The 72,089-nt window shown below is 36.1% G+C and overlaps 3 protein-coding genes across 3 annotated transcripts; 1 reads left to right on the top strand and 2 right to left on the bottom strand.

Moving 5' to 3' along the window:
* Positions 1–26,629: 26,629 nt before the first annotated feature.
* On the bottom strand, positions 26,630–27,211 carry LOC140152000 (uncharacterized). Its single transcript, XM_072174302.1, has one exon. The coding sequence runs from the start codon at positions 27,209–27,211 to the stop codon at positions 26,630–26,632; it is 582 nt and encodes a 193-aa protein (XP_072030403.1).
* Positions 27,212–46,935: 19,724 nt separating this feature from the next.
* LOC140151999 (lactase/phlorizin hydrolase-like) lies at positions 46,936–67,443 on the top strand. The gene is given in 9 exon segments (XM_072174301.1): positions 46,936–47,164; positions 47,167–47,221; positions 47,539–48,267; positions 48,637–48,950; positions 50,744–50,934; positions 60,938–61,167; positions 63,617–64,345; positions 64,624–64,937; positions 67,166–67,443. Coding segments are annotated over 9 exon segments (3,069 nt in total).
* A 2,269-nt stretch (positions 67,444–69,712) lies between these two features.
* On the bottom strand, positions 69,713–71,466 carry LOC140151807 (histamine H3 receptor-like). Its single transcript, XM_072174140.1, has one exon. The coding sequence runs from the start codon at positions 71,088–71,090 to the stop codon at positions 69,903–69,905; it is 1,188 nt and encodes a 395-aa protein (XP_072030241.1). The 5' UTR covers positions 71,091–71,466; the 3' UTR covers positions 69,713–69,902.
* Positions 71,467–72,089: the final 623 nt, after the last annotated feature.

Here is a 72,089-nt window from a genome sequence, read left to right as displayed (position 1 = left end):
AAAGCTTTCCTCGTACAATTTTTCTCGACGAATTATGCCGTACCCACCGACTGACTAACACTACTGGAGGATCATATCCAGGGCTTAGAACAAGAACTATATTGTAGTTATGTCCACTTTAAGTATTACGATTCGGGCCCTCATTTTGACATGAACTTAGACCTCTCCGTAGTCCACTTCCTCGTTGTTCAATGTACATACTCTGGTTATTACATTTAAGCATAAAACTCTAATTTGTATTAAATTGTGCACAATGTTTGATTTTCACATCTTGATCTTTTCAGTCACCGTACTCCCTTTGTTTGTTTCTTAGCTTCCCAAGACTTTTTTATTCGGGCTTTCGCGATCAATAAACTGGTAGATTCTAAAATCAGAATTGTTTAGTATTGAAGTGAGCACAATTATGCCATTAAGATATGCTGCATTTAATAATGTAAGCCTACGTATACGTGACTGTTACTGTCACTAATTATAATAATTTTTTTATAATCAGTATAATTTCGAGTTAAACTGAATGCATTCATCATGATTAATAACATACAGTAAGCCAAAGAATTAAGGTACAAGTTGTGTTCACCCCTGTATATCCTAAACAAAGACAAATATGTCATAATTGGGACCAGCAGCCAATAGCTGCATCTTTTAGCTCGAATTTAAGACCTTATTTGTTGCAATTGTTCAAGAAATAAACACGCGACGATCCAAAAACTCAAGGAAGGTGCCAATTTAAAAGTTGTAGTTTGCTCCATTGCATGCCCTATTGATTTGTACACAACGCGTTCGCAACGAACAAGAGAACTAGCGCCGTGTTTCCATTGATTAGCATGTTAAAACTAGCGTCGTGCTTTCTTTCTTTGATTAAAACACGAAAGTGCAACTTTTGATTTCGTTTTTTCATTAGGTTTTGGATCACCATTTCTTTAATTCTCAACCAATTTCAACAAATAAGGTCTTAAATCAGAGCTAAAGAGTACAGGTATTGGCTGCTTATTTTAATCTTACATATCTGTCTTAATTTAGGATATACAGGGGTGAACACAACTGGAACCTTAATTTTTTGACTTACTGTATTTTTATACACTGTCCCATGTATTGCAGAGGTATTGCAGATGCATGTCTTGTGTTTTAACAACCATCAATAATAATTTGAGAACAATAATTGCCTTTGCTGTGATTCCTATTTAATTGTCAGAAAGAATCAAGGTTTGAACACAAAACTTAATTTTGGACATAGCCGGTTCGCCATTTATAATGTAACTCATATTGTCGTAGGTTTTGTGTAGAGGGCGATATTGTCGACTGCTTCGCAGTGCATTGCCGTTTTTATCCAGAATGGTTGGGGTCCATGTGATGCTTCACGGGATATATAGGGATGGCTTATATTAACGTGCGTATTCAAACGATCCATATACTATGAGACATATGACGACAAACATACCTATACTTACCATGCTTACTGACCATTGTGATAGACAATCATTATATATAGAAGACTGGACAGTATTGTAATTAATGCTCGTAACTTAAACCCTTAAAAGGACATGGACAAAAAAATTGGACCTCATCCGGCCTGACGACTATAATAAGACAATAGGCCATTACATGGGTTGAGAATAAAATCGGTGGAGATATAAAATAAACCCACCCTTTGTGATCAACCTATTGCATATGGGGAGAATTCCGAATTTAATTTTTGTCTCATAACATGTATAAATTAATTACGGAAAACTCGCTGATATTACGGAATAGAACATATTAAATACTTTGCAAGAGTGCAAAACGTCAATCGGTTTATCTTTAAATCTACTTCAGCTTAATCAAAGACTTACAGGCTATTTTAGAGTTTTACCCACCTATATTTACCTTATCGTTTGAAAATGTGTTGTTGTATAAAGATCATAAATGTCTGTAATTTGTTTCCAGTGGCGTAGCGTGAATTATCCTATGGGAGGGGGCGATATTGGCCATGATGGGAGTCACCAGGTCTGGGTGTACAAAACCGTTTTTCAGCAATTTTCGTTTGGGATTTTCTAAATTTTCAAATTGATTGACGTTACGCCACTGTATATAATTGTGTAAAATTGAATCTAGTACTGGAACTAGTTACACAACTTTTTCCGTTTTGTCTGATACCCTCAGGCTTCATCAAGTGACGTTACACTGATCACGTGAGAAGCTGTGAGAACACGGCTAGGGCAAAGAGTAATATTTGCGCAAAAGGTGCATCAAGATCGCGCTTCAATCTATAATGAATGGGACCGGTCCGCCATGATTATTCCTATTTTGATTTATAATTATTATCAGGGTATATCCATTAGAATACCATATGTGCGTCACCAGCCTTGCCCTAGCTTTCTTTTGTATATGTCCTAAAACATTTCAATGGTTTATATTTTCAACACATTTACACACAAAAATATTATCTCATTTACATTTACCAAAAAAATATTTATTGTCTAATGGACGAGTCGTACAAAGTGTTGAATGTAATGTGAAAGTTTTCACGCTCGAATAAAACTCCGGACTATTGTTTGGAGTGGTCTCTTACAAATGACTGCAAATAAGACAACAAGAAGGACATAATTTACGGAAGTGTCGCCCAAATGTTTTGTAATTCTGGACATAAAAGGGTTGATTAGATCTTAATTACGTAAGCTGCAGCACACATTCAACGGAATTAAAATTACAAAACCAAACTAAAACTAAGCGAAAACTATAACACTGGACTCAAACTATGACTCAACTATCGTTAAAAGTTTGATAGTATCAGACATAACATGGTAACTTTAAAAAATCAAGTAACTTCCGGTATTAGATTTAAATAAAGAAATCGTACAATGTATGTGTATAATTGTTAAGAATAAGTGATCATGTATAAATTATCTGTAAATAATTGTGAATTATGATAAATATTTTACGGAATAATGTACTATTTATTGTCAAAGGTACCTGTATAGAAAGTATGTACCGTACCGCAATTTATTTCATGATATGTTCAGTTTCGAAATTACCATATTATGTGGTCTTATACTTATACTTGTTACCAGTGTTTCATTTAAATTTGAAACATTCTTATAATTGTTTTGTTTTCTATATTGTCTGTATGATTTGCCAACTAGATTGAAAACTAGCCTGCTAGATTGAGCATCCGGTATGATGAGGCCTTGTATACTAACAGAAGTATATGGCTTTCCAGCAAATCATACTACGGCAGATGTCGTCTATAAAGCCGTAAATGTTTATTGTTATAAATTTCGAACAATTTGCTGCCATAGGAAAAGAAGGAAACTATAATGTTGTTCCGTGTGGAAAACAAAATCATATAGTGTGTCTCTAAATGATTAGTATCGGTAAAGATATCCTTGTATCGGCACATCATTGAAATATATTGTCTTATTATTTGCGATGCAACCTTGATTTGGTTAACAGACACATGGTTAACAGACTCATACCTACTGTTTTCTTAGCATATAATTGAAGACCTAATTAAAAAGATTAGTTCGCGTATGACGTCCTGTCAAGTAGACCAAAAATGCTGTACTGCGCAGGTCAGCAATCAATCACGTTGCGCCTTTGTTCTGACGTCAGACGCAAACTAGTCTTTTTAATTCGGTCTTTAATTACAGTTTCAATCGATCCGTTGAAAGATTAGTTTACTTGGCTTAGTTGAATTTATACTTATTAAAGATATTACGAATTAACACTAAAACAAAATATTTTCCACCAAAAGCGACATTTGCTGAATTATTCAACGTAAAGGGAAAGTATGACAGCCGTAACAATGGCAACATGTTTTAAATATATTATGTGGTTTGAAAAAAATTAACCTAGTTTTGGTTTTATCTATTAAATAATTATGATGCACACTGTTGCAACATGTTTTAAATTGGTCTGCAAAAATAGACTTTTCAGCTGGCTATAATCTAACCCAGTTTTGGTATTAACTATTAAAGATGATGTACGCCGAGCTAGAGTAATAATGTAGGCAAATCCAATTGACGTAACTGTGCCAATAAGAATTTTTAATATAAAGAGCTCTGTTGCAAAATCCCTTACATCCACCTCTGGCTGAAATTGAGTTATTGACATGACATTATGGTGTGGGTAACAATATACATTTTGGTGGTTGATTGACCTTCATACCACCTTCCCATCCGGAGATATCGTACATTTCCTGTTTGGGAAATCCGTAAATCTGAACTTTAAATGAATATAACATTTTAGGAAAATAGATTTTTGATGTATAAACAAATGCCTTGAATGTTTTATAGCTATTAAAACCAAAAGGAACTGTTTTGTGGTCAATATATTCGAAAAAATAATTGTAATTAATAAAAGTTGTAGCTTCGGAAATTCTCAAAATTGGCATTTTGCCGGGTTTAATTAAAAATTCATAATTGAAAAATTGAAAGGAGATATTTCAATTTTTCTTTTTGATTTTGAAAGCATTAGTCAAGTGACATAAAGTAGTGCAAACAAATGGGCTCAAATTTGATTGCAAATGTAGTTTCTAGAAACGGAGTAAATTTTGTTGCAAAAACCCTTACATCCACAAAAGGCGCGATATAAAAGAAATAACAAAATTAATAAGACTTGAGAATTGTACCAACCCCTTTCTTATGGTCAATTAAAAGAAGCTATTTTTTTTCCAAAAAGTAAAAAAGTGGATGTAAGGGCTTTTGCAACTGATTTAAAATATAATTTTATCATAATAAATGTTTGTATAGTTTTCAGGCTGTATCACAATGTTTGGTTCCCATTCTTTTTTGGTGTTTATTGACAAGCGGTTTGTCAATAAACACCAAAAAAGAAGCCTGCTTCTTTAATATGTAACATTGGATCCACTTGAAATGCCCATGATTTATAATTGTATGACCTTTCATAACATTTGTCTATAAATAGGTAGCTCCAGTGTTGCATTTTGTTGTGGTAGTCTTGTCCATAACAACTGGTATCGATAAGGATGAGCGATCGTTTTATGACAAATGACATAGACCGTACTATCGACCGCCAAAATATAAATTCTTCTCATTGGTTAAAAATAACAATTGCTTGTCACTTGAAATGATGGAACCAGAGGCATCAAAATAATACAACATTAGGACTATTGTTGCGTATATGCCAGTTTATAGTCAAATGTCAATTTTGACGCCGCAAAACGCAATACTTTAATTATAGACTAATATTTGCGAACGTTTTGCCGTTGCCACAGACACAACGGCTAATTTTCCGTCAGCGATTTCTTCGACGGCTAAGATTTCTGTAGCTTATGCTTCTGTCACACTACACCGAATAGGTCTTCCGCACAAGAAACGGATGGTATTTTAGTAAATCCGTTGTTGTTCGTCAATGAGCGTTTTATGTTCTTTTTATGTCATGCTATCATCCGTCAAATGCGTTTCGTGTTAGGTGATGTTCGTTAAGTACGTCGGCAAGTTTTGTGCATGCACAAAACTTGAAACGGAGTGTACCGAATACACATGTTCGGTATTTATCCGATGTGTGTTCGTATGGTGCTGCATATTGCCGGAGTTTGTTCGCTCTCCTTTCGTTCATGTTCGTTCTTTGTTCGTTGCACTCGGCCCGTGTTCGTTGCAAATACGTTCCTGTGAGGCCTTCACCACCGGATAGCATATTTTTGCATTCGGTGATGTACGTTGACCCAGACCGTGTTAGTGTCACACTACACCGGATAGGTCTTCCGTATAAGAAACGGATGGTATTTTAGCAAATCCGTTAGTGTTCGTCAATGTTCGTTTTATGTTCTTCATATGTCCTGCTATTATCCGCCAAATGCGTTTCGTGTTAGGTGATGTTTGTTTAGTCCGTCGACAATACGTTTCAAGTTTTGTGCATGCACAAAACTTGAAACGGAGTGTACCGAATACACATGTTCGGAAGCTGTCCGATGTGTGTTCGTACTGTTCTGTATACCCTGGGTTTGTTCGTTATTCTTTCGTTTATATACCGCAGGTGTTTGCAAGGTTTCGCAGGCGCTTGTGCCGGATGTAGGCCTATGGCGAACATGTGCATGGGGGGGGGGGGGACTTTCTGAAGGGTGTGTGACGCAATATCATATTTCCCCCAGTGACTGGCAAGTAGAAAAAAGGGGGAAAGGAGAGGAAAAAAGAAAAGAAAGTGAGAAAAATTGAAGAGAGAAGAGAAGAGAAAAAGTTAAATTGCACGTAATTTAGTGGTAGGCCTATGCATGTAAGTAGTATTGAGGGAGGGGCACTTTCTGAAGGGTAGAGGACGCAATATCAAATTCCTACCAGTTTTAGTGATTGACAAGAAAGAAAAAAGACGAGAAAACATGGAAAAGGTCAATTGTACGTTATTGAGTAGGCCCAGGATAGTATATAGTAAGCCTAAGTATAGGCCTGTGATTATTATAGGCAGTGCTTAAATGTGGTTCCTTGGCCCCAAAGCCTGTGCAAATTACTGCCGGCCCGTCGATATGTAGGGCCCGTGACATTTTGTCACCAAAGTCAGTATTTAAGACGGACTTAGGTCTATTACTGACTTTAACATATCAATCCATGCATGCTTTACCTGAAATTATGAGTCTGAAGTCTTATATCTAAGTGTCAGTGGATCAGTGTAACATTTTAAATTTTGCAAATTCAGTTCGGGCCTTCTTTGGTTTTTGTTTAAGGCAATAATAGTGTAAAAATGATGCACCAAAACCAATTTTCCAAATTTTCCATTTTTTAAACTAAATTTTTACACAATAGGCCTAGGCCTATAATAATGTAAATAGGCCCTACAGTCCCCATGCAAATGGCTTCAATTGGACCTTCATTTTGAAAAATAAACAAGTCTTCCTTTTTGCCTCTGCTATGGACATCCACGTGTTATTTTTAAAACAATTGTTTATATTATACAATAATGGTGAAAACTTTTCAATAGCTTCAATTAGGCTTTCGTTTCACCAATTTGCGGCTGTTTCAAACTAATATAGTACCCAATAATAGTGCTAAAATTGATCCAAAAAATGACAAGTGGCTTCAATTGGGCCTTCATTGTCCAAAGGTTTCTCATCTCTATTGCCCCCCGGACGCTGGTTGCCCTGTATATAAGATTTGTAGCCCTTTTGTACTTATTAGCCAATATTTGACCATTTTCGTCAAAGTTTTCCCCCTTAAAAGTTGTCTTTCCCCACTTTGTTCACCCTCTGAAAAAGTGCTTGCTACGTCACTGCCTCTAAGGGGTCAAAAACCCTCTCAAACACCCTCTCCTCCCCACTTTTCTGATAGGGTGGACGTCCCTGTTGGTGCCACATGCCACGGATTCGCCGTTTATTTGTCGGACGTTGAACGATTGAATATAAAACGCCTGCAGGATTATTAGCGGCCACAACGCATAGAGAGACGAACGGGAATCGGACCCCCAAATCCGCACAAAACTACCACAAAAACGTCCACCATATTTTGCCTTTTAGTCTTTAAGGCTGATTATAGTGTGGCGTTTTTGCGGGCGTTTTCACGAGGAAATGTAAAAATACCGCACTATATATATCTCAGCCTTTAAAAGTTCCTAAATAGTTCATGGTCTGGCGCAGGGGCGGATTTAGGGGGGGGGGCGCAGCCGGCGCGCGCCCCCTCTATTTTTTGACTAGCAAAAGGCGCCGGCCTAACTTAAAAATACAAAATATGAAAGAAATTTTAAAAAATGAACAAATTCGGCCATGAACAGCAAACAATGGGCCAAAACCGTTGAGTTTTCGAGGGGGTAACCCCCTTAACACCATTTTTCGTCATCGACCAAAAGGCGCCCCCTCTATCAAAAATTCCTGGATCCGCCCCTGTGGCGTGCGTTTTTACGTTACTACAAGCTGTTCGAACTTTTTCCATTTGAACTTTCCACTGCGACAAAATGTCAAGAAGAAGGGCAAAGTCTCGAGCAAAGATAAAGGCCACCGTCTTGGGCCGTTATTCCATGGCGACAGACGCAGCTGTTATTTTACGCCAGCATCTACCGCTACAGAAAAACAATGCTAATCACTTGAGTGGAAAATCAATGCTGTAACCCGAAAGTCGCTGACGTGAATTGAAAACGCGGAGTCAGACGCAAGCAAAATCACAGCGATGCTATAAACCGACAGTAGCCGAGGAGAATCGCATCTTTTGTGGCAATATAATACGTCGGACTATTATACACTGGTGTCAGATTTATGTTATTAAATAAACCCATCCAGTCTTAATCTTCAATATTTTGACAGGTAAACAAATTAGTAAACTGACATTCCGTGATCATGGTGATACTTAAAGACCGCGGACTTGCATATTGAAAGCGCTGTCTGCATTAAGATTAAGATTATCTTTAAGGCAAAATGTCATTCTTCATGTTCATAGTTGTAATATAAATGGTGATTATGGACTGAAGGTCAGAACAATACAGTTAAAATTGATTTTATACAACATATTCATTCAATGTCAAGAAATTAATTACATTAAAAAAGGAGATACGCAATAATGTGCATTTGACAGAGACCAAGTTGCCAAACAAACATAGTAGTTGTAAGCTTAGACTTGCTACACGTCCTCGGGCTTTTACTAATGATAGTACTAAAATGAACATGTTTGTATTCTTAATCATCATGGCCTATAAAGACCATGTATGCAGAAAACATACAAAGTTTGTACTTGGCATAGTTTGCTAAAAGCCAAGAGTAGTGAGAATACCCTATTTGCAGTCATATACACACTATGTGTGGGTGTATTGGATTGAGGCTGGTGATAGGCATACTGAATCTGCACATTTGCTACCTGCAGTGCATATTGCCTTTGGTTATACAGTAAGCCAAATAATTAAGGTACCAGTTATGTTCACCCCTTGTCTTTCCTAAGCAAAGACAGATATGTCATAATTGGAACCAGTAGGCAAAAGCTGCATCTTTTAGTTCGAATTTAAGACGTCATTTGTTGAAATTGTTCAAGAAATAAACACACGACGATCCAAAAACTCAAGGAAGATGTCAATTTAAAAGTTACAGTTTGCTCCATTGAGTGCCTTATTGATTTGCACACAAAGCGTTTTGAGAACAAGAGAACTATCGCCATGCTTCCATTGATTAGCACGTTAAAACTAGCGCCGTGCTATCATTGATTAGAAGACAAAAGTGCAACTTTTGATTTTGTTTCTTCATTAGGTTTTAGATCACAGTTCCTTTAATTCTCAAACAATTTCAACAAATAAGGTCTTACATCAGAGCTAAAGAGTACAGGTTTTGGCTGCTTGTTTTAATCTTACATATTTGTCTTTATTTAGGATATGGGTGAACACAACAGGTAACTTAATTTTTGGGGTTATTAGTATCCGTCACTTGTGCAAACACGTGGTCTAGCAAAGTTTGACATGGTTTATAGAAAAGCAAAAACAACATCGAATACATTAAAGCAATAGAGCCCATTATAATATACCTCGTGTAACTAAACGAAATAAGGCTATTGTCAGCTTTGAAATGCAACTTTGCCATTAAAAAGTATCGTCAGCCTGCTAATTGTCTAAGTAATTTTTTGTAATTTTGAGAACAGAGAACAAAATGTGGTTCAAGCATGCATCAGTTACGTAATCACCCTAATTATTTCAGATTATTCCCTTTCATTTGTATCATTATCATTTGTTCTTGTGCAAAGATTTGTGAATAAATGTTTAAATGCATGTTTGAACCATATTTTGTACTCAAAATTACAAAAAATGACTTAGGCAAAAAGCGTTGCAGGATGACAGTATATTGTACATTTTCAAATGTGTACTTCCGTGGTTGTAAGTAGGGGACTAATCAAGTTTGCAATCTAATAAGAGCCCATTGAATTGCTGCTTTAACTCGGTAATTAAGCTGTCAAATAATCTGATTAATCAACCACTCGCTATTCATTTCTTGTTAAGTAGAAACTAAGTGGCCTATTTTTCTGATTGATTGACAATGAACGAAAGTACCAAGAATTCCTTTTCAAATTTATTCATATCTTGATTATTGATACTATGAATATGATTTGAAGTGTCATTTAAAAGCTTGTTTCCTGTGTTTTCTTCTATACCAAAATGGCAGGTGTACAAATGTGACTTGTTGCCTGTTTATGTGATCTGGCCATCGATAATATTTCTTTTAAGGAGAGTTGGAAGGGTACATGATTTAGCGGTGATGCACTAAAACATTTTAATTAATTTCTAAAAACATGACACTCGAGAGGTTTGGGTTCTAAAGGTGTAATTGGGGACTTTTTTCTCGGGAAGAGAAAACTCCCAAATATGTCGTTTTGGTATATTTTCTTATTAAAATTAAGATTCATGAGACCCATATGGATATATTAATATATACGGTCACCAAAATGACCCAGGCCCAAGTCACCTGCTACAGAGTTCACTTAATACCAAACACGCAAACACACTCTTTATTATATCAAGCATTTAATTATTATTTATTAATTAGTGCCGTATGGCTGTTAATCAAGTCACATAAGATTACTTATATAAGCCTGGAGATCTTGATTACTGATTTTCTGATGAGATTCCGTTGATGGTCTCTGTTCTCGATCCATGATTGGCAATGTCCAAGATCCTGTCTATCCAAGGGAAACCTCTGGTCTACCACAGTCTTTGTCCAAGTCATGCAAACAATATTTTCCTATCCTAGCTGCTATGCTAGTGGTCTTCTATGTTGACAGTAATCTCCTCTATTGGAGATCACTCAAGCAAGCTATCTGCTCTACTTGACATTCAGATAACACACTATGTTAGTCCAGCTAAATACCACAGTTCGTTGATGGGGATAGTTCAGTTTGTCACTTCTTTGAGTCGACAAGACAATCAAGCACTATTGGCTTTCACTACCGCCTTTGGCGTATTTTCTTCTCACCAACACACAAGAACCGCGAACCGAAGTTTGAAGACTTTACACAATTATGGTAACTTTTGTACTACTACTATCTAACATAAGTTTCACAGAGTTTCCTGTTATAACTCTAATCTGCTTTACCATTCTAAAATACTCATTACTAAAGCATACTACATCATTTCTAAATATAGCTCATTACCTCACAACAAGCCAATCAGAACCATATACATTATGTAGATCTTCTTAGATCATGTCGTACACATAGTAGTAAATATTTACTAACACAACATTGTTGTTTTCTTGGCTAAGTAATATGCGACCACTTCAAGTGATATCACGTGAGGTTGAAAGTTGCATGAGCATATCCATTTTTGCATATAGCTATAATTATTGGTTTGCTTGACTTACTTTTTAATAAGATCAGCGTATTAATATAAAGTACACTGCAGATGTTTTAGGTGGCTCTAGCCATCCCACTCACCTAACTGGCTGGATTCAGTAATTGTAGTATTATCTATTTATTTCAAGTACGATTCATAATGGTAATTACTTTGTCTCTTAACCAAATTCAAATAATGCTTTATTACCTGCCGGTGCTTAAATTTTCAATTATTTCTAAGCCCAGATGCATTAATGTTTTCCCTTAAAAGAGCTTAATGTCTTTCATATTTACCAAAATGCATTGCACAGCAATCATACAATTAATATTAATAGTTATTTTCATTCAAGCGATTCGAACAAAATCCCATCAAGAGAAATGATGGTTACACACCGTCACGCTCATGAACATGGTGAAGTGCGTTAGAAATCAGAACAAAACAATCGATCTTAGACATAAGATGATGCCTTATTCCCTTAGCTAAAAGTATAAATTGATTTATCCCTTAAAAATATGAATCTACATTAACGTTCTTCACTTAGTTTTGTTTTTAGTTTTTGATATTTGATATTTCTTTTTAATTTCATACATGTCATAAGGCTATCCAGAATCTAATTCGTTAACATTCGAGATGAACTTAGTTTCAGTTTCTATAAAGGTAAGCACAACCCAAATCAAAACAAATAGGGAAAAATATTCTTGATCATGCCTTAATCAGTGCCTCTAAATAAATGATGACTAATTGTATTGTCATGTTAATAACGTATGATACGAATGCATAAAACGAATAGCAATTACCCCAGGAAGATATCGGCACTCAAATGACAACAATATCCACATTTTCATATTTTGCTTGTACATTTTTTTCTGTTAACTTTTCCTTTTCATCCCATTTGTTCATAAAACGAAAACAAAATCTGTTGATTTGAAATCAGTCGCTCTAAAATAAATTTAAAAACGAAATGTCGACATTTATATATAAATCTGTTTTCTCTGAGCTTCAACTTGATCATTTTAAATAGAAATGTTCAATTATTTTTATATCAGTACTTGTGTGTTTATTGTCAAAATACAAATTGGTTGATATTTGCAACGGTGCTATTATGTAGCACAAAATACAAAAGGTATACTAGTATTCTTAATTATTATTATTATTATCATTGCATAAATGATGCTAGTCAGTGGTCATTACTGCATTTGTGAAGTGATCGTCTGAAATGAGGGCAAAGTCGTGAAAAGTTATTTTTTAGATTTCTTCATCACTATAGTTATTACTTAGCTATTAAAGGCGCATTCAGTAAGTTAGAATGCTCAGTCTATAGGTAACAAGACTACCACTGCTTATGACTATATCCTTGACAATTCAGTGATTTGCTTATCCGGACGATTGTAAAAATCTAAATATGTTGATACATTTGTCATTGTCATAGATGTGCTAACATAGCCTGCTAGTGGTTCAGCCGAAAGCCTTGTATTTATAAGACAAAATAAGACATTTAAATGAATCTGTAATTTATATACTGACCGTATATAAATCAGCTACATGTATTTGAATGGGGCTTCAACTTCGTCAGTACTGCTGTTTTCTTCGTTTTTTGCCAAAGTTTTCATTTCAAAAATACAAAGTGACAATTTAAATGACTTATCCTTCACTTTTAAGAAATTTATAAACAAATGTATTTTTTACACTTGCGCTGGCATCACTGAATGGGTCTTTAATTTGATATAAAGATTATCAACATGTGACACATTGAAGAAATCAGGTTATAGCTGAATAGATTGGGTAGTTGCATGACCAATATGGAACACAAAGAATTGAATGGCAAATCAGCTCATAACTCAACTTCCCCGACATTGTCCTCATTTTGCTTGATCCAATCAGATTTATTTGATAATTAAATTGTGCTGTATATTAGCAAAAATAATACACAATGTGTCTTGTCTTCTTAATTTGACATTTTGTTAATATTTTAGTATTTAAGTATCTATCAATTATATAATTACGATAACAGTGGTTACTAACCATTATTTGCTTACCTTTGTATAATAAGAAAAACACGGGAATTCTTTGCTACGGAAGAAAAATATTTTTCACATCAATACTGATACGTAGAATTCAAAAAATACAATTTAATTGAAATGCAATTGTTAAACTACTTCATAAACATCTAACCAAACTAGAAAAACCAAACCATGGAAATAGAATCTTATGTAAGACAGCGCAATTTTATTTAGACACAAGTAATTCAGCATGATGTTTAAGTGACTCTTATTTACTTGAAAAGGCATAACGTTTGCAGAATCAAATTGACCAAACAAAAATCGATTATAACAAAAAATCTTGATCAGCAATATCTGCCGTTGTTCTCATTTGTATGATCGGATTTTGATAATTTGATGTCGATATAATACAAACACATATGTGATGCGATCAAGCAAAATCAGAATATTTTCAGTTTCTTATAAGATAGTAAAAAGCATTTATAAAGCTGCATTTTGCATAAAACCCCATTGAAATTGAACAACCAGTTCAAAATATATGGGCAATTAATGAGAAAACAAAAGGAAATATTTTCTTTGTTTGGCAATTATCTTAAAATCGATATTTCCGAGTTCCGATTGATTTTTCTTGATCGCATCACAGATTTGAATAGAGGTTTAAGTAAAAATACAATTCCACCTGACGACTATTGAAGAATGACTCTTCGTTTGTCGCACACACATTTCAACAAGTCGTCAGATGTGAATGGTCAGTGTCATTGTCACCTCACAATATGTCAACACCATTTAATTAATTTGTAATTTTTACGTTTCCCAATTGATTCAACACTTCATCATGTTGAAAATAGATGACGATGTGGGTAAGTATGGTAAGTATCTTTTTTTTTTTACATTGAAAATTGAAGCGATTCGTCCATTTTAAATCGTTTCATAAAAATGCTCATGTTTAAACAATCAATAAATCAACCAATCCAATTCATAATTTTTCACCAAGTTCGCCATCGCACTGTTTTCCATTCAATTCAATTCAATTCAATTCAATTCCATTCAATTCAATTCAATTCAATTCAATTCAATTCCATTCAATTCCATTCAATTCAATTCAATTCAATTCCATTCCATTCCATTCAATTCAATTCAATTCAATTCAATTCAATTCAATTCAATTCATTCCATTCCATTCAATTCAATTCCATTCCATTCAATTCCATTCCATTCCATTCAATTCAATTCAATTCCATTCCATTCAATTCCATTCCATTCCATTCCATTCCATTCAATTCAATTCAATTCAATTCAATTCAATTCAATTCAATTCAATTCAATTCAATTCAATTGTTATGTTACATCCTATGGCTAACATCCAATGCTAAATTTCACTTCCAAGAATTTTAGACTAGCAGAACGTTGACATAATGTTAATTTCAGAATGTGACCTTGCAACACAAATTATCGGATAAAATAATAAAAATAGATGATAAATATTCTTGGATAAATATTGTTATTTGTCAGCTAACATAAGTATATAAAACACAATTTACTCAAATGTAATGATATTTTTATTTTTATTTTCAAACATGAACTGCTTTTCATTTTCTATGGGATTTTACACACAGCATCATTCCGCAACGTTCCTTGCATCATTCCGCAACGTATGACCTAGTGTCGGAATATTGTGCATAAAGAGACGATGCCCAAGATTTTTTTTTAAATGGATACTGATAAGTGTTAGTTTACATTATTACCAACATTATTTTAGTGAAAATAAATACTGCTCCCGTCCGCATCATAATTAACGACATAATTAAAAATTAAAAGGAACAGCGTATTTTGCAATAATATTCTATGACAATGCATACCACTTGACAGGAAACCTCAAAAGTAGAAACAAATATATTATATATATATACTATTCACAATATAAATAACTTGTCGAGATGAACATTATTCTAGGGTTTCTGCATTAATGCAACCACTGAATTATTCCGAAGTTCCAATAAAACAATGATTATCATAATCACAAAAACCTATTTGGACTTCAGTTAATAAAAAACAATTCAATAGAAAGGGGTAAGTCCCTCTCAAGTAGTACAGTCCACCTTCGCAGCCACCATTCTTGGAATGGATTAAAATTGAAATGGATAACCGGAAGAAGGGAACGAAAGAGATCAAGAAAGAATATAGGACATCCATAACACGATCAATCTCTCAGCTTAATACTCAGAAGAGGCGTTAAGTGACTGCAGAAGTAGCAATTAGCATATCATAAGATTGTTTGATTCATATGAGAGAATTTATTGCCAGGGAATCTATCTCTGACTTTCATGATCTCTATGAGAGGTAGGCATAATAGGGAATCAATCTCGAATCAAGAATGAATGAAAGAAAGAAAGAAAGAAAGAAAGAAAGAAAGAAAGAAAGAAAGAAAGAAAGAAAGAAAGAAAGAAAGAAAGAAAGAAAGAAAGAAAGAAAGAAAGAAAGAAAGAAAGAAAGAAAGAAAGAAAGAAAGAAAGAAAGAAAGAAAGAAAGAAAGAAAGAAAGAAAGAAAGAAAGAAAGAAAGGAAGGAAGGAAGGAAGGGAAGGAAGGAAGGAAGAAAGAAGAAAGAAAGAAAGAAAGAAAGAAAGAAAGAAAGAAAGAAAGAAAGAAAGAAAGAAAGAAAGAAAGAAAGAAAGAAAGAAAGAAAGAAAGAAAGAAAGAAAGAAAAAGAAAGAAAGAAAGAAAGAAAGAAAGAAAGAAAGAAAGAAAGAAAGAAAGAAAGAAAGAAAGAAAGAAAGAAAGAAAGAAAGAAAGAAAGAAAGAAAGAAAGAAAGAAAGAAAGAAAGAAAGAAAAAGAAATGAAAAAGAGGGCAATTATGAACCAACATCTGAATGCGCGTTTGATTTGATTTGTTCGGGTTTGACAACCCTTGATAACTCAAGAAAGCCTCTCGACTCTCTTATGAAGCCTCTTTTCGTTGACGTCCATTTGAGCATGCGAGATAAATGCACAGGTATGACTCTCTGTGTATGGGACGTACGGCTGAACATGCCCTCAGTAAGACGGAATACTTTCATAATTCATTTACCAAATTTTTTTTTCCAAGTCAATATACCAGCAAATCTCCACACCGAAAATTGAACCTATGGAACCTCATGCACAAAAGGCCTCATTTACCAGATATTCGTTGAATAAAGAATGCCATACACTCTTATAGGAAACAAAGTGCAATTTCGAACCTTTTCGTTCAATTGGGATCACCCTCTGTGAAACGATTGTTCTTCATAATTATGTTCAAAACAAATATGAGTTTGAAAGACCCTTTAAGGGGGTACTACACCCCTGCCCAATTTTGTGCCTATTTTTGCATTTTTCTCAAAAAATAGAGCGCATTGGTGACAAGTAAGATATGTATATTATAGGGGCAAGGACTACAACTACTGCACTGGAAATTTTATTTCAGCACAGACATCAGTTGTGGAGTTACAGTTAAAAATGAGGGAAAAACAATATTTGATCAATAAATCAATAACTACTTGCCTTGAGTTGCTGAATTTTCAGTGCAGTAGTCATTGCCCCTATAATATACATATCTTACTTGTCACCTATGCCCTATAATATTTGAGAAAAATGCAAAAATAGGCACGAAATTGGCCAGGGGTGTAGTACCCCCTTAAAGAACTTTTAGTGGTTCTTTGAAGAACTTTTAAAGGTCCCCCTAAAGGGCAGCCGAAGAAGTATTAGCTAGGGATTTTATCTCGATTATTGACATTCTCGTGAGTGGGAGAATGTGGAGACGTGTAAATATAACATTCCTTGGTTGAGGCCGGGTAAGTAAAGGTGACATTCTTCGGTCCATGTTTGCTTTGGGTTTTTACTTCCTCTAGTACAAGCGTCACGCTGTCAACAAACATGCACATTTAATCGAAAGATAGATTAGAAGAATAAAAATGGAGATTGAAAAAGGATAAAATAACATTCGGTAATAGTACTTTCTTTGTTTGTAGATCCTTATCACTACCTTAATGTCAAAAGTTATTTTCTCTGTGTAAAAAAAAGTATAACAGAGAGGAAACATTCAAAGGAAAGAATGGAAGTTATAGATAGATAGTTAGATAGATACAGGGTAAGTCAAAAAAAAGTGTAATAGAGTAAAGAATCGATATTTATGTAAGAACCAATGCGCTTTCCCATTATTGAAAGTTTTTATAAATGACACACTCAACACTCACATTCTGAAAAAAAATGAAGTGAATCGCAACTACCGTTTAATTTTTATAAGTCCTTTTGCTGCGCTACCCAATTTCATTATTTGTCCACGAGATGTATTTTGAATAAGAGCACATAATGCATCGGCTCTGAAACTGACGTTTACTTAAATAAGGTTGATTTTTGCGTTAATTTAATTTCTTTTCTTTTTTTCTGTTCAAACAAACTTTCAAACATTACTTTAAATCCTTTATACCTCACTCGACTCCAGCTCCATTTTTTTATCCCAATATGTCCAACTTACTGGATATTTTGTAATTCACTCCACTTCAATTTCATTTCGACATTTGAAAAACCCGCCTACAAATTTGTATGTTTTTGATAGAGAATAAACATCTTTAAAATAAAGGTAAAATGAAAATAACAACAAATAATGTTTCTTCTCCTTAAACAAGACCAAGTGCAATAACACCTTGGGTGCTCCATTTTATTCAATGCCAATCAATAAGGTTAAGAAAATGACAGTGGTCCAAATTTACCTTTAAATTTTCAAATTTTAGATGTCTCTTGGACAAACATTAAAATTGGGTATCGCTATAAAATGTGTCATAAAAACAAAACGGTAAATGCTAATTCCTTTATTTTTTCACACAAGGTCACTAATAGATATATCATTTATAAAATGTTTCAAAACCTAAAAGGTTAAACTCGGCTCTTAAATAAAATTGGATTCTCTATTGCACTTTTTTTACTCACCCTGTAGATGGTGAGAATGAATGCATGCTATACAATCTTACAATAAATTAAGTGCAACGTGTGACCTTTTTGACCCATAGGGGTCAGCATCTGTGAAATAATTGAATATATGAATACAAAAGCCACCCAAGTCCATACTTTGGCCAAATTGAGTTAAGCATGGGAAAGTGTTGCTATACATAGGCCTGTCATATGTATGAAAGAACAACTAAAATTCATCCTCTGTGTCTATTGAGCATGTGAAAAATAGCATGTATGAAAGAATCAACCCAAGTCCATGATTTGAGTCTTGTAACCCATTGATTTAAATTCAGTATGTATAAAAGTCCACTTGTAACATCTTCATTGCTGGAGAGTGACTTTTGAAGAAAATAATGGCTTTAATCAAGGAAAGTGTGTGGTTTATATTACATGGCAGAGTGCTTATCAACATTATACATAACTGTGTGCTTTATTTTGTATTATCTTACTAGTGGTAATCTCATTCCAACATTATTGTCTTTGTATATGATTCAAAAAACCACCCAAGTCCAGAATTTAAAATGAACCCCACGAAGTCCCTGAAATGCTAATCGTCATACCTAATACAGTTTAACACACCCATTTGCACTTACAACTTACCATATTGACCAAGTTAATCTAACAGAAGGAATTAAAATGATACACATGTTTTTTTCTCAAAATCACTTCCCATGGACTTGGGTGGGTTTTGGATTCATGTATTCAATTGTTCGTCATATGTTCAAGAACCCCAAAAGGTTTCTTATAGAACAAAATGTTTTAACAACAATTTCATGACCTTTAAATAACCTGACATTTAATGCTATTAAAACGTTTTCACCAAAAGTTTTAAAAACATTTTCTGCTTGCTGGATAAGACCCCTTGGAGAACCTGTAATGGTGATCCCGTTGACATACTTATACATGATGCGTGTGCCTGATAGACAAGCGTCTAAGGGTGATGATCTATATAATAATAAAAAGTGTCGTATGGGCATGAAATTTGGTGGTTACAGTCACCATTTAGAGCCTTTTTTGGAAGGTCATTTCGAGGTCACCAGGGGTTATCTAAGGTCAAATTAGTAAAAACTGTCATATGCCATGGTAATCGCGACAACCGAGAACCGTCATATACGGGTGACCGCCTAGTTAATGATGAATAGGAGAATATCACATACCGTTAGTATAGACGAAGTGCAGAGGAGGCTCGTTATTGTCATTGTGATTTTCTATTCCAAAATCAGAGTAACTACATGAACCAGTGGTAAATGTTTTGTTTTTGTTCTTACATGCATTTAATCTTTGGTAAAAAGCAATGTAAAATTGAGTGAAAAGTAAGTTATGCTCCAGATTTCATAAACACAATAATAATAATAACAGAAAATGATTATGTTTTACTAGGTTAAATCCGAACTCAACGATCTGATGATGAAAGTTTTTGTTACATTGTAGATTAAATAGGGCTCAAGCTTTAGTAGTGTCTTGACAATGTGACTCGTCAATAGTCAAATAACGAGCGTATAACCAGCGCAGGGTGGAACAGTATAGGTGCAGCTGCAGTTCTAATATCATAAGAAACATACCAGAGCAACATAATACACCACAAAGAAGGTTCCATATTGATGATGTTTGGTAATAAGTTAAGTATTATCATGAATGGCATAATTGATGTTTCATTTGAAAAGATATGAAGCGAAAAATGTAATATGTTGATTTAACGTAACCCATATTTTACAATATGATGCAGTTAACACTTTCAATATCTACAGTAATACAATGTCAAGGAAGAAATCTTTTATTAATGAAATGAGGAAAATCAGATTTTAAAAAAAAATATTGAAATGAGGAAAATCAGATATGAAATCTAGAATCGATTGAACACGAGGGAAATCAGACAATTATTACAAGCTCAACTTATGCTACAGAAACACTGTCGAATTGTCGAGTAAACCCAGTTTATTTTATAAAGGTAACAATTAAAGAAAAATGCATAAATTTGCAGTAATTTTTGTATAACTATTGTAATATAATAATGTATACCGTAGGAGAGTTAAAAACACTATATAAAAGAATATATTTGTACAATTAATTTATTCTATATCTAGGAGAGATGAGCACTGTTCTAGTTGTTCTGCTCTAATACAACCAGTAAACTTTGAAACTGATACCATCTACACCGTGTAGAGTGAACTCAAGGAAGCAATGATTAATCACAGTGGAGTGTTTTGAATTAAGTTTTATAAAACTAGACAAATAAAGACGGTAAGTCCCATTCAAGTACAGTCCATCCACCCTCGCGGAAATCATGTCAGGAAATGAAAGGATTTAAAGTTGAATGAACTACAGTAACCAGAAGAGAATCTCAGTCAGAAGAAGGAAACGAAAGAGATCAAGAAAGAATATACACGAAAAAAACGGTTTTAAGTAGAACCTAAAATGGTTAAGCTGGCCTGTATGTGGAACATTAAATGGATCAGAATATGGTTCTGGAAAAGCTAGAAAGAACAATTTAAGACTTGAAAAAAGGGTTCTGGAAAGGCCATTTGGGGTTCTTTCAATTTTCAAGAACCTTTTCTCTTGAGGATTCTACATACAGTAGAGTCAAGAACCCTGTTTCTATGAGTGTAGTACAGCCATAAAACAATAATAAAACCTTCAGATTGTTAATTTTACAGGAGAGACAGAGAGTGACTGTGGAAGTAGTATAACTTGTATAAAATTAGATTGTTTGGTTCCTATGAGAAAGATAATAGCCAAGGAATATATCTCGATTATCAGTGTACTTCGGTTATATCTATAAATGCGCACGTGACCCATGGGCACGACATACCAAGACCAACAAGCGTGACTAATCCTCATGCATACAGAAACAGAACTCTGTAGATAAATATAAGTTTAGTTTTTAAGTATTAATTGAACTGCAAAATTATTACACATTTTGCAATTCCGAATTTATAATATGTTACCAAAAACAAGATTTTGAAAGTATTTGACGACGCGTACGGAAAAAAACGGAACGTTTACAATATAACCACAAAGTTGAACAAAATAGACAATTTTGCTGCACAGCAGTCTCATGTTGTTCCGCCTTTGCGTTCAAATGTATAGACGAATCCAACGAGCCAAGCCATGGTCAGGATTTGGTCGGCCATTACTGGGTCCCCGTAGCACCAAACTGGTGTTGTGACTGCCCAATTGGATGGATTAAAGCCGCTTAAAATTCGATGTTAGATTCTTTTGTGTTGTAAACTGTGGTCATTCTTTGTCTACGTGTAACACGGGTGGTAGAATGCAGTTCAAAATACCCTCCAAGGCCGCATCATTTCACATTTTAGGTGAGATGGAGCCGACGGGGACCAAGCTATGGCTGCCATTAAGGTGTAGGAATGCGTGAAATTGGATTCGTCTATAGAAAGACCACTCGCTATGTAGAAGGTCACTTCGAGACTTACTGTCTATAAGCTGTTATGGCAGCGCGGACGTGGTCACGTGCGCATTTATAAAAGCGCATTTATATAAACTCCTCAACAAAAGTTTGGAAAGTTTTTTCAAGCATCTGTATCTCCAATTATTTGTGACATTTATTCATATCGTGTTGCATATCACTGGATAGCTACAATACTCCCCTTTACAATGACACCCCATTTGAAACAATAACATTTTCACGGCTGAATATACGCCTTGTGAATGTAGTGGGGTCTCAAAAAGAATTTGCCAAACTATCCAGTGATATGCAACACGATATGAATATGTCACAAATAATTGGAGATACAGATGCTTGAAAAAACTTTCCAAACTTTTGTTGAGGAGTTTATATATAACCGAAGTACACTGATTATTGGAGTTCTCGTATGTCGGAGAATGTGGAGACGTCAGGCGTGTAAATATAACATTCTGAAGTGCACGACCGGGCCTCCAAATCAGGTGACGATCTTCTGTCCATGAGTGCCTGTGGATTTCTTGTTCCTTGAGAACAAGCGTGTCGATAAATATAAACTTTGTTCGATGGATGGATTGAATCATACAAATGGAGACGTTTGAAGGATAAGATAACATCCAGTATTTATGCTTTTTATATTGAGAGATCTTTAAAACTAAGTATTTGACTTAATGCTAAACGTTGCTTTCTGTGTGTAAATAGGTATTTAGCTAAGGTAAAAGTTATTTGATGGATACACGAAGTTTGAATAATAAATAAATAAATAAATAAACAACTGAATACAAAAAACTAATTAATTAATTAGTTCATTAGTTCATTAATAAAAGAAATTAAATTTGAATTATAGAATTTTTGGTGCTAAATGTCAATCGCACTGCAGCTACTATAACCTTAACCTCAGTTTACGGTGCGGACTGAATGGAACATAATGTTGGAATGTGTTGGATGTTGGAATAAAAAGACAAGGAAAGGATCTTTCTTGTTTGATAATGCCACTTTTGACTTTTAACTGCTATTTTTGGTAATGCTCCCAAATGAATCAATACAATATTGGTGTCTGAGATATGTTGGTCGCGATGAAAACAATTTGTAACATAATTGACTACTTCTAAAGTGTATGGTTGAAAGGTTGTTGTGGCCCGATTTTTATTATACAATAACATTTTAAAAACATTTTCATGACCTTTATAAAAACCGACTTTTGTTTTGAACAAACGCTTAAGAACATTTTTGTGTTTGCTGGGGGTTAATTAATATGTATCTGACCGATAAACGTGAAGCTCGCATTACGTTTTATGAATAGAATACAATGATGGATGAAGAGTTATGGGTGGCCGTGAGGGCCAAAAGGGTCTCAAAACCACACAAGGGTCTCAAAAGTACAATAAGGTCTCAAAAACACACAAAGGTCTCAGAAATAAACACACAGCAAGGTCTCAAAAGTATAATAAGGTCTCAAAAATACAGAGAGCTCTCAGAAACAAACACACAGTAATGTCTCAATAGCACAATACGGTCTCAAAAACAGAGAAAGGTCTCAGGAACAAACACACAACAATGTCTCAATAGTATAATAAGGTCTCAAAAACAGAGAAAGGTCTCAAATACAGAAAGGTCTCAAAACAGAAAGGACTCAAAAACAGAAAGGTCTCAAAAACAGAGAAAGGTCTCAAAAACAGAGAAAGGTCTCAAATACAGAGCTGATGTGTGCAGTACTGCATGCGGTACTGCACATGTAACGGTCGGTTGTAATACCTGGTTTGAGACCTTGACGTATTTTTGAGACCATAACATGTTTTTGAGACCAGAACGTGTTTTGAGACCATAACGTGTTTTTGAGACCATAACGTGTTTTTGAGACCATAACGTGTTTTGAGACCATAACGTGTTTTTGAGACCATAACGTGTTTTTGAGACCATAACGTGTTTTTGAGACCATAACGTGTTTTTGAGACCTTTTTCTGTTTTGAGACCTTTCTCTGTTTTTGAGACCTTTCTCTGTGTTTGAGACCTTTCTCTGTTTTTGAGACCTTTCTCTGTTTTTAAGACTTTCTCTGTTTTTGAGACCTTTCTCTGTTTTGAGACCTTTCTCTGTATTTGAGACCTTTCTCTGTTTTTGAGACCTTTCTCTGTTTTTGAGACCTTTCTCTATTTTTGAGACATTTCTCAGTTTTTAAAACCTTCCCTGTATTTGAGACCTTATTATACTATTGAGACATTGTTGTGTGTTTGTTTCTGAGACCTTTCTCTGTTTTTGAGACCTTATTGTGCTATTGAGACATTACTGTGTGTTTGTGTCTGAGAGCTTTCTGTGTTTTTGAGACCTTATTATACTTTTGAGACCTTGTTGTGTGTTTATTTCTGAGACCTTTGTGTGTTTTTGAGACCTTATTGTACTTTTGAGACCCTTGTGTGGTTTTGAGACCCTTTTGGCCCTCACGGCCGCCCATAAAGACTTCGCACTAATAAACTTCCCGCGTATTTCATGTTCTTCCCTTCATTTCACTTACCATCCGTTATTAAATGTTTCCTTTTTAAACTCTTTTAATGACAATGCATACGTACCACATGACAGGAGACTTTAAAACTAAAAATAGAATACCGTATGCTATTCACATTATTAATTTATTCTATCTCTTATCGAGAGTTCTGCGTTTTCTACTTTAATACAACCATTAAATTATTCCGAAATTTTATTAAAACAATGATTAACATAATCATAATTACGTGTTTGGACTTGAGTTAAGAGAAAATAAATAAAGAAGTAAGTCCCTCTTAAGTAGTACAGTCAACCTTCGCAGGAGTCATGCTTGGTTTGGATTAAAAGTGGAACGGACTACCAGAAGATAGGAGCGAAAGAGATCAAGAAAGGATATTGGACATCTATAACACATCTTTGCGTAATACTCAGGAGAGGCTTTGAGTGGCTGTAAAGGTAGTTACTAGTATATCATAAGATTGTTTGATTCCTATGAGAGAAGTAATGGCCAGGGAATCTATCTCTGGGAGAAGTAATAGCCATGGATTCTATCTCGATTATTGGAATTCTTGTGAGTGGGAAAATGTGGAGACGTGTAAATATAACATCCTCGAGTTTGCTTTCGGATTTTTTCCTCTGGTGAAAGCGTCACGCTGTCAACAAGCATGCAAATTTATTCGATAGATGGATTAGAAAAATCAAAATGGAGATGGAAAAAGGATAAAATAACATCCGGTAATTGCACTTTCTTTGTTTGTAGATCCTTATCACTAACTCTATGTCAAAAGTTATTTTCTCTGTGTAAAAAAGTATAACAGATGGGGAATTCAAAGGAAAGAATAAAAGATAGATAGATAGAAAGAATGAAAGCATGCTATACACTCTTACAAGGAAGTACAACTTTGACCCAAAGCACCCTCTGTGAAACAATTGTTCTTCATATAATCAAGAACCCCGACGTTTTAAGAACGTTTTTATGACATTTATCTAACCTGACATTTAATGCTATTAAAACGTTTTTACCAAAACTGAAATCCAAAAAGTAGTTTAAAACATCTTAAAACATTTTATGCTTGCTTGGAAAGATCCATTGGAGAACCCGTAGTAGTTCTTTGAAAACCTTCTAAAAGATTCCCCCTGGAGGACAGCCGAAGAACTCTGTTAGAACCATTTTCTCTAAGAGTATACAAGGAGCAGTAAACCACATTCCTAGTAATTCTGATAATATTGTCCGTTACCTTGAATTGGCATAGCGCAATGAGGAAATGTTTAAGGGCATAATCATACATGATATATGAACTTAAGTGTGTGGGGTGAGGGGGTGTGTTCTTAATAGACAGGTGTCCATAATATAAAAAAAAAAGAGCAATGAAAATGGGAACAGTAAACAGTCTATAATACCGAATTTATTAATTTGTTTTAAACAATTCATTGATGCTAGCACTGGTAGTATCCATTACTGCCAGTAGACAGGAAGTATGGAAGTCTTCCTGTGCTTTTGAATGGGATAGCAGTAACCTTGGCCAATTTTTAGAGTAAGTTTAATTCCGTAGGTAAATAATTTTTAAATTAAGTTGTTCATAACATATATATTAAAAAGGCCCCTGCTGTATAATAAATTAGCTAGGTAAGTTTTGGTAACCTAGATGAAAATTATCAAAAAAGTGCCTATTCATTTGTGTGTGCACTATCCATCACCTGTCACTTGGTAGTCTTGTAACATGTCTAATGGTGCCACTCGATGAATTGTTTAATTCGAATTAATCAATTCGATATTATAGACTGGTAAATGATGAATAGGAGAACATTACAGTTAGTTTAGATGAAGTGCAGTGAAGGCTCATTATTCTCATTGTAATTTTCTTTTCGAAAATTAGACTAACTACATGAACTAGTGGTAAATTTTTTTTTTATTTTTTTTAGACAAATCCAGAGAATAAAACTCACGTTTCTTAGCTTTAGATAGCAGGGTATGCCATCTTGATCACAGGTGCTTTCCAGGCTCACTGCATCTCCCGCAGGGAACTGGTAGTCTCGTTCCTACGATGTGATGTATGCTTAATCAGTGAGTCATATACGTGGTCAAGAAAATACATTCTAATGTCTCTGTTCATGGTTTTGTCGCCCCCTCTGCGAATCCATATTGCTTCGCGGATCTTTCTGGTGTGTTGATTTGAGTCCTTGTCTATGATTTTCGCCCCCCCAGTTGATAACATGGTTTTCTTGAGAAATGTGGTCAGTAATGGCGGACTTGTTTTGTTCTGTCAATGATTCTTTTCTTTTTGCTCTGGTGTAATTTCTGTTGCTTGTTATCTTTTCGGCGTCCTTTTGATGTTCTTTAAGTCTTGTTGCAAATGCTCTACCTGTTTCACCCACATACATTTTGTCACATCCTTTGCAATCAACTCTGTATACTACTTCACAAGTCTCGTTTGGATCCCGCTTATCTTTTGGATGCACTAGCAGGCTCTTTAACGTGTTGTGGGGTTTCATGGCAGTAGCGATCAGGTGTTTCCAGAAAATGCGTTGAAGCTTTTCTGAAAGTCCTTCAATGTATGGAATGACGACCATTAGATGGATCGTTGTCTGATTTTTGGGTTTTTGCGTCTTTCTTAGCTTTGTTTTTCATTTGTTGTTTGACCTTTTCAATTGTCCATTCTGGGTAGCCGCAGTTTGCAAGGGCTATTCTTATTCTTTCCTCCTCTTCCTTTTTGTCTTCGTCTTCAGTCACTATGTTGTGCATTCTGTCTAAGAGTGTTCGTATTACGCCAAGTTTTTGGTGTAGAGTATGTTGTGAGGTAAAGTTCAAGTATTGGTCTGTGTGGGTCTTTTTACGGTAGACCAATAACTTGACCGTTCCATCTTGTTTTCGTACGATCCGGGTGTCAAGAAATGGTATCTTTACATCGTCCTCCTCTTCATGGGTGAATTTTATGTTTCCGGTGGGGTCTATGGAATTGAGGTGTTCGGTTAGCTGCTCGGTTGTGCCCTTTTGGATGATTTCAAGGACATCGTCGACATAACGCCGCCACAATTTTGGTTTGCAATCTAGTGGTGCGCTGGCAATGGCCTGTTCTTCCAACCACTCCATATAAATGTTGGCGATAATGGCACTTACTGGGCTACCCATAGCTGTCCCGAAGCGTTGGCGATATACATTGTATGTTGCCACGGAAAGAGAAGTATGTAGTTGTCACAGTAAACTCAAGTAATTCCATGACGTCTTCCACACTGAGATTTGTGCGTGTCGGAAGAGAAATATCTTGCTCTAGTTTCGTCTTGATGACTTCCAACGCTTTTTCTACCGGAGTGTTAGTAAAAGAGATACAACATCATGTGAGTTGAACATGTCTCCTTCATCTATGTAAACGCCTGGCTTTTGAAGTTTGATAACTTACACTGCCGATACAATCTACAATTGTTCTTATTGGGTCACCCTGTTTGTGTATTTTTGTAGTGCAGTATAAACGAGGGGTGTTCTCGGCTGTGGGATAAAGTAACCGGTACTGTCCTTCCTCAATCTTCTTTTCAGATTTTAGCCTTTGTAAAATGCTGACAAGCTTCCTTTTGTAACTTGGGTGAGGTCTTTTTTGAGCTTTTCGTAAGTTCTTTCATCGCTCAACATGGTTTCCACTTTGTTCTCGTACGTGTCTTTTGATTGCACAACAGTACATTTGCCTTTATCGGCCCCCTTAATGAGTAGATCTTTTGACTTCTGAAGCTCTTTGAGGTCAATTCTTTCATCTTTGGAAATGTTTGAAGTGGGTATTTTGGTTGACTTAGTGTGCCTGCAACTTCCATACGTAGGTTTTGTGCTTCATCGGCAGGTAGTTTTGCACAGGCTGTCTCACATGCCACGATGAATTCATCATTGGGAATCCTATCGGCAGACACAGCAAAAAGCCTGGAAAGCACCTGTGATCAAGATGGCATACCCTGCTATCGAAAACTAAGAAACGTGAGTTTTATTCTCTGGATTTGTCTATCAAAAATAAAATAATTATTACGAACAATCCTACAGATGAAACTTTTCAGGGCTAGTGGTAAATGTTTTGTTTTTTTCTTACATGCATTTAATCTTTGGTGAAAAACAATGTAAAATTGAGTGAAAAGTAAGTTGTGCTCCATATTTCATAAACACAATAATAAACACAAAACGGTGCTAGGTTCAATCCGAACTCATTAATCTGACGATGATGATGATAATGAAAGTATTTGTTACATTGTAGATGAGGGCTCAAGTATTAGGTGTGTCTTGATAATGTGACTCGTCAATATCAAATAGACGTATATAACCAGCGCATGGAGGAACCGTATAGGTGCAGCTGCAGTTCTAATATCATAAATATAAGAAATATAGCAGGATATGAGAGCAACATAATATACCTTGTATCTTTATGGTATCAGAAAAGAAGGTGTCATATTGATGATGTTTGTTTTTAAGTTTAGTATTATCTTGTGTGACAAAAAAGTAATACGTTGATTTAACTTAACCCATATTTTATAATAAAATACAGCTAACCCTTTCAATATCTACATTATAATGCCACGGGAGATGTCTTTAATAATGAAATGAGGGAAATCAGATGAAAATTCTAGACTCGATTGGACACAAGGAAAATTAAACAATTATTATAAGCTCAACTTATACTACAGAAAAACTGGTTGCCTAGTTAAACCAGTTTATTTGATAAAGGTAAAAATGACAGAAAACTGCATAATTCTGAAGTAATTTTTGTATAACTATTGTTATGATAATGTATACAGCAGGAAAGTTAAAAACGCTGTGTAAAAGAATAGTATAATTTATATATTCTATATTTGGGAGAGCACTGTTCTAGTTGTTCTGCTCTAACACAAGCAGTAAATTTGAAACCTATACTATCTACACCGTATAGAGTAAACTCAGTGAAGCATTGATTATCATATCACATTAGAGTGTATTGACTTTTAGTTTTATAGAATTAGACAAAATAAAGACGGTAAGTCGCACTCAAGTATTACAGTAAATCCACACTCGCAGAAATCATGTCAGGAATGGAATGGATTTAAAGTTGAATGAACTACAGGAACCAGAAGAGAGCCTCTGTTAGAAGACGGAAAGGAAAGAGATCAAGAAAGAATACAAACCGGTTGTAAGTAGAAACTAGAAACTTGAGCTGTCCTATATAATATATATTATACAGGGTGTCCCTGAAAGAACTTTATCGTCGGAAACGTAATTGTTTGGGTATATTAACGCCACAACTAAACATAAACTAAATAACTGCTGTGGTTGATATAAATAAATCACATACTTATTGAATTTTGACAATTGACCACAATCGATGATCTGTATTCGAAGTGCTAATCACTGCGCATCATCTTTCCGACGATATAGTTCTTTCAGGGACACCCTATAGAAGCTTAAATGGACCAGAAAAGGGTTCTGTAAAAGATAGAAAGAACAGTTTAGACCAGAAAGGGGTTCGGGAAAGGCCAGAAAGAACCATTTTGGGGTTCTTACAATTTTCAAGAAAGTTTTCTCTTGAGAGTTCTACATAAGGAGAGCCAAAAACCCCCTTTTCTAAGAGTGTAGGACATCATACCATCAAGTGTGTCACAGATCAATAGTTCATCATCTGATCAGTCAGCCTGATGATGCGTCTTGGATGAGACGCGATACTGCGCTATCAAAAATATGATCAAAATCAGATGAACAGATTCAATATTCATTTTATTAAGGCTACATGCTCTTTTTGGTTGAAATTTTTGGCGGAAATAATCCCGCCAAAACATTAAAGTAATCTTTTCCCACAACTAAATATCATAGTCAGGAAATTAATGATGCATCTGGTAGCTTAGATCATAACTTTCATTGTACTTAGTTGCAATTATCCCAGAAAACTCTTGATTTGTTTTTAAAGAGTCTTGAATTGTCGATGTTTTTGATCAAAAACATCACTCGGTATATTTTGAAACTCGAGGCATTAACTCTTCTCAAATGAGCCCCAAATCATAATTTATTATATGCACGTGTAGCAAACACCAACGGGAATAATTGGACGTTGTTTGCGGAGCCTAAATTTGGTTTGATTTTATTTCACAATAATTCTAAGGTGAGAATTTTCACCTGACATTTCCTTTTTGGATTTCAAATTTAAATTCATTGATATGTGATATTTTGAATAAATAAAGAGTACGCTTACCTTTCTGCAACACTTCCCGGTATCATTAAGCATCTGCTGATAACCAACATTTTAGCTGAAAACAGTTCCTTCCTATCATTTTTGAACAAAATATGGTTCAAAAGTGCGTACACTACGCGTATAAACTAGCACAGCGAGATAATGAACAGAGCTATTTACGGTGGGGTATCTATTGTAAGCTATTAGGGTATGCCTATAGTATATCTTCCCGCAAGTGACAAGATGTGTCAAGCAGGGCGGTATATTCAAACGCTATTGTCTGGATCATTGAGTATCGATTGCGCACGTATACATGCAGCACGGATGTATGTGGTCCTCCCCAGGTTTTGACATAAATTACAAATGACGTCGTGAATGACCCAGCGTTTTCATTTTATTATTACTAAATTAATCGTCGTTTATCACGAGTGCTAAGAGTTGTACCAGTTCAATTCATCAAAATTAATTTGTATTAAATGAAAAACAAACAGACAAGTAGAGTCATATGTCTTTCTATGACCGTATTCCTACCAAAATCTGATTTCAATACACTAGAAACGTGTTGATATGTATATCTTTGAAAATCGCCGAATGTTAACCACAGTCACCGTGGCACAGTATAGGCATCTTTAGCATTCATAGTGCAATTGGCAGTGGTTCGAACCCCGGTGAAAATTTTAGTATTTTTTATTCTTTTTACTAATGCGCTGTGCCGTTTTTCAAACACGCCCCTGAATGAAACTCATGGGCAAGTACCCTTAAGTGTAGGATATCCATAAAACGATAATAGATTTTAAAAAAAACCTTCACATCAATACTCAGGAAAGACGGAGAGTGTTGTGGAAGTAGTATAATTGGTATATCATTAGATTGCTTGATCGCTATGAGAGAAGTATCCAACTGAATCGTCCGGGCATCCAAATGAGAAGACAATCTTCTGTCCTTGAGTACCTGTGGATTTCTTGTTCCTCGAGAACAAACGTCACGCTGTCGATAAATATGCTAATTTCTTCGATGGATGGATTAGATTTGTGTGAAATGCAATGCTGTTAAGTTATCCAGTGTGTGGTATCATTTCTAAACGTGTTATGTGAAAGACAAATGTGCATTCTTTATGTGATCATTTCATAATCCCAACAAATGAACTGGGTCAATACTGGGCCCCCGTGATTGAGCCAATAAATGTTTGCACGTGTCGGACTGCGCCAGTACTGGTGCTAAAATGGACAAGTAAATACCGTTTTAAGCTTGCGCTCTCTTTACCCCCTTTCCTCTATGACTCTTACTCTCACCCACATACTTGCCAGTTTAGCCAGAAAATATACTTGTCCAGCTTAGCACCACAGTGTCAACACCCTGTATTATAAATATTTTTTTCATAGCTCCATACTCCGTTGGTGAAATCAATATTCTATCGTTGACATAGATAAAGAAAGTTTACATATGCATTGTGAAATACACGTGTGATCGAATATTCAATACAAGCACCTGGATTTTAGGTGAATGGGCTATTTGTGTTCCTTTATATAATTGTAATTCTCAAAATTAAATATATCACAATTTTAACTTACGATTTAAAAATCATTACGCCAAAAATGCAGTAAAAATGTATCCAGAGCCAACAGCAATGGTTGCTATTAAATTAGTGTATTTAATTTCAAGTTAGTGTATTAAAAACAAAACCTGGGGTTTACCTCAAAACAAATCGAATTTCCTTGTAATAGCAACACCATATGGGATACTAGAGCATACGCAAATCGTAATAATTTGTAGAATAGAACTTGGTGGTATCTCACATGATAGTCGTACTATGCTTAGCCTGAGTCGCTCGGCCTATCTCGAACAAAATCGCCATGCGTAGCTATTGAAACACGAGAGGATTCGCCGTACTATCACGGCAATTTGTGACACGAAGATATAGGGATGATGATAGACTACCTCGTAGTCCACTTGCCCATTGTGCATACTCTGGATATTGTATTTAAGCTTAAAACTCCGATTTTATTCATGTGTGCATAATTGATAGATTTTCACATCTGATTTTTTCAGTCACCCTACTCCCTCTGTGTGTTAGCTTCCCAAGTGGACTACTGACTTTGCCTTGCGGTTAAGATTTTTAACACGAGACTCTATGGAGAGTTAGGCCAATTTCTGGCCTAACTAAAATTGGCCATGATGTAATGCATCTTTAAATGGATCTGCCTTGTGATTGGTCGCCCATATCTCGCTATGGTTTAAATCTTCTGGGCCCGCGCTATTACCATTAACTACACCGTACACAACTGTCTGTGGTATTTGCGGCGCTTTTGTGTTGACGCGAAAGTTAATCTCTCATCAAACATCTAGCGCGTCTTGTACTATACCATGCTTAGTACTTGTGGTTAATGGACTGATAAACAAGTATGCTTGACAGTGTGTTTTTAGAGAGCAAAGTCCAGGGGGTAAAGTTCTGCTTAAAATTCAAAGTCCATAGTCGGATTTTCGGGGTTCGCTATCAATAAACTGGTAGATTCCAAAATCAGAATTGTTCAGTATTAAAGTGAGCCATTATAATTATGCAAGATCATGTTGCATTCAATTACTTTTATTGTCACTAATCATCTGATATTTTTAACTCTTTATGACCATTAAGTTCAGAATTCTTAAAGCAAATCCAATTTTGATGTTACATACCTCGATCAATGACAGTTTCGTGCTAACACTTAGCACTTTCTCAAATTGAATGACCAATCCCTGCACCTCGACGGCTGCTACCTGCTGGAGCTGACGTTGGTGGCGCTGTTGGTTTTAGGACTTGGTCATATATGTGCGGAAGAAAGTAGTTCCTTCGTCTCTGTTGAGTGTTTTGGCCCCCTCTTCCTTATCCAAATGGCTTCTTTGATAAATCTCTTCTTTCTGTTCTGTTCTCTGTCTTTGATTTCTGATTTGTCCCATCCAATAACATGATTTTCCTCAGAGACATGGTCAGTTATTGCTGATTTATTATCCTCCCCTGTAATGGAGGCCTGTCTCTGAGAACGGGGTGAAGGCTTTCTTGGAAGCTTTTTCAGCTTCTGTTTTATGTTCTTTGAGTCTGGTGCCGAAAAGTCTGGATGTTTCACCTATATAGGACTTGTCACAATTGAGACAAGGAATTTCGTACACGCAGTCTGATGTTTGAGTAACTTCCCGTTTATCTTTTGGATGGACCAAGAAATTTCTAAGTGTCTGATGTGGTTTAATGGCGGTTCGGATGCCATGTTTGTTGAACACACGCCGTACACGTTGGGAGAGCCCTTCTTTATATGGAAGAACTGCCATCCCCCTGGTTTTTGACTCAGTTTGTTTCTTGTCTTCTAGTTTCTTTTTACTTGGCGTTTGCTTAAAGGCCCATTCAGGGGTAGCCACATGCTTTGAGAGCTTCCTTTATTTTTTGAACTTCTTCCTTTTTGTCTGCCTCCTCTGTGATTACTTTGTCTTTCCTGTGCATTAATGTTCTTATGACGCTGAGTTTATGCTCTAATGGGTGATGCGCATTGAAGTGCAAATATTGGTCGGTATGTGTCTTTTCCGATAAACCAGTAGTTTGATGGATCCATTTTGCTTTTTCACGATGAGTGTGTCGAGAAATGCGATTTGTTGGTCAGATTCCGTTTCGTATGTGAACTTGATGTTGCCGGCCTTATCAATTTGGTTGATATGCGCGGTTAGTTGCTCTGCCGAACCTTTCTTTACAATTTCAAGCACATCATCAACATATCTCTTCCATAACCGGGGTTTGATAGAGGGGGGCCAAAACACTCAACAGAGACGAAGGGAACTACTTTCTTCCGCACATATATGACCAAGTCCTAAAACCAACAGCGCCACCAACGTCAGCTCCAGCAGGTAGCAGCCGTCGAGGTGCAGGGATTGGTCATTCAATTTGAGAAAGTGCTAAGTGTTAGCACGAAACTGTCATTGATCGAGGTATGTAACATCAAAATTGGATTTGCTTTAAGAATTCTGAACTTAATATTTCATTGACAATCCTGATGAACTTATTTGCGGATCTTTATGACCATTTTACTATTAAATACTTTAATTTAATAAACATCAGTATAATTTTGAGTTCAACGAAATGGGTTCATCATGACTAATAATAACATATTTTTAATAAAATTCGACTATGGCATAGTCTAGGATGATGACGCTGTGCACCAATACTGTCCCAGTTCGACGTCGGTGTACAAACATTTATTGGCATTATTGACATTATTTAATAGCGCTAATATCACCTGTTGCGTCAGATGTCCGTCAATGGTTTAAAAGCACTTTGTATGTAGAGATATTTTATAAGTTCAGGACATGAGGTGATGAACATATTTATGTACTTCATAAATTTGCAACAAAAAAAGAAGAGGGGTACTGATGAAAATCAGGGTATTATACCCCCTTAACACTCTACATTTTGGTCAAAATTGTGCTTGGATAGGTCACTTTTAACAGATTTAACACATTCGCCTTGCTATAAACATTGAATTCCGTTATCGTTTGACGTAATGAAAAAAGGTTTTTAGGGGGAAGTGTTACAAGTAGCTTTCGTTAGTCACCAGCTAGAAGCTCACACAGCCCTTATGATGCTATGCACTCAACCGAGTAGTATAATCAAAGACTGTGTAGAGACAATTCACTGCTTGCTTGGAAGCTCTCGTGAAGACATTGTGTGTTCAGGTGTATCGAGGTGGAAACTGTGCATATGTGTTTTATAAGAAACATTTCATATGGTGCTAATACCGTTATTAGTGGTATTTAGCAAGGCGAGATGTAAATTGGATGATGAATGAGGATGTCAGAGCTCATTAAAGTTTGTCACTAAGTGTATTGCAACTTGTTGCAATGTGTACTTGTGTACTTGCGTAATATTTGTTTGTGTGTATTGTATACCTCGACTGCTTACATTAGACCCAGTTTTAACCACCGTTTATCAGTGTGAGCTGGTAGTCTAATGGATAGAGCGTCCGTCTAGAGATCGGAAGGTCCTGGGTTCGAATCCAATGCCGGTACATTCCCTTGCTTTTATTTTCAAGTTTGGTTGTGTGCCGGTCATGATGTAGAATGCAATGAATAAGTTTGAAATGACTATATTACTTTATAAATGTAACAACTAAAGAAAACTATATAATTTTGTAGTAATTTTGGCATAACTATTGTTATGATAATGCTTATCAGCAGAGAGCTATAAACGTAATATAAAATAATATGATTATATATTAGTCTAATTAATGTATTCTATATCTCGGAGAGGTGAGCACTATTCTATTTGTCCTGCTCTAATCCAAAAAATAAAACCTGATATATAAGGTCATACACCATTATAGAGTAAGTAGTGATTATCTTATCACATTAGTGTGTTTTATAGGCAGATATCATAGTCCACCCTCGAATGAATCTAAAGGCATTAGAAGACGGAAACAAAAAGAGATCAAGAAAGGATATTGGACATCTATAAAACTACAAAAACCTCTCAGCATGCTCAGAATAAGCGATGTGTGGCTGAAGTAGTAAGTAGTATATCATTAGATGTCCGATTCCTGTGAGAGACGTAATATCCAGATAATCTATCTCGAATATTGGCATTCTCGTGAGTGGGAAATATAACATTCCCGAGTGGCGCCCGGGTAAGCAAAGCTGACGGTCTTCGGTCTATGTGAGCCTTCAGATTTCTTGTTCTCCTAAAGCAAGCGTCACTATGTCGATAAACATTCAAATGTCTTCGATTGATGGATTAGAATCATCAAGATGACGAGAATCAAGAATCATCGGAGAAACGAAAAAAGGTGAAAACACCCTGTAAGAAAGAAAGAAAGAAATAAAGATTTGACAAACCTCATACAATAATATTCTTTTTACGGTTATGTATTATCTAAAATCCTTGCTGTGATCAATTGCTTCGTCCGTTGCATGCACCATTATCTATTCTGTTTTGATCGCAATTAAATCTTAAAAGTTAAAAAAGTTGCTCAACTCTGGTTAAAATTCATACCAATGTATTCATTTCATCATTAGGATTCAGAAAAGTATTGTTTGACCTGTCTCCGACATAGGCAAAAAGGTCACTTAATTAATCATACAATTAAGAAATGCTCCGATTTTAGTCTAACTGATCTTAAATTGTTTAGGTAACATCACAAAATAGATCAGGGTCAACAAGCAAGCGTAACAACCTGAGCCCGTCAATTTGCCCCCCCCACACACCCAAATGTTTACATTAGGCCTTTTCTCTTATCTTACGAGTCGTAAATGACTTGAGGCAAAAAACCGTTTACCAAAATTCACCACAAAACACACTGTTATTTATTATGATAACAATATCTATTCTGTTTTGAGCGCAATTAAATCAAGTTGTTAGCATCAATGCTTGAGAATCACGAATACCGTGAAATGCGAATCATCTTTATTAGTTATTTACCCTCGAGCGTAAAACTATGCATTGAAATACAATTCAACAACTCTTCCTATACCTTTGTACAGGAGCCAACCGTTGTTAATCTGTGATGAACCAACACTTTTACTGTAGCGTATACGCGAACGCGAGCGAGACTACGCGTTACGCGAGAGCGCGTAAAATTCGTCATGCCTGGAACCTTTGTGCGTATGCCAGCTTACAAGTTGAATTCAGTATTTATCAGGAAGCGGCTAAACATTGCCGTTTTATTCTGTAGTTTTATTGCTGATATCAAAAGAGAAATCATCGAAGTTTTTGTAAGGCTGAGTGGCAATGATGAACTGACATTCCTCGTAAAATAATCGTGATTTATACGATTTTTAGCTTCTTTTCGTTGTTGAAAGGGATTCAATCATGTTTCACCGTTGTTCATCACCGATTAACAACTCGCGTCCGGCGCGTCTGCGTGGTTTACTTCGCTCGGGCAGCTAAAGCTGCCCTCGCGAAGTAAACCACTCAGACGCGGACGCATCGTTGTTAATCGGTGATGAACAACGGTGAAACATGATTGAATCCCTAATTTCCGTCAGGTGTGCCCTTACAACATCAACTATAATAATTATTCATAGTTACACTGAACGTCTTAGTTTGAAGTGTAAAGATGATCAGAAATCTCTCCGCATGAATATGTTTTGGTTCTGGGAACTTATGCAGAGATAATAGAATCTTTTTTTTACTTTGTAAGGCAAGAAGGAACGGAGTGATGGAGTAAAGCTGGTGTGGTCTTTTTTTTTGTGTTTAAAAATCTGGAGGAATCACCGTAACGATACCATGTTGTAACTGAGATTACGCTCTTCCTTATTCCATAGGATTTTATAATCCATATGCAATGAGAGCTAAACTTTATAGTAAAATGTGATTTCAGTAATTTTCCTGCCATTTCGACTTGTTCAGTTGTTCACAATCATGCGCAACAACTTACAAGCCCAGTCAAATTAAGGAAAATAAGGGCTTAACCCATCACTCATTGCAACAAAATCCATTTAATCACTACTCATTTCAGAAAAGTATATTAGAGAACATATCAAAAGTCCCCGAAAGTCCAAGTATAGTGTAACAATGCTTAATTTGCATAAATCCAAAATGGCCGCTAATGAAGGGATAAAATTTAAAAGTTGGTCAACTCTGGTCAAAATTCATACCAATGTAAATTCATCTTATCATTAAGAAAGAAAAGTATAGTTTGACCTGTCTCTGACATAGAGTTCTTATAGGCAAAAAGGTCAAATGTCAAATATTTGGCCTACAATTAAAAAAAGCTCCAATTTTAATCATTATTATGTTTTCAGAATCTTGCTTCCTATACCTCTCCACACAATTTAAAACGTCAAAAAAATAGCATATTGGATCCATTTTGCATCCAATATTAGCGCCACCTGGATGCCAATCCCCCGTGATTTTTAAAATTGCCGATTTTGCCGCCAATTTTAACGTATTGTAAATCGACCGATCGTATGTGATCAAGAGAGAACACAAACACACTGTATGAGACTATTCATTCATGAACTCGATTTTGTTTATTTTGCTGTCAAACCGGGAGAATTTGATTTTCTACATGTCTACGGACGTGGAAAGAGATGTTTAATTTCATGATTCTAGGCTTGAAAATTAACGTTGTGGTGTACTAAATGCATCTTTCAGCTGCTAAGAAATGAAGAAATTAATGTGGCTTGTTGAAATATCCGTGGAAAGTACAAAAAACTAGGAAAAACCGGTGCTAAACCACTACGTGAAAGCTGCAGAATTCGGCAATCTCACACAATCGGACATCAAAAATTATCACATTTTCTGACCAAACCAAAGGATTTATACCTGCCAAGTGCCAAATATCACTTTTCGAACTAATTTAAGACTCTGCAAGGTGTGAATGATGTTAGCACAGACACGGTAGGGTTTTAGATAAGCTTATGAAATCGGCAAATATAGTCCACCCAACTGCACTGTGTCTGTGCCTTGGCTCTTGCACAGTTGCACTGCAGGCTTGCACTCGTATTTTGTAGCTTAAGCTTTACTTTATCAGTTTACTGCCTATCAAATATTATTATAAACACTTTATTACTTCATATTTTCAACCCTCATAATTCAATTATATCATTTCGCAACTTACGAGCGACTCGGAACGAGTACGTAACTTCATGAGACATAGGGATTTTTTCCCATTTTTTTTCCTCTGGTGTTGGTAGGCAATCTCTGGGAAGTGCAGATTAGTAAATAAGTTTAGTGAAATGTATTTTACAATACGTTCTAAAGTTACGATGGATTTTGACTGCGAAGCGCTACGAATCGTCATAAATTTTGGTGAAATGGATCCCCGTTGATGTAAATGTTACGGAAACTTATGGAATTCCGGAAGTGGGGCCAAAAAAGTCCGGAAATAGGACGAAAATTTTTTTTTTTTTCCAATTTTTTTTTTTGCTCTAGGCATGTAAGATCAGTCGATTTTGACCCCCCCCCAAAAAAAAAAAATCACGGAAAAATTTTTTAAAAAAAAAAATTGAATTTTGTCTTTTAATAAAGATTCTGAAAACATAATAATGATAAAATTGGATGGTTTATTTCACCCAATGCAAAATTTATTGGTCTCGCTATGAGTTTTAAAATATTGGACTCGACTACGTCTCGTCCAATATACGTCTCGTCCAATATTTTAAAACTCATAGCTCGACCAATAAATTTGTGCATTGGGTTCAAACCATCCAATTTTATCATTATTATGTTTTCAGAATCTTGCTTCCTATACCTCTCCACACAGTTTAAAACGTCAAAAAAATAGCATATTGGATGCATTTCGAATCCAATTTTAGCGCCACCTGGATCCCAATCCCCCGTGATTTTTAAAATCACCGATTTTGCCGCCAATTTTAACGTATTGCAAACAGCAACGACCGTATGTGAGACTAGCGAACATAAACGCACTGAATGAGACTATTCATTCATGAACTCAATTTTGTTTACTTTGCTGTCATCAAACCGGGAGAATTTGATTTTCTACGGACGCGGAAAGAGATGTTTAATTTCATGATTCTAGGCTTGAAAATCAACGTTGTGGTGTACTAAATGCATGTTTCAGCTGCTAAGAAATGAAGAAATTAATGTTGTTTGCCGTTTATCTGTACGAAAGTACAAAAAACGAGTAAAACCGGTGCTTAACAAGCACGTAAAGCTGCAGAATTCGGCACTCTCATGCCTCGGACATCGAAAATTATCATATTTTCTGACCAAACCAGAGGATTTATACCTGCCAAATGTCACTTTTGTAACTAATTGAAGACTCTGCAAGGTTTGAATGATGTTAGCACAGACACGGTAGGGTTTAGATAAGCTTATGAAATCGGCAAATATAGCTCTAGTCCACCCAACTGCACTGCACTGGCTCTTGCACAGTTGCACTGCAGGCTTGCACTCTGTATTTTGTAGCTTAAGTTAAGCTTTACTTTATCAGTTTATTGCCTATCAAATATTATTATAAACACTTTATTACTTCATATTTTCAACCCTCATAATTCAATTATATCATTTCGCAACTTACGAACGACTCGGAACGAGTACGTAACTTCATGAGACATAGGGATTTTTCCCCATTTTTTTCCCTCTAGTGTTGGTAGGCAATCTCTGGGAAGTGCAGATTAGTAAATAATGTTAGTGAAATGTATTTTACAATACGTTCTAAAGGATTTTGAGACTTACGAAGCGCTACGAATCGTCATAAATTTTGGTGAAATGAATCCCCGTTGATGTAAATGTTACGGAAACTTGTGGAATTCCGGAAGTGGGGCCAAAAAAGTCCGGAAATAGGACCAAAAAAAATTCAAAAATTCTTTTTTCAATTTTTTTTGTTGCTCTAGGCATGTAAGATCAGTCGATTTTGACCTCCCCCAAATTTTTTTTTTTTTTTTAAATCTAAAAAAAACAATTACTGAAAAAAAATTGAATTTTGTCTTAAAATAAAGATTCTGAAAACATAATAATGATAAAATTGATGGTTTATTTCACTCAATGCAAAATTTATTGGTCTCGCTATGAGTTTTAAAATATTGGACTCGACTACGTCTCGTCCAATATTTTAAAACTCATAGCTCGACCAATAAATTTGTGCATTGGGTTCAAACCATCCAATTTTATATCAAACTGGTCTGAAATTGTTCCTTTGCCAAAAATAAATCTAAATAAGATAATTTACATTGTTTTGTCAATAGGTAACATCACATTATCTTTCTATTGATTTATTTCTCTTTATTTCTTTCTCTTCACTTCTTCCTTTATCTCTTCCTCTATGCCCACTCTCATTCACCATATCCCCTCTTCCCCCTTTTCTCCTTCCTCCCCTCGTAGTTCTTCTCACAGGGGGAAGCTCCCGCCCCCGGATACGCCACTGTTTCTATGCCAATCTCCTTCATAAAATGAAATTAAAGACCCATTCAGTGATCCCAGCGCAAGTGAAAAAAAATACTTCTTTTATTTATAACTTCCTTAAAAGCGAAGGATAAATCATTCAAATTGTCAATTGGTATTTTTGAAATGAAAAAACAAATTGTAAAAAACTAAGAAAACATCAGTATAGACGAAGATGAAGCCCCATTCAAATACAAGTAGCTAATTTATATACTGTCAGTATATAAATTACAAGATTCATGTAAATGCCTTATTTTGTCTTAAAATACACAGCTTTTGGCTGAACCACTAGCAGGCTATGTTAGCACATCTATGACAATGACAAAGGTACCAAAATTTGAATTTTGATGATTTTACGATCATCCGGATGAGCAAATCACTGAATGGGCCTTTTAATTTAAAAAAAAATGGACCTGTATAATGATAATCGCTACGTATAGGCCTATAAAAAAAAGGAACAGCACTGCAGACATATGGACATGGCAGCCTTAATGGAAGTGTCCGGCAATCACAACATTATGTCCGTCTTAGCCTATATGTTAGAAAAATAATTATCTAGCACGAATCACATGTTTTTATTTAAAACAAACTCATAAAACCGAATAAAAACAGCAATCTCTCAACACGCGATATTCAAAATTCCCGCGCCGAAATTTTCTAGAGCAATGACGTCATGGTTATTTGTGCTCATTTGTCGTCGGGCTTCATTGAATTATTAGGACGCCATTGCTCTAAACAATTTCGGCGCAGGAATTTCGAATATCGCGTGTTGAGAGATGGCTGTTTTTATTCGTTTATGGTTAATAAAACCATGTGATTCGTGCTTGATAATTATTTTTCTAACATATAAGAAATAATGATGTGTAATCGATCAGCAAGGGCTTTCAATTTATTTAAATGAAGCGCCCAAAGTTAGGTCGGTGATAAAGAAGTGTACTTCGACAGCTAAAGCCCGTTTTATTATAGACTTGCGAGTTCACAAACACACCTTTGAGATACGTGATAACAATATGGTACCACTTTCTCAAGTTGTGCGCTTACAAAGTTACATGTGCCTTGATTGTGGTCACTTATTAATACTCGCCGGCTGTGTAAAGCGTCTATATGATATGCTGCCGGATCAGTGAACAATTTAATGGGTGAAACCCCTTTGTTCGAAACAATGGTATCACTTTCATGAATAGCCTGTCGGCAAATCAAATCGGCATCAAAGGAAAAATGCGTTACGTAATCTATTGCCCCTCGGCCTCCTTCTACATTAATCCTCCTTGATCAGCCCAACCTGCCTTTTCTTTTCTTTTCTTTTCTTTATTCTCTACAATATTCGCCAGTCCGAATGAGAACAAAAATAGAACGATGATGGCGCTATAACCATTTCTCTACCGAATGAAAACAAAAATAGAATGTTGATGGCAATATAATAGTAACCTGTAACCATTTTTACAGCGACCACTCTTGGTGAAGTACGTGAGTATTAAAAAAATTGCCTCAATATTAATGGTTTTGATTGACAGTGGGTGTCATGGTGACGGATGTATTAGGCGAATAAAATCCAAATAACGGGAGTCGTAATTACTTATTCATTAGAGTTGGACGTGTGTGTTTGTCGGGTCAGTGATTCGATCTGCATTACGTGGATACATTTACACATTATGTTTATTTTCTGATTTTTTTTTTTCTTCTCTTTTGTCATGAATGCAAGAAATGCATAAAAGAACAATGTTTTTGTACGAGAACTCATCATAATTTTCAAAATATTACGAGATATTTTCTTTAAGAACTATTTTACTCACGCACTGTATTTGATCGAGCCTCACAACTAATGTAAACAATAATCCAGACTGATACGAATTCTCTTTAGGGTTGTTTTAAAATAATTTAGTCAAATTGCTAATTGCTTATTAAATCTTTATAAAAGTAGTTTAAAAAATAATAACACGGCAAAAACGTCAAAGCCCATTGAATCATGTTAACCTTGACCTATTTTGTGATGTTACCCAGCTAAAAAACACATCATGAGATACGGCAAACTATTCTTTGTTTAAAATGTTGTTCCAAGCGGAACTATTTGATCAAAATCGGAGCATTTTGGATTATTTTTATCCCTGTGGACAGTGGTGGAACCCACACTTTGACATGATTTTACCTTTATGCCTATAACTCAAGAACTGTACATCGGAGATAGGTCAAACACTAATAATGAGTTGAAAATTGAACTCACTGCACACTATTCTGGGCTGCAATATATCAGGAACTCATATCACCAAATTATGGCACGTCCCCGTTTATTGTGGAAATGGAATTAACTCAAGCATGATTTGGAAGTGTCTACATAGTTATAATTGGCAGAAAATTACCTATTGAGGCAAATTTGAAATTAAACTGGTTAGTATAATTATGTCAGATTTTCAAACAAAGTGAAATATTTGAAATATATTTTGGTTAATTTGGCTTTTTGTATTTTGGCAGCTGAATTCTCCCCCTTGCCATCAAGTTACATGTGGTAAACACGGTGTACATGGTGATTAAAATCATGAATGATATAATTTGGTTTAATCAGCATAAAAAAATGCCAAATTTCATTTGTTCCAAGAGTGTAATTCTTAGATTTGCTTTCATTGGTTTATATTTCATTTTGTTTATTCATGTGCTTTGGGAGAGAAATGACTTTTCAAGGACTCGACTTCAAGCGAAGAACTATTTTGTGAATGATTGCAGATATCTTTATGATGACTAATACTGTTATTACATTTGCCTGCCTTTGTATTTTTAGGGAAGAAATGAGGTAGACTCAAATTCCCAGCTATAAATATTGCTGGATTTGTTTGGTCACTATTTTGTTAATTAAAGGGTTTGTGTCATTCACATTTTATTTTGCTAACATTGTTGTTCAAAATGTCAGGTGACAGTTTGAAAATTTACGACCTATGAAGGTAAAGGTCAACTGTCATTTTCCAATTGTTTGACCTGATTGCACAACCTTTTGCTAATTGCAAATGTTCTGTCAAGCAAATAATGATATGCTTTTGGACAGTAGTGAGTTTCTTGTTTATGGATTTTTATTTTGAACATTGAATCAAAAACTTTTAATACATAATCTACATGCTTATTTAATGTCACACCAAGAGCAATAAGGGACGGAATGTTATTGACAATTTTATGTTTGCACCACTATTGAACTGTACTAGCGCCCGCGTTTCGATTTCGATGTTTCGATAGTAACTCGGGCAATCAGTTTTATTGGATCGATTGATCGGCCACCCGGTCTTTTTTGTTTTCTTCAATACACTAACGAAGAATATTTGCAGAGTTCGTGTGATTATTGGCAGTGTGAAAATGAGTGTACAGCTACTTGGTGAATTAAGTTAACCTGTTACTCAATGTTTGTAAATGCAGGGTAGAGAAATTGACGTTTTGGGGCTCTGCAATTTATTATCATTGTTAACTGTGAGTCAGAAAGACTCTCTGTATTTTGTATTGACCCTCCAAAGGCGTTATCTTGACTCTCTCAGATACATTCTTGAAACTTTCATATACTCAAATAGCTAGAGAAGCTATCTAGAGTCGAACCAACTCTTAAATAGATGCATCAGGAATTTCTTTAGTACTCTGGCATTTCGGATCTATAGTGATCGAGTCAACTTGGTACCTTTATTTTTGGGAGTGTACTCCTTGCGGAGTCACATTTAAAGTCTCATTCAGTGATCTCAGCAAAAGTATAAAGAAATTAGAATTGTGTATAAATTTCTTAAAAGTGAAGACTAAGTCGTTAAAAGTTTTCTAAAACACCTATACAAATTTCATATATCTTCAATACAACAGGTCAATATTGTCATATAATAATCGGCTTTCCATCCCAGCTACCTGTTGTTGAAAATGTGAAACAATTCAAAATTTACCATAAAATTTGTATTATATCGCGAATTAAGAAAAAATCAAAATTGATTGATATAAGAAGGACATTCTTCGTATTCAGAAATTAATTTGGTGGGTCTGATGTGCTCTTCTCAAGTTTCACAAATATACTACGCAATGATGGGTGACCGAGCCCTTAATGAAAAAGGAAGTGAATGAGTTTGAATCTCTACTACAAGTTGTAGAGTACAGCGATAGATCAAAACTTTTAAGGGTTTAGCGTGTTACACTGACGATGTGTTAAATAAAGGGTACGATATGATACGATTTTATTAACCTGTACAACATCGCGGCTCAAACGGCCGAATTGCATTATACAAGAAACACAACAAATATTCTGAAAGAAACAAAATACAAATTTAAGGCAAATATATGAAGAAGGCAACTTGGTTTGGAGGACAGCAGAGAGATGCAAAAGTGCACAAAGGGAAGCCACTAACATACAAACTATTACTGCTTAATTAGCAGATTAATGTAGTATTTAAGGGATCTAAAATGAGCGTTTATTGCGTTTCGACAGTATTTTTTGGGACATGAGAGCACCTCAGACCTATCGAATTGCATTCTGAATACGAAGCATGTCTTTCTGATATCAAATAATTATCATTTTTTGAAAATCACAATATAATACAAATTTTATGACAAATTATAAAAATTTGATATTTTTCAAATTTTGATATATAACAGTCCTCGAAGTAAATTATATAAATCTGATGACATATTCTTAAAGTGTATGTAGCAGGGAGGAAAAGCCGACGGTCAATTGAAAATTTTGACCTTTCATATTGAAGATATGGATTTTTTTCCCAAAAAGACCTAAATTTTTTTGGTGTTTTGGGAAAAAAAATCCATATCTTCAATACGAAAAGTCAAAATGTTCAATTGATCGTCGGCTTTTCATCCCACCTACATACACTTTAAGTATAAATCATCAGATTTATAAAGTTTACTTCAAGTACTGTTAAATATCAAAAATATCAATTTTAATGATTTGCCATAAAATGTGTATTAAATTGCGAATTTAAAAAAATTAAAATTATTTGATATCAGAATGACATTCTTCGTATTCAGAATGCAATTCGATATGTCTGATGTGCTCTAATGTCCCACAATAAATACTGTCCAAACGTTCATACCCCAGCCCTTAAGAAATGGGGCTTTTGGCGATGTGCGTGCACGCAACTTATAGATATGGACTGCATTTCTTAGTTGTCTTTCATGGACTTCCCTCCTGGCAGAGAGAGAGAGAGTGTGTAGCTTACATACACTAACTGTATTATCATAAGAAATATAATGATAGTGTTGAAGTTGAGCTGTTCCCGGGGAGCTACGTATACTACGCCAAGCAAACTACTTATTTGCGAGATGAGAAAACTCTCCTCCAGTACAGTAAAAGGTTCAGGATGTCTTCGCCCCAGTTTTGTTGCGGTGTCTTATTAAGACAAATAAATTACTCTTTTATCTTCTGTGAATTGATACAGCAATCATAAATATTGGTAAGAACTTTGACCTTTGATCAGACTTGCATTCCGCAAAACGGTAACACCCGGGTACCAACGCTAAGACTAAGGGGGTTGAACCTCATAATAATTAGGGTTCAGATTTAGCACGTAAAATTTTAGGTTAAAATAAGTGAATGAATTTAAGTTTAATATTGTACATTACAAGTTTCAAGTCTACCGGTCTATTATTACTAGCAGGTTAATATTCTTATCACTATTTTGCTAAAATAATTTTGCCGGTAGCTTTTGATACTAAAGACACCATCGACGACATTGTCAAGATCGCATGCATAGTGCTCACCCCCGGTTTTGCTCATGCTGAAGTCCAATCCGTCGTGAACGACTCCCTTGTAAAATTCACTCACTAGCCTCCGTGTAGGCTTAAATTGGAATTCAATCAACGACCAAAATCATGAAGTCCCTTTTGCTGTTAGTTTTCGTGGGCGCAATTTTGTCCGATGCGGCAAACGAGCCTGAATTCGTATATCCTGACGTGTTCAACGATCCTGAAAGAGACGCGTTCATTTATGGCCAATTTCCCGACACTTTTGTTTGGAGTTCTGCAACATCATCTTACCAAATAGAAGGAGGATGGAACGCCGACGGGAAAGGACCAAACATTTGGGATACTTTCACGCATGAAGGGGAAACGTAATCAATGATGATACTGGAGATGTAGCATGCGACTCCTATAATAAGTAAGTATTGCTGCTATTCTATGTGCATGGTATGACATGTTATTATATTATAGACAATCTTAGAGTTTAGGGGGAAAGTTATAGGACGACAGACCTTAATTTGGCATTTCAATACTATTTAAATCAGCACAACATGGAGAAAATCTAAACTGCAACAATAGTACGATAGGCGAAACTTATGACATTGCGATATTCATTAATACAAGTTTTACCTAGCGGATTAAAAAAATATTTTGAATAACAAATTTACAAGTTACATTTCTTCGCCGCAATTCTTCAATGTCACCATAATCATTGTCTATGTTGCTTAAATACAGATACGCTGACGATGTTCAATTGATGGTTGACATGGGTCTTGAGTATTACAGGTTTTCAATTTCATGGGCAAGGTTGCTGCCAGACGGTACCATCGACAACAAGAATCCAGACGGCGTTACTTACTATAACAATCTAATCAACGAACTATTAGCCAATGGCATCAGTCCAATGGTGACTCTTTACCACTGGGATCTACCACAGGCTTTACAAGATCAAGGTGGATGGGCGAATGACACTATTATTGACCATTTTGAAAAATACGCAGCCTACTGTTATGAAACCTTCGGCGATCGTGTTAAATTTTGGCTTACTTTAAACGAACCTTGGGTGGTTTCACTTTTGGGTCATGAAACTGGTGAGATGGCACCGGGATTTAAAGAACCAGGAACTCTACCTTACGTAGTTTCTCATAATCTAATAAAGTCTCATGCACGTGCTTGGCATAACTACAATGACAATTTTAAAAGTATTCAAGGTGGACGATGTGGCATTACCCTTAACTGCGATTTCTTTACACCATTTGACCCGGAAGATGAAGCAGATGTCGAGGCAGCGGAAACCGGACTTCATTTTATGATGGGATGGTTTGCACATCCTATTTACAAGGATGGTCACTACCCAGAAGCCATGAGAAGCAGGATTGATAGCAAGAGTGAGCTACAGGGGTTTAATGAATCAAGACTCCCGACGTTTACTTCGGAAGAGGCAGAATACATTAAAGGAACAAGGCAAGTGACTGCATTAAGCATGTTAAAAAAATTTATAGAGTCCTCGGTAGCTGAGATTCGATATCCATTTTTCTTGGAACTAGAAAAGTGTTCATTTGATTGATAAGTTCGGAGTGGCGTGCTTTTTTGTTTGTTTATCGATTGTTTCTGTTCTATATACGAGCCTGCAAGTTTATACGGACAGCTGGATTGGCAAAAGAATGTACACCAGAACCATATTAAACAAACAAAGTTCTGAACAAAAGCAACTAGACAACCTGAAATGTATACGTAGTATGGTAGTTATCAAGAGTTTATAACACTAATAGTACCAATATCAAATTATAATCAGAGCTTCTTAACCGCTCGTTTTGTACTTTATCTTTACAGTGATTTCTTTGGCCTGAACCACTACACGACTCTTTATTCTGAAGATAATGTACCAGATACTCCACTCTCCCCTGGTTTCTGGAATGACCAAGATACCACAACTTGGCAGGACGAAAAATGGCCGAAAGCCGAATCACATTGGTTAAAATCTGTTCCATGGGGCATTAGAGGTGTTCTCAATTGGATTAAGACACAGTACGGAGATATAGATATATACATTACGGAAAATGGATTTTCAACTGCAGACATCTTGGACCTCAGCGATGATGACCGTGTCAAGTTTTACAGGGGATACATCAACGAAGTACTGAAAGGTATGGCATTTTATTGTTTAAAGTAATTTGCTGTTCATTCAAATGCAATGCAACCTTCTAAATCAAAAGAGCATTCGTAGAATTGACATCTCTCTGCCGTTGATGAGGTGAACACGGGGGGGGGTGAACATCGACATCATAATTATCGAGCATGATGTCACGTGTGATAAAACCACGAAGGCGAGATGAAGAATGGTGTCACGTGAAATAACGAATTAATCACGTGTTACCCTTCTTGACCTCGCTTTTACCATTATAATACGCATCATCGATATGATATCGATGAATGGATATAAGAATGGATAATACCACCTCTATAATGAAAGACAGAGATAAAAAAGACTTTATCTCTGGCTTTCATTATGTAAGATGGCAACAACTTCGAATCAAACCTGATTTATATCGTTCACTCGATATCGATAGTCAAAATATAATTGATGCATTGGAGATTTGGCACATTCCACAGTAGTACTGTCATGACTGTAGACAATCAAATCATGAAATGGTTCCTCATGGTTCTACTTAAAAGATATGCTAATCGAAAGTTTTCCGTATCTTAACCTAAATACCTCAGAAAGTCCGCAGTTATACAACCCGTTCTACACCGAAGCCTGATCTTGTCATGTCAATTTGATTGATAGCATCGTGTGCAGAATAGTGTTAGCTTCAATACCAAATTTGCTATACCAAATACTCGAAATTGCCGAAGATTGATACCAGTTTGAACGTTGGTGCATTTTAAAAAGTTGCAAATCAAAACGAAATTGCTAAGCGTGGTCAAGCTTGCTTACCCGCGATGGTCCCCTGCAGACTATCCCAAGTGTCAGTACAATGCGCGGTTTATTCAATTGCTTATTGGAAACGCATGAATAAGAGATTAGAATGAGGCGCCGCTGTGTGGCCATGGTAAACACCAATATTGGACATACAAGATATTGAGTTGAACCATTTTTACAAACAGCTACAAACCAGCAGAACTCAAATGGCACTTTTGCTTCTCTCTTTTTAAATATTTATAAACAGATAAATTATTATGTTTTTGACTGTTTTATTAAATTCTGAAAACATGCTTCCACAAATCTTTTTATGTGTTTTTAAATTGAATGTACCATGCTATCTTAAATAATAAAAAGCAACTTCTTAATACCCAGTTAAAAGTTAAAACAGTTCTAGAGCGCGGGTATTATGGTTTTAATTTGGTTAGCATGGGTAAGGCTGCTTAAACCTGGACTTTATTTTAACTGGTTTTCCCCGTTATCATAGCAAGTTGCTTTCTATCATTGTTCCTTTCGATGTGCTAAACATCATGAACATTCATTCTTATCATTCATCCATGCGTTTCAAATTAACAATAAACCGCGCATTGCACCGCCACTTGGGATAGTCGGCAGGGACCCATCGCGGGCAAGCAAGTTTGCCCACGCTTAGCAATTTTGACCATGACCACGTGTATTGTTTGGATTTGTAACTTTTGAAAATGCACCAACGGTCATATACTGGTATCAATCTTAGAGGTTTGGTAGCAAATGTGGTTTCAAATTGGAAAGATTCACACGGGTTACACAACTGCGGACTTTTTTTTTTTATTTGAGGGGTTTATTATGTCTCAAAATAGCAGTCCGCTTACTAATATACATAATTACGTAAGAGAGGTGCAGTGACCGTGTCACTGCACCTCTATTACCATGATTACTGTTCGTTTGCATAAATTACTGTTTAATATAGGCCTATATATTTAATTAACAGCGTCCCTTTTTGACAAAAATCCACAACCATTTGTATTTTCATTTCAGCTATTACCATTGATGACGTCCAAGTAAAAGGATACACAGCATGGTCGTTGATGGACAATTTTGAGTGGGCAAGAGGCTACAGTGAACGGTTTGGTATGCACTATGTCGACTTTAACAACCCAGACAGACCACGTACGCCAAAGGATTCAGCAAAACTGTATGCCCAAATTGTCGCAGATAATGGGTTTAACGCTGGGCAGACGACACTGGCATCCTTTACTGTGATGATATCCGCCATGGCAATGTCACTTATACTCTATTTTACTGGTCGATATTAAGCCATCAAAATAATTTTAAAAGAACACCCAATACAGGATGATTCAAAATGAAGTAAAATCATGTTTGTGGCGCTTTTGTACGACATCCAGAAGGAATCTGCTGTAAATGAAAATACCATTAAAAAGAGCTCATTCTGAACGTCTAAATTAAAAGAGAATTGTTGCATTTGTTTAATGTAACCCCGAGTTATACTATTTGAATAAAATCACCCATTTTTATAGCTACACGTGGTTTCTTTTCCCAATCATGTAGTCATGATCATGGAAGTGTGTTGACTGGTATAGCGCGATATTTAAATACAAAATGTTGCAGTAGTGGTTTTGCTCAATAATGCCTAGCGGGCTCCATTATGGCCTAAAAACGGGTCTCAAGAGTTCTTTACTAATTTTTCAATTTCAATTTCATCATATTGCACTGCACACAGAGAAACGAGACATGGCATTTCAATTATGGCGGCAAACGTGACGTTCGTCGTCTCTTTCGTCTTCAGATTCCCACAGCTGATCGGATATCAAGTATATGCAAGTAAGCAATGTAAGAATGTAGGCAAGCTTCGAATCACGTAACTCTAATGATCCGACAGTCTGAACCTTCAGGGCCCGGAAGACCGCAAACTGCTAGATCTTAAGTAAACATTGCTAGAGTTAGGCATGCGTTGCAAATAGACCAAAAGATCAGCAGCTCAAAACGCAACCCTATTCGCAACATTTCCCAATCATGTTTCAGTCGAACCATCTTGAAGACTACGAATTACACGAGCTATAAGAATTATCATGGTTATACGAGGAAGTATCCATAAAAGCTGCAGCACCGTCGTGGATTTTGCATTTGAATATAACGCCATACCAATCAATACACTACAAGCATGGTAAGTAAAACCATGTACAGCTACAAAAAATGGTTGGTTTTATTCAAATAAGTGGTTGGGTTTGGAGTGAGCATTTACAGCGGATTCCTTTTAGATTCCATACAAAAGCGGCACAAACATGCGTTTACTTCATTTTGAATCACCCTATACAACAGCTTGCAAGCAAGTTACAACAAACTAACCCTTGTATTTTTAATATGTGGAGGGGTGTCAAACAGCTCGCCTAGTATCAAATTGATTCTCTGCTATTATTTAAAGCACAGTGTATCATAAGGGTTCATTGGCAAGACCAGGATTGGTCTTGTGATGAAAAATATTTTAACAGGGGGAGAGGGGTAAACCGCCGGTGGGGGAGGGGGTTAACGCCCATTGAATCTTTTAAAGCATCGTGTTGACCACGACAGGCTATTTTGCAATGTAACCTAGACAAAGTAACTTCCTAGATGGTGCAAACTATTCTTAATTTGATCTATTTGTTCAAGACAAACGACTTGAAAATATTTTAATCTGAGCAATTTAGTTTTTGATCCCTGTAGAACCACAAATTGTGACCTTTAGGCACTTTTGATGGATTGTTATAAACAGAGAAATGGATTTTTTTCGTCAGTAGATTTACAATGTATTTTAGAGCCGTAGGCCTTTATATACAGAATAAATTTCCCTCATTTGAAAGAATTGAGTGATTGGCGCATTTTTTCTGATTCACATGATACGTCGATTAGAAGTTGCTTTTGCCGTGGGTGCAGGATACCAATTCTTCCAACTTCCAATTCTTTTACCTGCACATTCGACATGATTGTGCCAATGTCACTTTGTAGTGATTACAATGATTTACTCTTTTGAGACGATATTTTATATTAACATAAAGTTCACGATCAAATAAACATGCAAGCTTGTTCCGTTAATACAGTCTTTAATTTACAGACTTCAGATCCGCTGAGTGCACCAAATCGGCGTAAGTTTCTAGACTAATAAGTTCTATTGTGATATACTCGGCAACTTACTCTTCATCTTTTGCGGAGTAAGTTGGCGAGTATCTAAGAATTTCGCGACTTCCAAATGTGCGTAAGTTACTAGTTACGCCGCAGCTATTGTTATTACTTGGCAACGTACTCTTCATCGTTGGAGGAGTAAGTTGGCGAATAAGCAAATCGATTCATAGATAGAGGAAAAATCATTGATATTGATGAGATTTTGAAAGTAAATAATAAGATATTTCGCACTAGAGCGTATTCTGCGTGTGGAGCGTCTCGTATGCGGCACCGCAATCTTTCGTGTAGACCTACTGACGCAGGTGCTATTTTAGGCGAAAAAGTCACTGCACGTTTACTTTTGTCGCAGTGGGCATCGAAGTAGTGGGGGCGAGTCTATGGACCCCTTGAGTTTCTGAGTTTCTGAAATTGGTAAATACCACACGTTCAGATCACTCATTTTGGTGCCACATTTGTGACCTCACGTAGACTTATTTCAATCATTGGTGGCATAGGCGGAGCAGCCAGGTGGTGGTGGGGGTTTCAAATAGTTCCGTTAATTTGCTCCTAAATCATGTAAATTACACTAACGGGACAAATGCACGCGAAGCGCGTAACATATTGCAATTTTAATGCTAAAATGAGCCACATGAGGACAATTATATTGGCCTAAACCGGGCCCCTGTTGTGCCCTTTTGTGTCAGTCAGTTGGGGAAATGCACCAAAATGAGAACATTTTGGGTTTATATCAATTAATTTTGAACAGTCGGAGGAATCGAGACCTGTGTCACGCCCAGTTATATCTGCTCCTATGAATCATGCTGAACAAATTGCGCTTGTAGCGCGCAAAACTTCCCAGATTATTTTGAGATAAATAAACGTGCCGTCAAGAGGTTGCGTTGTCAAGTTACATCCGCGAGCAGGGACTTCTTTACCTTTTGAAAATTATTTATTTATGATGATAAGTGTTCGAAATCGGCCATTATCATCCACAATCCAAACATGACTCTGATAGTGCAAGAAATAGTTTCTTGTTTTATGTTTCATATTACAGTTACTGTCCGTTTTCCTATACACAATACACAGTGCTCTTTCCCATTGACGCGTGACCTCTACAAATAGCCCTACGTTAAAAGTATGGGAATATGACTAGTTAACGTCGCTGTGTGAAAAATAACCGGCCAATATTAAAAGTACTCTTCTAAAGTTCTAGAAAATATAGTTTTTAACATGTCCTAAATTTTTAGCTAATTTAGATGTTTGGAAATATTCGTACTTTGGTGTTTTAGTTAATGTTATAGGTAATAGTACATTGCCTAGTTAACGTCGCTGTGTGAAAAATAACCGGCCAATATTAAAAATTCTAGACAATATAGTTTTGTAACATGTCCTAAATTTTTAGCTAATTTCGGTGTTTGGAGAGGGTCGCACTTTTGTGTTTTAGGAAGGATATGTAAACGACAGATAACACCAAAAATATGAAGAAATTATTTCCAAACCGTGTTAAGTCAACAATCATTATGTTGCTCATTTTCAAGAATGCTGGTTTACAAAAAGCACGCCATTGTCTCATTTCGTGAACAAAGGTACACATACCATTGTTTCCTTTCGTTTCCTTTATAATCGGTTACCCAACTGAAGCTATAATACCAGCTTTATTGCGATATCGCACATGAAAACAGACACTTGTGCACAACCAGAGAAGATCCGATTTAATCAGTTGAGCTGTTTCAATGAGTGTTATATTGTTTTAATAGCTTTTAATGGGGTTAAGTCCTGCAAAGGTCGAGATGAATTCTACTGTAGACATGACTGCATCATGTAGTCAAAACTAATAATCATGATAATTAAATATCACGCACAGCAAATGAGCGGTTGATGTCAGCTACCTTTCACATCCACACATAATGTTAAAATATTATGCAATTTTCACTAATCATGCTAATTATGTGTGCCTTAAAAGATTTTCAACATTTCTAAACTGCATATTGTTTTGTAAGCCAAATCCAATAAAATATTACACAGGAATCTTGGCTGATGGCTTGATCACAGATGATCTGGTCCCCTGTTTCTCCAGCAATACTTAGTTGCTACGCATCCTCGTTACTCGGAAGTGGTATAGCAGTAGGTCGTGATCTAGAAAGTGTGCTCCATCGTCACGGTTGAGTGAGTTTTTGCCTTTCTCTCTAATTTGGATTGCCTCCCAGTATATGAAAAGATATCATAAACATCAGGTCCAAAAGTCTAACAGAGACGGGCATGGGTTCAAGTGTTCAACTGTTAAGCTCTGTTATTAGGTTCGGTTTGGGGTGATACGAATTACATCTAGTTTCGGAGTCCGGGTCCGTATCAGATAGTCCTTCTAGCCGGATAATATCCACACCTTCCGACTATATATCCACGGCGTGATTTGTCGTGTTAACTGTTAAGTCCTTCTGGAAGGACTAGATACAGACTACTCTACTAGATAATTATAATCTGTATCAAACCTCACCTAATAACTAATCATAATGTAAGGGTATTGAACACTTAAGTGGCGTGGGTTTCTTTTGGACATGGGCGGGGAATGGGGATGGAGTGTAGTGAGTCCAGAACCTTTTGGCGATTAATATAAAGTTTATGGTACAAATTTTGCCATACCGTTTTTAGGTTTAAATGGCCAAATATGAGGTTAATTTAGTCAGAAACCCACAGCCACCCACATACAGGCATCAACAGGGGGGATGACATGGACCATCCCCCTATCAAAAAATTTGGGGGAGGGATTAATGATATTAGAGGTTTTCGAGAAACATGAGAAAAGGGGTGAATGTGTTAAGTGCTCGCGTGATATTAAAGGTGATGATTGGGATTTACTGCTCCATTAACGAAGATACTAAAGAAGTAGTTACTCGCCAGTTGCGCTTCAGAGCAAGTCCCCAAAATACTGGTTTAGTAAGATACGCGGCAGTTAGTTAGTAGTTAATAGAGAGATTGCGACATTTACATACGGGAACGCCATCGGCAAGCTACATTAGTCGAAAAGCAGTTAGTATGCCCTCTAGTGGGTGAAATCTATTGCGAATTGGTCAATCGTGGAATTACCGTAAGGCGATTACGTTGCGGTTGGTAGCAAAAAATGACGTTCCAAAATGACAAAAAAACGCATTATGAAATGCAGAAAAATGTTACTATGAAGCGAATCAAAGTATCCAAATAGAACAAGTAGAGTCCGACATGTAATATAATCCATTTTGGGGTTACAATTTGACCTAGTATAGACAAGAAGAAGTGAATAAATCTCGATTTTTTTTCGACGCGAATTCGAACGGGCAGATTGCCTATTCATTTGTGTGTGGAGAATGCCGTCCAAAAATCAGCTTGCGAAGATGTGTTTTAGGCACGATCGTGTCGTCTTACGACATAATGCGGTAGAATTGTCTGTTTTGGACGGGTGACAGCAGTTCGTGCAACGTACCTTTTCGCCATTGCTATTTCGTTGCATTAAACAGCTCTCAAAGTGTTTGCTTATGGATACTATTCAGCAAACACCAAAATGTTTTTAAAACATGATAATGCATATTTTTTTGTTTTTGTTTAAACATTTTGATAACATATCAATATCGGTTTATATAGAAATCATGAAAACTCTTTTAAAACGTGTTATACTGAAAAAAATATTACAACATTTTAAACCAAAATTCGAAATGCTAGAGTAAAATATCATTTGCCAAACATTGTGTGTACTTAGGTCTATTATGTTAGAATGTTTTGCAGCAAGTTTTGAACAAAATGTTTTTTGAATGTTATTAAAACCTTCCGAGGCATCCAACACCAAACTCTGTTTAGTTTATTTAGACAAATAACATACACGTGTGAACAATAGGCCTACTCATTTTCCAATGAGCCCGCAAAACTCAAATATCGCTAATCTAGACTGAATGCTTAGAGCAATAGATACAGCCAGTCGTATTTGCATATCAATACCGAGGAAAGTGGGTTCGAAGAGAGAAGAAGAGAATCTATTATCATCTTCTCTGGTTCGATGCACCCAAGGTGAATCAATACATAACATAACATTTTTCAAATAACTTTGTGCTGAACGGTTAGTCATTTTATAGGTTTCCAAAATAGGTTGTTTTGTCAAAACTTGAAAATCACCATTCTTACGCAATATCCTGTAACTTCTATTAGAAACGTCCAATTTCTAAAATCTAAAATTCCTAAGGAAGCTAAATATATGTAAATTATAGAATTTTAAACACTACTACCAATAGTAATGCCTTTCATACCTAAAAAATACAACTTTCCCGGTATAAATCATTCTGGGGCACCCTGTATATTCCAAACCCTACTCCCCATTCCAGAAAAATACAGAATTAATTCTTTGGGATTGAAAATATTATCCTGTTTTGGCAAATGAAACATAGCCAAATGCTAATTCTTTAGTTAGTCCTAACTAGCAATAAAAGTGAAATTTTAATATTTGGCCAATTTTGGGAGATGCGTTTTTCACTAGGGTGTTTTTCGCCCAAAGACTTGCCCAAAGCAAGCCCAAAGACTAATTTCAGTTTATGCATTCTAATTTATGGAAAAGACATGTTTCTTTCTTAATATAAGCAATACTAATTTTTGTGCCTCGATTGTCAGAAAACATGCAAAAAATGCATGTTTTTGGCTCTTTTTTCAAGAAATTCGTAAAATATTGAACTTTTTCTTTTATCTCCAGTTAGGACTAAATGAATGATTAGGATTGAGCTATGTTTCATTTGGCAGAACTTGATAATATTTTTAATCTCAATAATTAGTGCTGTATTTTTCTGGAATGGGGAGTAGCCATAACCCTAATGCTAATCCTATCCATATTCCTAACCCTTATCCTAACCTAAAATCCCGGAGAGTGATTCCTTTCTCTTAGATCGTGTGTATTTTAGTTGGCTAGCTTTCTCCGCTTCCCTTTTGTGTTCATTCATGCGGACACCTAACTGTCTTTATGTCTCACCAAGATATGAAGGGGCCAATTTTTGCAAGGTGTTTTATACCTTTTCTTTTTTTTTATGGTCGTGGGTGGTTTCATAGCCATAGAAACGTTGTGTTTTCTCATGATTCGACTGAATTTTCAGAGTCTCCTGCTACGTAGGGAATTACGATGCTACCTTCGTGACCTTTGATCTTTTCCAAGTTAGATTTGTCTCTTTTGTTTCGCTTATTTTTGATCTTATTGGCTCTTTCTGTTTTAAATTTGTCTATAGTCCAGTTAGGAAAGCCATACCCTGCTAGTTCTTTTCTGATGTGATTTTCTTCAGCTATCTTATTGTCTTCCACTGCGACGAATATGACAGATATTGATCCGTGTGAGTCTTTTTTCTATACACTAGTAATCTCACGGTTTTGTCCGGCTTTCTGACGATCATGGTGTAGTAGGAAAGGATTTTCCCATCCTGTTCTTCCTCATAATAGTATGTGAATTTAATACTCTCTGTGAAATCAACTTTTTCACATGCGTGACCTACAATCTGAAAGGGCAGTATAAATGACTTGATGTTTACCGCGATTGGGTGTACTGGTGATCCCATCGCGACTCCGAATGTCTGCTTATAAATGACACCCTGAATTGGAAATACGTATATAGATGTATAGTAAGATCAAATCTCATCAAGTCCATGATGTCATCAACTTCAACTCAAGTAATGTTCTATTCTTAAGGTCTTTGTCGCGAAAAAGGCAATCTCTAATTATCTCAAGCGTTTTGGTGACTTAGATATTTGTAAAGAAAGAAACTACGTCGTGTGACACAATAATCCCCCCCCCCTTAAGAATCACTTTCCTAAAGCCTGATGATGGGAATCATGCCAACAATTGGAGCGAGGAGATCCGCTAATAACCAAAGAAATACCAATGCTGCCGTTGTAATCAACGATTGGTCACATATTCGATCCTCTACTCAAGACCAACGATGGGGGCCGGAGTACTTCCGGGTAAAACAACAACATTCGGTCGGGATTCACACTCCAAGCATATGGATCAAACGTTGCAACATCAATCGCTTTGAGAATGTCACGTTTCTTTCTCGTGAAACTGTCAGCTGCAGAAAAAAGTACGTTTTCCTTTGGTCTTGACAAAAAACTTAGCTAGCTAGTATAAATATTATTGACAGACACATTGTTTTTTTCTTAATATTTAATATGCACAGATGCTACCTAATAAACAAATTCAGTGTTTCTAAACCTAAAAGGCTATTTGGCACCACCGGCTAATATGAAATGAAGTCGCCCATTCGCAATTTTTTGGAAATCCATGTTGATATAACCAGCAGCCACAACTCCATCTTTTTTTGGACTTCCCATTTGCCCATTTAGGATTAATTTCAGGAGTCGAGTCAAGAGATAGTGTTGCAAACAGTCCCAGCAAACACAAAACGTTTTGGACATCATTCGCAAAAGGTTAGAAAAGTTGCCAGAAAACGTTTAAATGTCGGGTTATATAAAGGGTGTAAAATGTTTTTATAACATTCAAAAACATTGGTTGATAACCTACTGCAAATATTCTAACATAGTGTTATTAACAAAATATTTGGCAAAAAATGTTTGTAAAAAATATTTTACAATAACATTTAGAAAACATTTTTAAAATATTGTTGTAGTTTCTTCTCCATACAAAACGTTTTAAAACATTTTCTTAATCTTTATATATATAACCCGACATTTCATGTTATTAAAACGTTTTTCTATAAACCAAAACCCAAAATATAACCTGTTTAAAATGTTTTAAAAACGTTTTTGGTATTTGCTGGGGTTCTAGAACTTGCCTGTGAAATAGCTTGAACCCAGCCCCGGGAACCCAGGCAGGTCTCAGTAAACGCGAGTGATGATACATTCTCGCTGGACTGTTGTTGCTGAATGACATTTTAATTGGAAATAGAGCTAAACCACCTCAACACAACGCGGTGCTATTCAAACCACTGTATATTTTAATGTCTTTGCAATAAAACAGTGCACGTTCAAGCTCAATAAGTAACCCCCGGGGGCACTCCCATATATTGATCCCGGTATTTTTGGCAAATCCTACACCCAATGACCCCGTTTTTTTCAGCAGCCTGCACTGGATGACCGCCTTTTTTTGAAAAATTAGTCCTCAAAATTGAAATTTCAAATTTTCAGCAAAATGAACGAGTTTTGTCTATTTTTACTGTAAAATGGGTAAAAGCTATTTTGATTGTCAATGATGTGAAATTTCAGGCGCTCACATACAAAATCACCCCATTTTTGACGTTGCCAACACCGAATGATCCCCTTTGTTCTGAAAATTTCTACACCGATAGACCTTCTAGTTTCATAAGCTGGTGAGCACAGGTACGTCACTTTCATATTCGAGTGCCCCTCCCCCAAGTAATCAAATACACATCACGTTTTACCACATAAATAATGGAAAGGTACGGCAATGTAAACTCATATAAAACGGGTTTGTAAATAAATACAAAGGTTTATCATATCGAATATCAGAATTATCATTGAGCAAATGACGATAATCGTGTTTAGTGCATGTTACAGAAATAACGCCAACCGTACGCCCATGGATAGGGGTGATAGGAATGGAGCGTTTAGTACACGACCATACCGTTCCAAAATACCACGGAAAAATGTAACCGCTTCTAAAATTAAAATAATAATTATATGGATGGGTAGACAATTAATGGGGATCCTCAAAATACAAAGAATACAATAATCGGTGTTAGGTGTTATATTTAGACACTGTTGGTGTTCCTAAAAATAGCGTTTTGAAAACACCCATTGAAGGTCTACTGCATTATTATGAAAGACAAATGGAGGTTAACTTTTCTATTACAAATTATACAAATATTATCGACGATGAATATCACAAAACAAACAGCAACACCGGCGATCACAATCTGGTTCGTCTGGTTACCAGATTTGTCTCCCTGATCATGCTGATCGTATTTTACAGTAGTGGCCGACGGAAGCTTCATGAAACGTCGATCACCACCAAATTAGCTGAAATTCAGTCAAATTCAGCCGGACGATGAAGTCGCTTTTGATCATACTTTTTGTTGGTTCAATTCTGTGCGTTGCGGCAAAGGAACTTGAATTCGTCTATCCTGACGTATTCAACGATCCTGAAAGAGACGCATTCATATATGACAACTTTCCCGAAGATTTTGTTTGGAGTTCTGCAACATCGTCTTACCAAATAGAAGGAGGATGGAACGCAGACGGGAAGGGGGTCAATATCTGGGATACTTTTACGCATGAAGGGGGAAATGTTTACAAGAATGGCACGGGGGATGTAGCGTGTGATTCTTATCACAAGTAAGATGGTTTATATTTATTTTCCTGAAAAAAATCCAAGTAATCTAATCGCATTTTTTTAAACCGGCTATCATTTTTGTCACAATTTAAATTTCAGCCATATGTTTAATCAACGGCGATTTGATACAGTTAAATACAAAGGTTGAAATTAACTATTACTGAGGGACGTGGCACCCAAAAATGTCAAATCTACGCCATTGCGACATGGCACAAACCCAATCCACTCATCCACACCGCTCACTCCGCTCCACCTGCAGGCGCACACCTATGCATCGTCTCACCAAAAGTTTGGTTGTCACGTAGATGCACATTTCGTTGCATATTGTGGATGTCTCGGAGGATAAAGCATTATTGTCTTGTCATACACAATATCGTGGTAAATGTGTTCTAATAAGAATAATGCTAATTGGTTAACCCTAAATCTATTGGTGAAATGGAAATGGATTTAGAAGCTCACAATTCGAGCTGATAATGAGGCCTTTTGTATGATACCAAATCACATCAACTTTCGTTTAGATTTTGACAGATGCATCACATATTGGAACTGCATGCAGACTAATGATCTGAACATACTCATTTAGAATTATTTGGAGTTTCCGAATATGCTTTACACTAATAAAATGTTCAATGCCATTTGTTGAAGTATTAAAAACATAATTTTTGTTGGTTAAAATTTTCTTTTACATCATGTTAGGTTAAAGCTCGTATTGAAATAAGCGCACTGACCTTTACAACGGCAATTTGTCGGCACACTTGGGGGTTTAAACTTCACTACCAAAGTTCACACAAAGCCTATTTAATTGTTATACTTCAGAGTATTGTGTGCTAAATATGGATTTCAAATATTGTTTTGCTATAGATTATGCTACTGTAGATTGTTTTTAAAAAATACCTTTCTTTAATAAATCTTGTGTGATTTGAGCTGGAAATCGAACATTTCGCTGTAGAAAGTGTCAATTCAGCGGGATTTCGCAAAAAAAATCGCGGCACCAAATCCTGTGTCATCACAAGATGTATGTTTTCTTTGCACATGCACAAGGCAGGGTTGACATGTCCTTTATTGTTTTAAACATGTACAGTTTTTAACTTTTTGTTAAAAGGCCCAATCGGAGTGAAATGTCTGAAGTCCAAATCTAAGACTGTACGATAAGGCCATTCGCAAACAAACACACAATATGCTTCATGGCAATTTACAAGGTGTCTCAATAAGAATAGGCCCTGTGGATTGGGGGACGTAACTTAAAATGTCAGCAGTGACATCAAAACTTGTTTGTAGATTCAACAACCATGACGTGGTGCACAAATCATCAAAATCTGTTAACTCGTCGCCGAGATAATTGGGATTATACAAATAGACCCGTTTTGAGGCCGTTCCAATGGGGCAATACGCATAATCTGCTGCATTAAGGTTATTAATTATTTTAAACTGTTGTGATTTGGTAGTTCACAGCATCTTACGAATGGTAGTGAGCTTTGGCAAAAACTGCATTGCTCAATTCATAGCGAGCGTGCAGAAGACCAACAATACCTAGTCTACCCTTAAGAAGGCATATTGCTCGGACAACATCATATCATTGGCAAGCTAATAGTATGATGATGACAATGAAAATGAGAAAATAAGTCGTTTAAAAATGATAATCCGCAAAAACCAACTGTAAGCGGTGAGTTCCTTCGAACGAGACAGATTTGGCATAAATACTTCTGTGATGTCATGGAATGAAGTGTGCCAGCTTTGAGAGAATGGACTGTCAACACTCTCAATGCACAAAACGTATACTGTTTTAGTTATCAGAAAAACTCTGAATCAAATGTTACAAATTTAATGGTTTTTACATTATGGATAAAATCAGGCCGCTTCTTTATCATAATTATATTAGTAAATTGTGATATTACAATTCATATAAATATCAAAATGATGAGAAATATTTGCACTAAAAATATAAAAATATTTTAGATCAATATTACCATAAGCGCTTAGAATTTGAGCGTGACATATCAATGTTGTATTTATTATGCAATTATCCATTCCCAATTTCTCGTGATGAAGGTCGCGCATTTATACATGAATGAACATCAAAAGAGCTCTAGGGCTCATGTGTTAACTGCTCGTGAACATTATATAGTGTCCTCTTTATTTACTGTATGTCATCAGTCCGGTGTCTTGGAAATCAATTTCGCTTCGAACGTGGGGAGGGCCCGTACGAGCCAGCATTTTACCAACACAATTTCTCTTTTTTTTTCAGAAGAAATACGAATAAAAATATTGCAACGAGTGTCAACTTGTAATTTAATAATTATTCTCTTCGAAAGGAGTTGAACTTTTTTTGCAATATATATGCCTTTTAAATAGCAATCTATTCTTTATTAAAATCCTAAATCACACATTATTGCTTTAAGTCAATCTACTCTTCTACATGTCACTAAAATACTCCAATTATTTTATGTACAGATACGCTGAAGATGTTCAGTTGATGGTAGATATGGGTCTTAAATACTACAGATTTTCCATCTCTTGGGCAAGAATACTTCCAGACGGCACACCCGACAACGTCAATCCAGCAGGTCGTGACTACTACAACAATCTCATTAATCTACTCATAGAAAATGGCATTAGTCCAATGGTTACTCTTTATCATTGGGACCTTCCACAAGCTCTGCAGGACAAATATGGTGGATGGGAAAGTGAGGAGATGGTTGAACAATTCAATAATTACGCATCCTATTGTTATCAGGAGTTTGGAGATCGCGTCAAATTCTGGATTACGTTCAATGAGCCATGGGTTATCGCCGTTCCCTACGAGGATGCTGGAATGGCTCCGGGTATTTTAGGACCAGGTATTTTGCCGTATACAGTTGCTCATACTATTATCAAATCGCACGCACGTGCGTGGCACACTTATGATGAGCAGTTCAGAAGTACACAAAATGGAAAATGCGGTATTACACTCAATAGTGACTTTTTCGCCCCGGGGGACGCAGATAATCCAAAAGATGTTGAAGCAGCTCAGACGGCTCTTCAGTTTATGTTGGGATGGTTTGGGTCTCCTGTGTTTAAGACTGGTCATTATCCGGAGGTAATGAGGACGATGGTTGATGATAAGAGTGTGATTCAAGGCTATAATGCGTCAAGACTTCCTACATTCACTGATGAGGAGGCGGCATATAATCTTGGAACAAGGTATATACTGAAGAACGAGACTTTTAAGTATTATCATAACCTCTTTCCTAATATTTACTATAACAATATAACAATACAGTTGAACCTAATTATGTTTTAGAGGTTTTAAATAGTGAAACATCTATAAATTAACCAATTTCACGTTTGTTCGTTAAAAGAAATCATTCAAACAAACACCCCGGGATTCTTATTTTTAGGATCTTTGTACATTATTGATCAAATTTTAAATCTCTGTGTCCAGTGTGTTGATTTGATTTTGTCATTCATATATTATGCAGCGACTTCTTTGGGCTCAATCATTACACTAGTCTATATTCAGAGGATGATGAACCTGACAATTCCATGCCACCAAGTTATTGGAGAGATCAAGACACAAACAATTGGCAAGACGATTCGTGGCCAAAGGGTGAATCTCCGTGGCTCAAGTCAGTGCCTTGGGGAATTCGAGGACTTCTCAACTGGATTGACACCCAGTATGGCGATATAGATATCTACATTACGGAAAATGGATTTTCAACGGCAGATATCTACGATCTTAGCGATGACGACCGAGTCAAATATTATCGGGCTTACATAAACGAAGTCCTTAAAGGTATTTCTAACATGTTTAAAGCAATACTTATTATATTTTTAGTTTCACTAATTCGGCGTTTGATATAGGTAGGCCTACTGATATAGTTGTCATGTTCATCTGTAGCACGTTGCTGTATTTGGCCCACTGACCAAAGTCCATTCCATCACTGCCTTTGACAGCAACACAATGTATTAACATCCTCCTATTTACGTGAACAACGTACTCTGTAAGACGACTATTACGGACCCCACTTGTAACCCTAATGCTAATGGGGTATGTTGAAGGTAGTATCACATGACATTAAACATAGGATGGCAGAATGCTATAATTAAAGCTAGATATAAAGTGTTTCGCGTCTGAGCTGAAGATCCTGTCAATCAAATTCCTCACGACTCGTGATTGGCTAGCATCGAATAACTAAAACCATGCGATATTATATAGTAGGACATACATCACGTGACGTACGAGACTCGCGAAACTACAAGATTGAAAGATCATTCAAAATAAACGGTTAGCAATTGCCAATTGAAAACCAACATACTCTAATCCTACAGTCAGTGGAGTTCGTTGTCGAACTGCAACGGTTTTAGAATAACATATTTTGCAATGATTCTATATAAATGTCCCATCTAGAATCATTGTGAAGATTTCCTGATTACGTGCTAATCCAATACGAGCCCTTCTGCACCGCCTTTTTAGCACTTTCTTTTCCAACTTATTCATATTTTTCTGCTTTTTCGTGGTATTTTTTATTCTATAAACTGTATATTTGTGTACAAATTGAGGGCGCTATTGACATGTATTTTAAATTTAATTTGGCCAAATAAGATATACGTGATTTCTAACATTTCATGATAAAAGGTTTTTGAAACTTTCGTTGTTATTTGTTACTCTTTTTATGATATTTTAATGCCATTATACCAATGTTAACTCCTTGTAAAAGATGAAAACACGATTTAAGATAAATAGCGCCATCAGTGTTCACCTTTTCTTAAAATGACGTAATTTTACATGCTAACAAACAACCGTGAATACGCGATATTAACCAATCACGGGCTATGCATGATTGACAGAATCGTCGGAGACCGACTTTTTATTATTCTGTCTTCTACGGATACAGCATCTCACGTTGGCAATTTTATTCAGTCCGTAGAGGCTAAAGACCTACAATTCGAACTCTATGATTCTGCTCACTAGAACTTCGTGATAAATGGGGTGGGGATACGCCAACATTCTTCTTCATAGAAAACAAAATTAAACTTCTACCCTTCTCAAATGTGATACTCATCGGAGCTCTTTAGCAAAGTCATAGTTCATTGAATTTACAACCGTATGACAAAACAGGCGAAAATAGTAACTTTTTGCACAAGATTTGCAATTTAAAGAGAATTGGCCATTGCTCATTCGAATGACTATAGTATGTGAACATTATAAGTTTTCTCTTTCATTTAATGACATAAATTTTGACAACTATTGTAAGGAACTCTTGAGGTTTGGACATTTAAAACCTACATTTTGGTCAATATTCGTATAAACATTGAATTGCGTCATCTGTTGACCTAATGACAAAAAGTGTTTTTAGGGGGAAGTGTTAGCTTTCGTTCGATATAAAAAAAAAATATGATTGGATGGAGGGAACTTGAGGTTTTGCGAAAAACCAATCACAGAGCGTTATTTTTCAGCTAGAGGCTACACAGCTCATATGATGCTATGCACTCAACCGTATAGTGTAATGAAAGACTGTGTAGAGACAATAAGTGCTAGCTTGGACGAAATTGTGTGCTCGGGTGTATCGTGGTGGAAACTGTGCATAGATGGTTTATAAGAGAGTCATTTTTGAAGCCAAACATTTCCATATGTTGACTCGGCTAACTCCAATCAGGCCGGATTAGCCAAGTGGAACATTGAAAGCGAGGACGATTGTGTAACCTGGCTACACAATCGTGCTCGCTTTCAATTTTCCTGGTCTGATTGGACTTACCCGGGGTCTCGAGCTAAAACGCCATCAATTATAAGAATATACAGCATATTTTATAGGCATCGGAGCAAGGTTCTGACTGCAGGACTAATTCGTCAGTTGAGTGTAAGAAGGTCGCTAGTACTTTATTATTCATGTTATTACTATGCACTTACGATCTTGCAATCAGCTGACTTATATAAATTTATGCCCCTTCCGATCTGAATAATTACGTCATTTGATAATTATATAATTTATATTTGTTCTTCTCATATTTTTAATATTCCAGCTGTAACTATCGACGGTGTCAATGTGAAAGGCTACACAGCATGGTCTTTAATGGACAACTTTGAATGGGCATCAGGCTACAGAGAACGGTTTGGTATGCACTATGTCGACTTTAACGATCCAGAAAGACCACGTACACCAAAAGATTCGGCAACTTTGTACACCCAAATTGTCGCTGAAAATGGGTTTAATAGTGGACAAACGACAATGGCTTCTCACGCGATGATATTAGTCAACATGACCATGGTTCTAGCGTTGTATTTTATTGGACGATACTAATTAATTCTTATGCAATTCGCCCTCCATACCCTAATCTTAACTTAAACCTAAACTGAGCCCTAACCTAGCCTAACCCCGAACATTAACGCTATCCTATAACATTAACCTCTCCCAAACCTTTACCCTATTCCTAAATTACAATATGCGAGAAAGTAATCGCATGTACATGTATACCGGCCTTAGGTGACGAAAAAAGAGGCTATGGTCCTAAAAAAACACACCAAATTTTTGAAAATTTTAAATTCAAGCACTTCTGTTGCATAACAGTAACGTTGCAACGTTAGGCCTAATATAATAATTACCTTTGGAGCTGCAAAGTCAGGGTCGATCGGTCGGTCTGTTCCCTTTTTGTTTCTTTTTTTTTTTGCCACCTACAATATCAAGAAATGCAAAGTTCACCACAAAATACCATGGTAAACAGGTAAACAATGATTGATGGGTTTCTTAGGCTTGTTTTTTAATATATCTTATTTGTGCAGTACGAATTAAAACAGGCAAAAAATTTTCACAACATTTTTGTGTAATTTATGCAAATAATGGGAAAGAACGCGACCCTATTCTTTCCTATTTTAGAGTCGGTCGAAAAGAGCAATACAAGTCTTTTTAAAAGGCCGTATGGACAAAGTCCATAGTCAAAGGACACGATACGAAGTCTACTCTAAGCGATAAACGTTATCATGTTTATTGACTTTATTTAGTTAAGGTCAAATCAAAACAAAGGTTTGTTGCCCCCCCCCCCCCTCCCCCGCAGTACAATATCACCCATTATACGAAGTTTTGGGATCTTTTTTTTTATAGAAGCTATACCATTCCTCTTGTCAACTTGATTTGTTTTAATATTTGAGTGCCCACATCGCTATAGATCATGCTCCCGTGACCCGCCCTAGAAGCAATAAACTTGATATGAACGTGTGCAGAATGTTGTTACTTGAAGTGTGGTACAGAAAGATAAAAAAGATATAGGAATCATGATTGGATGAAATTTGGTGCGATTTGAAAAGCTTCAAATTCAAAATGATCAGTAAGAAAGCGCGTCGACCACACTTTTCAATTTGAAAAGCATTATTCACGGTTGTTATCCCTCATAGCTAGAGAGCGTCTTTCCCTTTTTAGCTTCCATTTTGAATCAAAAGGAAGAAGGAGGAAATGCTAATTTTCATGAATAAGAGTTGGGTAAAGTATAGTTTGACCTATCTCCGATGTACACTTTTTGAGTTATTGGCATAAAGGTCAAATGCCAAATTTGTATTACCATTATTGGGTAAAAAAGATCGAAATAGTCTCAAATTAGGTAGTCTACTGTAGTAGACCAGTTTAATTTATCATTCCCTAAATTAATCTCTCTGACCTGACCATGGAAAACTCATCATTCCTGTTCTGATTCAACAGCTCAGATATCCACGAGACCAGTCTACTGTAGTAGACCAGTTTAATTTATCATTCCCTAAATTAATCTCTCTGACCTGACCATGGAAAACTCATCATTCCTGTTCTGATTCAACAGCTCAGATATCCACGAGAAAACTTTTTTCTCTGGGCAGGGCAGTCACTGGAGATGTGATGTGTTTCGTCATAGATTTTAAATGGTTTCATGCATGAAAACGTATGAATTGTTTATCAAAACAAAAAAAAGAAAGAAAAAAAAAAGGAATGCAGCGCAGTCTACAAATTAGGCCGCGTGGAAAAGCATTTTAACCAAAGAATAGTTTACCATATATCAGGTGTTTCGTTTCAAAAATGTCAAAGCCATTGAATCATGTAACCCTTGACCTATTGCTTGATGTTGATTGATAATGTTAATTAATTGTATACGTGAAGATTTTATAAATAGAGATAGAAAATAGCCTACCATTAAATTATACGTGGATAACACGACATGCCTTTGTAGAATCTTTATCATTTTTAATCTTGTCATGCTTGTTGCACATTACCCGATAACTACTCGCAACGTTTAATCGTATCGACTTGTTTATTTTCAATTAATCAAAATTTAATCGAACACATGTACTTATCTGCGTGCATTAATCATACTTATAAGTTTATTATTGTAAGACCATTCTATAGTATGGACAGTGTTTAGCTTTCGTAAAAAAAAAAGCATATATCATTTTTCGACAAGAATAAGGAAACCATAATGTAATTTTATCAGTTTCGCCGTCTAGCAATGATTAAAGGAGGAAAATAGGAAAAATGATCCAGCCCGGGAAATGAACCAAGGGCCTTTGGTTTACGAAACCACCGCCTTAACCTTCGAAGGAGGTAGGGTTAAGTGACCGCTTATAGGTTGAATTCCCGGTCTGCCTACTCATGAAGCTTCCGTGGCCAAGTAGTGAAGGCGCTGGTTCCTCCTTTAATCATTGCTCGACGGCGAAACTGATAAAATTGTATTAAAGGCATTATGCTTGTAGACGGAATTCTACGGTATTTCTTTCCTTCACGTAATTCAGCAATCAGTCAATTTAATGCAAATCAATGTCCGCAGAGTCTCTCAAATGATGCATTTGTTTCCTCCACATTATTACACTTAGCATTCTCCTTTTATACCTCTCATTTGTCAAAACATACAGTACGGGGTTCAGGGCAGAGTTTCCCCAAAGAATATAATTCACAGCTTCCCATGTTGCACTGCGAATGCAATCATTACATACTGCGTTGCCTAGAAGACAAACGTTAAACGGAATCCAGCAAAATAGGTATACACCAACCATTGTTGCTAGTCTTTTACCTGCTTTGTGATAACCACTGATATGACTATTAGATGGTCGAACAGTCTTTCTCTCGTGGTGTTGTCGGAGACTAACGCATTCTTCAACGTCCTTGTCCAGGTGTGCGTTGAATTGATTGTCTTGTTTATTGTCTAATTGCGGACTTTCAAACGCTTTCGGCTGATGATCTCCACATTGTGTTTCTCTCGTATTGATTTCATATATCTTTGTCATCCTCTTTGATTCTTGATTAGTTCTAAATGATCTTTGACGTAAAAGACAAGCTTTACGTATCCTTGAATAAACAAGAATATTTAAAACACCTATTCCGATTGCTGGGAATATCGTTTCAAATATAGCAAACACAAGTCCGTAAATAAAGTTTCCGCTGTTTTCTGGTTCGCAATCCACAGAATAATCGATGTGTTTTTCTCCCATCCAAATATCCCAAAATAAAATGGGAATGGTGTAAAAGACAAATGCAAAAACAGTTGTTACTAGAATCTTAACGGTAGCTTTGTTTACTGTTTGTGATTTTCTGTATTTAAAAGGCCGTGAAACCCACAAGAATCTATCGTAGCTTAAAAGCAAAATAGCCATTACAGAAATATAGCAAGCCGCGTAGTCAATCACCAACCATGTCTTGCATACTATTTCACCCATTGGCCATCGTCCAAAGTGTAGCCATACATTGTTAAGTGGTATTGAGACACATCCAACGATTAAGTCAGAAATTGAGAGGCAAAATATGTACCGATTTGTAACATTGCTTTGTATTTTGATGTCAGTAACAAACGCCCATACAGCAAGAATGTTACCAAGGATGGTAACAATTGCCAATGGCCAAAGAATGAATAATAACACGTAGATATTTGCTGATTCGATGGCTTTCTCTTCGAAGGTACCATTGAAGTCATTAATGTAGTAGACAGTCTCATTCATTGTCCATTAGTTCGAAACCTTTGGCATGATGAGCATGATGATACTACCAAAGAGGAGGGTCACACTGATGTATAAAATGTAGTTAGATAGCTCTGCATTAGGTAGATAATAGCATTACACTGCATTGGTACATATAGTTGATTTTCCTACAGTGTATATGGCAAATTCATAGCAAGCAGTTCCATCACACATGATTCCAGTTATGAGCACCTGCAATACATTGTAACAATAATTCTTCATCAGAACAAAAATTTATTGAGTATCTTTGATCAGAATCTCTCCGGGGAATTTCTATACCAGACTAACAGAGCTTAACAGTGATGTTTGTATCATGTTGATGCTGATAGCGAGAGAGCTCGATTCAGACACGTATATACTCATCCGATAAAAAATTAATGTAATGCATCGTCACCAAACAGTTTTACAATGTCTATGCTCCAATTCCTGCGATCTAAACATACTAATATTGTGGTTTCGTGACAGATGTTGTTCATTCTCAAAAATGAGAAGTGCATTTCATTATTGTTTCATCCATCTCAACGACGGTTGTCCGTAGAGGCAAAATGTGCTATTATTTACCTAGCTATATTGGATTTCAGGTTTTTTACATGTTTGTGACGTGTAGACCTAGAATTGTGACTTTGAGACCGAAATGTTTGATTGAATAATGTCGTCGATCCCTTGTTGAACTTGCTGTATTGACGGAGCAGCAGTGTCATGCCATACTGAATGTAGATGAATCATATGAAGAGATGCTCAAATTGGTTATTTACCTTTCAAACGTTGTAGTCGTACCAAGCCAAATATTTGCCTATGACTATGACATTTCTCTCATTTACTATGGCCCGTTGCTCAAGTATTTTCCTTTCAGGATTTCCTTTCATCAAGACACCGCTTTAATTTTCAAAACAATGATATATCTACGGCGATCATCACGAAAGAAAATCTGTAGCCGTAACATTTTATTTTGTATTGAAGTGTGAGAAGACGGGTTCAAGA

The sequence above is a fragment of the Amphiura filiformis genome, chromosome 5, assembly GCF_039555335.1.
Source record: "Amphiura filiformis chromosome 5, Afil_fr2py, whole genome shotgun sequence".
NCBI classification, from domain to species: domain Eukaryota; kingdom Metazoa; phylum Echinodermata; class Ophiuroidea; order Amphilepidida; family Amphiuridae; genus Amphiura; species Amphiura filiformis.
The sequence above is the reverse complement of the archived record's forward strand: the minus strand, read 5'-3'. Positions and strand labels throughout refer to the sequence as shown.

Coding starts and splice junctions, on each gene's coding strand:
- LOC140152000 (XM_072174302.1), bottom strand. CDS start 27,211: ATGGGTAGCCCAGTAAGTGCCATTATCGCCAACATTTATATGGAGTGG.
- LOC140151807 (XM_072174140.1), bottom strand. CDS start 71,090: ATGAATGAGACTGTCTACTACATTAATGACTTCAATGGTACCTTCGAA.